Consider the following 51,978-nt stretch of genomic DNA (forward strand, 5'->3'; position numbering starts at 1 on the left):
CACAGGCCTGGCACTGATACCCTTTTCTGGGCCTTTATCCCCTAAGTAGGGAATAAACAAGCTTTGTTCTCTCTAGTCCCAAGAAACACAGTGGATGCTCAGTAAATTTTCTTAAATGAACTAAAAAAGATTGATGATGATAATAATAGAAACTTCTATATAGTATTCACCATGTGCCAAGCACTCTCCTAAGAACTATACACACGTTAAAGCATTTAATCCCCATCACAATCCTATATCGGAGGTACTATTAATATCTCTACAACAGAAATGCAAGAATGAGTGAATGCCATATTCTTTCAACGGGAAGGCATTAACCCACAAGAGATCAGATCCACCACCAGGCACAAAACATGAGAGGCTGTGTGATAAGGTAAGAATCTCTTCCCTGTTACATCCATCTCTCTTGATTATCACATTTCCCCAGGGAGGTATATAGGGCAAAAATAAAGTTCTACTGCATGTCACAGGGAATTATATTCAATATCCTGTAATAAGCCACAATAAGAATATGAAAAAGAATGTGTTTGTGCATAAGTGATTCACTTTGCTGGGCAGCAGAAATTGACGCAATGTAAATCAACTATACTTCAATAAAATACTTTTTTTTTTTCAATCAGATATTACCTAAGTGGAAAAAAATCAAACAAATATATAGTTGATTTGAATAAAAAATAGCTATGGGTCTAGCTGTAAAGTCCTAAGACCAGGCTTCTCAGAGGCAGCTGGCAAAGATGTGGGGTGAGATGCCCCTGGGTTTGAATCCTGGCGGCACCCACTGCTGTGACTTAATCTCATGGCACCTCGGTTTTCTCATCTGGAATCAGAGACGAGAATAACTTCTTTCCCTGGAACACTTGAAGATTAAATGAGATGAAGTATGTCAGGTGTCCCTCCAGGGTCTGGGACACGGCGAAACCTTTCTCTAAATAAAGCAAGCGGTGAACACCCAGAGTCTAGAGGATTCTCCAGGCTGAGTCCCAGCCAGGGAGTTTCTGGATTCCCAGGGAGGGACCGGAGGTCCCTGGGAAGCCACTGGTAACAGCGGGCAGGCAGTGGGGGAGGAGAGGAGGGAGGGAGTCACACTGCCGCTGTGAATGGGGCTCTGGCGCCCCCTCCTGGATACTGCCCTCCTCACAGCCCTGGGAGAACAGGAGGCTTCACTTTTTCAAAAATCTCCCATTTCTTGGGGTTATTTTCAAAAAGGACCAGGTTAAAAAATAAAAAAGAAAGAAATAGATATATTTTTTAAAAAAGGACCAGAGACCTCCCTGGTGGTCCAGTAGTTAAGAGTTTGCCTGCCAGTGCAGGGGACACAGGTTCGAACCATGGTCTAGGAAAACCCCACATGCCTCAAGGGCAAATAAGCTCACAGGCCACAGCTACTAAAGCCCATGCATCCTATAGCCGGTGCTCCACAAGAGAAGCCACGGCAACAAGAACCCTCAGACCGCAACTGGAGAGTAATCCAAACTCGCTGCAACTACAGAAAGCCCAAGGACAGCAACGAAGACCCAGCACAGCCAAATAACTAAATTAATTTAAAAAAATTTTTAAAGAAAGGACAAAAGCTAAAGACAAGAGGCCCACTGGTTCCTCTGGGGCCCCTGGCTCAGTATATAGCACTTGGCAAAAGTTATGCATTTCTTGGCCATGACTTAGTAACATTATTAACCATAGATACCACCTGCTAGGGGCTTCCTAGGTGGAACTAGTATAAAGAATCTGCCTGCCAACGCAAGAGACAGATGCAGGTTCGATCCCTGGGTCGGGAAGAGCTCCTGGAGGAGGCCATGGCAGCCCAGTCCAGTATCCTTGCCTGGAGAATCCTGTGGGCAGAGGAGCCTGGCAGGCTACGGCTACGGTCCACAGGGTTGCAGAGAGTCAGACACGACTGAGCAGGCACGCACACACCTGCTAGGCGGGAATGAAGTGCTCCGCTCACTTCATCCTCCCCACGCTTGCTCAGTCTGCATGACTATCAGCCTCTTTAAAAATCTGAGCAAACAGAGGCCCAAGGAGATAAGCTGAATTCAGGGCACACAGCCAGGATGTGGCAATGTTGGGATCCAGACAGAGCCCACCTGGCACTCAAGAAGGATTGGTACTTCCATTTCCCACTGATGCATGGAGAGCTGGTCCTGCGACGGGGACCAAGCTGAGTGCTTTCACATGTGCCGTTCAGCTCTGACCATGACTCTTTGAGGTGGGCTTTTGTTTCCCCCATTGGTAGGGTGACCGACTATTCTGGTTTGCCCAGGATGGTGGGCGGGGGGTAGTTCTGGGATGCGGCACTCTTGGTGCTAACACCAAGAATGACGTACATGTGTTACAGTCAAGGAAACTGAGACCCAGAGAGGATGACATACCACAAGTAACTCTACGCCAGTAAGACGGGCAACCTAGAGGAAAGAGACAAATCCTCAGACAGCAACAGACAGACAGCCCTGCTATCGGGCTCTGGAATGAGGCAGGGCAAGTGACTCAGAAACACAGGCTGAGCTGGTTCCATAAAGAACAAAGCGAGAGGGTGGAAAGGGATGAGAAGAAATGGTGGGACAGACAAGAATCCCCTGAAAGCACTAACAATGTCTCCTAATAAGAACACCCTAGGTTGGTAAGCTGGACCCTCCACTTATGGGCTGGGACATTCTTTTTCTTAAAGTCCGACCCATGATTTCCCATCTGTAAAGTGAGGATAATAACCTTGTATTGCTGCTCATTCATTTAATCAGTGTTTACCCAGTCTCTACTGCGCACCTGGCATGAGAGAGGGGAAACATAGGAACATATGTAATTGGTGGGTGTGAGTCCCTGGCACATAGTAAGCTCCGATTAGCAAGTAGCCTGGGAGAATCCTAGACCCCAAATTTGGAAGAACAAGCCCATTGTTCAATGGGTGCTTGGCTGCCTACAGAGACAAGGAGCTTGCTACCCCACAACACAGCCCATCTGTTAGCAGGAACCAATGCACCTTAGTTCCTGTATGTCTATGAACATTTAACAAGTTTTACTCTGTGTCAGGAGCTAAGTGTATTTGTGTGTATTAACCTGTCTAATCCTCATGGCAGCCCTCAGCATCTGGGCAGGGTTTGGGCTGGAGCAGTCAGTGCTAGCACAGGTTTTCTGACCAGTTTAGGATGTGGGTTCTTCCTCTGTCTCTCTGCCTCTGCCTGGCTTCTGCCTGAGTTGGGGTTCACCCTCCTGATAGCATCTGAACTCCACCCCCCATTACCGATCTGCACCTTCAGATGAAGATTTCACTAGCCACCAGCTCCAGCCAGACCCCCTGCCCTCAGGGCTCTGTGGGAGTGGGGGTCTGGCTGTGAGCACCCTTCCCACAGCAGTGAGGAAGCTGGCATCGCCACCCCCCACCTACCCACCCCAAATTCCTGAACACACCCAGGAGGTGTCTCCCCAGAGAGCAAACTGAACATTCAGGCCTTCCCATGAGCAGCTTCACCTGCCCTTCCAGCTTCTGAGGTCCATCCTGGGCCCAGGACTCCCACCCCGTCCATGTCCCAGGACGAAGTCCTTTCTGGGGAAACAGAGGCCTGTTAAGAGAAGAGATCCCAGCAAAGGTCTCAGGGATCTTGAGACACTATGGACAATAAAACATCAATCTTGTCTTTTCTTTGTCTGATAGACGTATCAGGTAGCTCCACTGTACATGAGAATCCTGTTTGATTCCATTGCTACCACTCTAGCTGTGTGACCTTGGGGGAGTTACTTAAACCCTCTGTGCTTGTTTTCCTCACCTATAACATGAAGGTAATAGAGCACAAGCTCACAGGGCCTCAGGGAGGATCAGCTCATAGAATGTGAGTGCCTAGCACACAGCAGCACTCAATAAGTAAGGGGCATTACCATTCATTCATTCAACGAGCACTGTGTTGGGGAACTAGACTCAATCTTCACACAAACTGCCAGGGAACAGCACAGAGCAAAGGAAAACCCCAGAAGATCCTGGTCCTCAAAAGAAGCGTGCTCCCAGTAAACCCCTAGGGCCTCGTCTCTAGATGTCCTCTGTGAGCCCTAAGCTGCTGGGACAGGGGCTTTGGCTCCCCTCAATCCCGAGGCCACACATTTCTGACTGCTGAGTCCTCCCTCTCTGCTGAATGCCCTTCCTTCCTCCCTCATCTCAGGTCCCTAAGAGGTCCTTACCTGGCACCATCCTGCCTTAGCATCTGCAAAAACCCACTCTGTGGGCAAACCGGTCACTTTCCCTCAGTTTTACCCATCCCTCCAACCCTCCCTGCCCCACCTAACAACCCCGCCCTGTGTGTGGGGCGGAAGTGTATCCCTTAGCCCTTATTTTCTGATTCACGAACAGTAATATGTGCCATGCACTTGGAACCCACTTTGAAATGTTTGTAGTATTAGCCCACATCCTGAACACTTCTGGTGTACCAGGCACAATCTGGTGTGTTTTATAAACGCGAACCCATGGAATCCCCACATCTCTCCTGAGGAGACAGTATCCCATTTGCCAGGTGGGAAAATCAAGGCTCAGAGAGGGTAGTTAAGTGGCCCAAGGTCATGAGCTAGAAAGTGGCAGAGCTGGGATTGGAGACCAGGCCACCTGGCTCCGAGTCCATGCTCTTCAAAACTATGCCCTTATTGCCTCATATTTTAAGTGAAAAATGGTTCTTTTTGATCTGGTGGTGGTTTAGTCACTAAGTTGTATCCAACTCTTGCGACCTTGTGGATTGTAGCTTGCCAGGCCCCTCTGTTCGTGGGATTTTCCAGGCAAGAATACTGGAGTGGGTTGCCATTTCCTTCTCCAGGGGATCTCCCTGACCCAGGACCTGAACCTGGGTCTCCTGCACTGCAGGCAGATTCTTTACCGACTGAGCTATAAGAGAAGCCCTTCTTTTTAGTCTATATTCTATCAAAAGTTGTAATTGAAAGCCTTTTAATGTACTCTTTGGCCAGACCGTAATGATTAAACAAATGTCTACTCTGGCTCATCCAGACATGAAGTTTCCACTTATATCTTTCATTATCAAATACAAAACTGACATATGTATGTGTTTAAGTTCATATATAAAAGTTGTTATATTTTATAGAGTCGGACACGACTTAGCAATAAAACAACTACCATACAAGTTGTTATGGCATCCAAAGCAGAGACATTGCTTTGCCAAAAAGGTCTGTATAGTCAAACCTATGGTTTTTCCAGTAGTGATGTATGGGAGAGTTGGACCAGGAAGGCTGAGCGCTGAAGAACTGATGTTTTCAAACTGTGGACAAAGCTCTTGAGAGGCCCTTGGTCAGCAAGATCAAACTAGTTGATCCTTAAGGAAATCAACCCTGAATATTCATTGGAAGGACTGACGCTGAAGCTGCAACTTCCACACTTTGGCCACCTGACACAAAGAGCTGACTCACTGGAAAAGACCCTGATGCTGGTAAAGATTGAAGCCAGGAGAAGTGGGCGACGGAAGATGAGATGTTTGGATGGCATAACCAACTCAATGGACATGACTTTGAGCAAGCTCCAGGAGATAGTGAAGGACCAGGAAGCGTGGTGTGCTGCAGCCCATGGGTGGCAAAGAATTGGACACAACTTAGCAACTGAACAACAATGGCATGCAAAAATATAAAGACTCCTTTCATGAGCTAGAGGTAGAATGCTTTTATCCTGCGTCTTTTAAAATCCAGTATTTTTTGTGGTTTTATTTCTTACAAAGTAGAGAAAGGCATTTAGGCTGCTATTTGCAAGCACTTCTCTAAAATAACACATCTCAAGCGTGGACCATGTTCATTTCCAATGAATAAAAAGCCAGACTGATATAATCTTCACTGCATTTTCCTTTATAAAACAGGTCTTAGCACATCTGCACTGTGAAACTTTTCATCCAGTGTGTGTGAACTAACAAGGGACGATCATATGGAGAAGTTGCCACTGCAAGTATGTGTGTGCTCAGTCATGGCCACCTGTTTGCGACCCATGGACTGTAGCCCGCCAGGCTCCTGTCCATGGAATTCTCCAGTGAAGAATACTGGAGTGGGTAGCTACTCCCATCTCCAAAGGATCTTCCAGACCCAGGGATCGAACCCACATCTCCTACATTGCAGGCAGATTCTTCACAGCCTGAGCCACTGGGGCCGCCCCACTATGGGGCTGATTAAACCATATCTGACTTAGGACAACTGCAATGATGTAAATTTCCAAACCCCTAGACAGAGGTGCTGAATCAGACCCTCCTCCGATCTCTCCTCACTCATGCTTTCTCCAGGATTTTGGACTGGAGATGGGGGTACAGGGTAGTTCTCTTAGTGGAAACCTAAGTTCAAAGACCCACAGAAGTCAGGGATGAATGGGGGAACAAGGGCACTAGCAGAAGAGCTGGGCCATTCTGGGTAGGAAGAGGTGGCAACAATGCAGAAAGCAGAGAAAATCAGACACCCAACCTTCCCTGGGATCCCCTCCTCTGTGCCAGGCATGGGCCTGATGGGACATCTGGCATCTCAGTGAGTCCCCACAGCAAGGTGAGACTAAGGGACTTGCCCAGCGGAGGAAGAGGTCTGCAGGAGGGCTCTCTTTGGATGAGGGGAGGGAGATCTGAGAGCAGTGAGGTCTCAGGAGAGCAGCTGGGGATGGAATAAAAAGTGTGTTAGGACCCTTCTCAGATTTTCACCAAGACCCTGGGCCCAGCTCTGTGTGTCTCCCAGCCGCTCCTGCTCACATCCTCAGCATGAGCCCCACTCCTGCCCCATCAGCCAGAGCCAAGCTAGTGGCACCCCCATTTGGTCCCTCTGTGCCAGGCCTGCCACAGCAGTGCGTCTGCTCCAGGGTACTGTGACCATCCATGGCTGGCAGCGGACTTTCTCCTGGACAGACACCTCTGCCAGGCTGAAGTGAAGTTGGTGTGGCAGGTGGGCTCAGAGCCCAGCTGGGTTTAGATCCTGACCCCACCCTCACTCACTGTGACCCGGCCTCTCTAAGCCTATTTCCCCATCTGTAACAGCAGCCATGACTGCTAGGGGAGCAAGTGCACCCCAGCTTCAAATGTGGGTGAAGGACTTGGAAAAATCCCTTTTCTACAAGTCCCATGGTTTGGGCACTAACCCTCCCTGGCTGAGACCTCGGGGAGCACATTCCCAGGAGAAAGCTCCCTCTCCACCTCCTAGACAGGTAGACCAGCCGTGCTGCAGGACTAATGCTCGATGTTCCTCCAACACAGGAATGGAAGGCTGGGTCCCAAGATGGATGAAGCGAACACTCAAGAGTCTCCGCCTGAACAAGATGAAAGGCTGAGAGGAAACAGAAGTGCTCAGATGCTCTCAAGAAGGTCAGCATCCAGACAAGACAACAGAGCGCCGTGAGAAAGGTGCTCCTCCAAGTATTCAAGCAGGAATGGGCTTTGAACATGGGTGAGTCAGAGCAAAGCTGACTTAGCCCTCTCACCTCTCCATTTCCTGGAACAGCGTCGTCCATCGCAAACAGCTTTAAGCAGCAGAAGACTGTTGCACAAAAATACACTTGTGATTCAACAATGAGCACAATGAGGCATCAAGTCTTCCTGTTCACGTTTTTAGGAAAAGCAAATCATCTTTGAATTTCTCATGACTGTCTTCCTTTTTACATGGTGGTTATTTTTAAACACTCCTCTAATTTATTAGAATAATATGTTTAATGTATGTTGGTACATTCATGCTTTTTTTTTTTCTATTTCCAAATGTATTTTCAATATCAAATACCTTACACACTCAAAAGCTATGGTTTTTCCAGTAGTCATGTACACATGTGAGCTGGACCAGAAAGAAGGCTCAGTGTCAAAGAATTGATACTTTTGAACTCTGGTGCTGGGGAAGACTCCCGAGAGTCCCATGGCCAGCAAGATCAAACCAGTCAATCCTAAAGGAAATCAACCCTGAATATTCATTAGAACTGATGCTGAAGCTGAAACTCCAGTACTTTAGCCACCTGATGTGAAGAGCCAGCTCGTTGGAAAAGACACTGATGCTGGAAAAGATTGAGGGCAATAGAAGGGGGAGAGAGAGGATGAGATGGTTGGATGGCATCACAGACTCAACGGACATGAATTTGAGTAAGCTCCAGGGGATAGTGAAGGACAGGGAAGCCTGGTGTGCTGTAGTCCATGGGGTCACAACTGAGTGAATGAACTGATTTGTTTTTAGTTTTGTGAATTCTACCTTTTTAAAAACAAATTATACTCAAATTGTTATTTCAAAATTAAGCAAAATAATGAGCAAAAAAATGGCATTGCTGATTTTCTCAAATATTACTATTATTAGTGCTTTCTACTACTCAAACCTCACAACTCATGGTGATGACTCCTACAACCTCCATTTAGTGATAAAACTCAGGTGCACACAGATCAATGAAACAGAACAGCTAGCCCAGAAATAAACCCACTTATCTATGGTCAATTGATTTACAACAAAGGAGCCAAGAATATACAACAGGGAAGGGACGGTCTCTTTCAATAGATGGTGTGGGAAAGACTGGGCAGCCTCATGCAAAAGAAAGAAAACTGTCTTACACCTTACACAAAAATTAACGCAACGGATTAATGGCTTAAACATTAACATTAACCATAAAATTCCTAGACGAAAATATAGGCAGTAAGCTCCTTGACATTGGTCTCAGTGATAATTTTTTGAAGTTGACACTCAAAGGAAAAAAAAAAAAACAAAAACAAGTGGGGCAATATCACTAAAAAGCTTCTGTACAGCAGAGAAAAGGATCAACAAAATGCAAAGGCAGCCTATGGAACAGGAGAAACATACAAGTTAATATCCAAAGTACCTACAGAACTCATACAACAGCAAAAAATAAAAACCCCAAACAATCCAATTAAAAGATGGGTAGATCTGAATAACCACCTTCCCAAAAGACATACAGATGGCCAACAGGTTCAGAAAGGCTGTTCAGTACCACTGATCATCAGGGAAATTCAAGTCAATACTATAGTGATATCACCTCACACGTGTCAGAAGGGCTATTAGCAAAAACACAACAAAAAACAGTGCTGGTGAAGACATGGAAAAAAGGGAACATTTGAATACTGTTGCTATGAAGGTAAACTGAGACAGGTACTAAGGGGAAAAAAAGAGTATGGGGGTTCCTCAGAAAGCAAAAAATAGAATTACTATATAATCCAACAGATAGATACTTTTGGGTATTTATCTGAGGAAAATACGACACATTAATTTAAAAAGATATCTGCACCCCCATTTTCCTTTCAGCATTATCTACAGTACACCAGGTACGAAAACAACCTGTGTTCATCGACAGAATGATAAAAATGTCACACATACATACAGCGGAATACTATCCAGCCATTAAAAAATAATAATGAGATCCTGCCATGCATGCCATGGATGGACCTTGAGGGCATTATATTAGGCAAAGTACATATCCAAAGTACAGATGCAGAAAGTAATACTGCATGACTGTATTTACATGTGGAATCAAAAAATACCAAGCTCAGAGACAGAACAGAGGTGAGATGGTCCACGGGCTGAGGGGGTTAAGTGCCGGCAGGGACAACACATGGGTGAAGGGGGTTAAAAGGCACAAACCTCCAGGCACACAATACATTCATGTAAATGTAATGTATGGCATAGTGACTGTAGTTATGAGATATACTGGGTATGTGAAAGTTGCCAAGAGGAAAGATCTTTAAATTTCTCATGACAAGAAAACAAAGCGTCTAGTTACATGTGGTGGATGCTAACTAGAAGAAAATGAAACGTCAAAAAAAAAACCACACACACATCCCTGGTGGTCTGGTGGTTAAGAGTCCACCTTGCAATACAGGGAACACGGGTTCAATCCCCCAGTTTGGGAACTAAGATCCCACATGCCACAGGGCAATTAAGCATGCATACTGCAACAAAGACCCAGCACAGCCAAAATTCACAAGATAAAAATACAATTTCAATTGCTTAAAAAAAAAAAGTGTCAGGCCCACAGAAGTCAGGCATCCCACTCAGGGTCACACAGTCTGAGGTGGCCCACCGGGAGAGAGCCAGCCTACTGAATCCCAGTACCCCTCTCTTACCTACTTTGTTCTAAGGCCAGGAGGGAATCCAGGTGCCTGGATCCAAATGCCTGGATCAATCTCAGCACACTGCCTGGTTCCTTCTGGACATTCACTGCCAGCAGGCCTCTGCTCCTAAACACATCCCTGGGAACTCACCGCCATGTACAGATGACGAAACCGAGGTGTGGAACAGTTCAGTGCATCCGGCCAGTCTGATGCAGAACCATAGCTCCTGACCACGTTAGCTGCTGTGGAGCAGCTTCGGGCTCTCCTAAGCACCCTTATACTCTGGGTCTTGCTGATTCTCACCAGTGCGCATAGCACGTGCCCCGCCCAGAGCCCAAGGGGCACAGGCAGGTCAGAAACCCAGGTCTGCAGCCTCCAAAGCCTGTCCTCGCAACCAGGTGCAGAGACCCACAGATATCCACAAACACACCACGGCTTTATTATTTCTATAAATTTCCAGAAGCACATTTCCTGGGTCTGCAGCCAGGGCAGACTCCAGAGGCAGCGAGGCAGGGGGCGGCGGGGTCCCTCCGTCCAGAGCGTGAGGAGGGCTGGTGGCGGCGGCGGCCGCAGGCTCACTTGAGGCGGTAGAGGATCTTGCGCTGCATGCGGTGCTGGATCTCGCCCCGCCGCAGCATGAGCTGCAGGACCTTGTGGATGGCGTGCTCCGGGTATTTCTGCGGGACACGGGGCGGGTGAGCGGCGTACCCCGACACCCCACCGTTCGGGAGCCCAGGCACCCCCTGCTCATGGGAACCCTCCAGCCTTCACAACCTACCACTCTGCATCCTAAATGGGCTCACCCCTCCTAAGCACCTACTACACACCAAGCTTTGTTCTAAATCTTCACATACTTACACTCATTCCACCCCTCAACATCCCTGAGCAGCTGGTACGTGATCATTTTACATTTTACAGGGGAGGAAACTAAGGCACAGAGAGGCTAAGTCACTTATTCCATGGACTGGAGCCCAGCAGGCTCCTCCATCCATGGGATTTCCCAGCAAGAATACTGGAGTGGGTTGCCATTTCCTCCTCCAGGGGCTCCTCCCATCCCAGGGATTGAATGGAGGTCTCCTGAGTCTCCCTGCACTGGCAGGCGGATTCTGTACCACTCTTGACATCCCTGAACTCCTCTAAGTCTTGGTCTGCTCACCCCTCGAATGAGTGGGGTACCACCTACCACATAAACTGGATGAAGAGGAGAGGACATACACAAAAGGGAGCTGAGCCCAGAAACTAGATTGCCCATGTGACTTCAAAGATGGTGACAAGTTCCCCATAGCCTCTAGAAGGCCCTTCCACCATCTATGGGATCAAGAGCTCTGTCCCCAGCAGGCTGGAAGGCTCACCCTCTGGTTCTGCACCCCCAACCCCACAAAAGGCAGACAAGTAGGGGAAGGGAGAGACAAAGGGCTGGGGGAGCCTGGGAGGTCCCAGCAGAACCTCAGACCCCGGTCCTCTCCCCTTAATGCAACAGAGAATGTCGCGAGTGGAGAGCACTGGGGACAGGCCTGGGCCCAGGAACAGCCGCTCCTACCCGATCCCAAGCCTGCCTGCTGAGTGCAGGACATGGTACAGGGTGGGTGGGAACCCGGCCCTGCAGGCCCACCTGCTTGGTGAAGTCCTGGATGATGCTGTGCTCAGACACCTGGGAGCCAATGGCGAAGCGGCGCTTGAGCTGCTTCTCGATGCGGCTCAGCAGCTCCTGGTCCTCCTGGCTGGTGAAGCCTTCCACCCCTGTGGGTCCGAGAAGGGAGGTGGGTCGCTGGGTAGGGACCTCAGTCTGCCCACAGCGGCGAAGAGCCAGCCAGGCCCCGGAGAGAACATGAGAGGAAGACAGAGAAGGAGCCCGGGGACAGCCAGGGTCTGAGCATGATGACGGACAGAGGCCTGGAGTCAAGGACAGGGCAGACATGAGCAGAAGGATGCGGCAGGCAGAGGGAACAGCAGGTGCAAAGATTCAGAGGTGGGAAACGTGCCCACTTCATTCAAAACCTAGTCGTAGGGCCAGGGACATGGCCGGGGGGGGGCCAGAGGTGGCCAGGTCCCACGGGAAGGAGGGCACAGCCCAGGTTTTCCTGATTCTGTTGAGTGGAGCAGCTACTGGAGGGCTGTGAGGAGGGCCTTGAGCTGAGGACAGCACCTGGGCCCCAGGTGGGTAGACAAGTCAGGAAGACTTCCTGGAGGCGGCTACGTCAGGATAGAAAGCTAGAGGGGACCCGTAGTGACCCAGGAGCATGCAGGCTGTCCTGGAGACCACATCAGTGAGGCACCCCAAGCAGCCCTGGCAAGCAGCTCCTGATTTCCGACAACTGCTGGAATGGGGTCTCCTCTGCTGATCCAGGCCTGCAGACGCCTTGGTGTTTCAGCTACAGAGAGGAGCAAGGTGGGAGGGGAGAAGCTGCTGAGAGGGACTTCAAGGCTTTAAGTTGAAATGAGTTCACAAGGCAAACTCTTATATAGCCTGCAAAGCCCAACTCTAATTACCCTGCCCCAAATCACACCCACCCTGTGCCCTCAAACATCTGAGGGAGCCCTCCCCCATAACCAAATATCTCAGGGGACAGGAAGCCCCTCCAGGGCAGAGACTGAGTCGGCATCACCAAGGGGAGGGCAGAGGCAATCAGCCCCCACTCACCTCCCTGGGTCCAGCCACACTGGCCCTTGAGCCTGTTGTCCCTGGGGTCTTGCCACTCAGCCCTTCCTCTACCCAGGGGCCCATTCCCACACCCCAGGGAGCCAGGTGTCCACTCATGCCCATCCTCGCTTTCTGCCACCTCCTGAGAGCCCATCCTGGACCACCTGACGGGGACACAGCCCCACCCCTCTCCAATACGCCCAACCTGCTGGAATTCTCCCCTCTGCACTCTCAGCTCCCTGAGTTTGGCATGTCTGCCTCTGGTGTGTCTCCCCAGGAGAAAGGGGGCCTTGCAAGCTGGGACTCAAGAGATCTGCTTGCTCCTGCCCTCCTAGCACCTGAAACAGCCCGGCAGACACTCAGCCCTGTCTGCTGGCAAGGGAACACACTTGTCCCAGGGGAGCCTGGCACAAAGTCAACGCTCTGGGAAGTCCGCTCAGAGGCCTAGCCTGAAGCAGGTGGCAGGACTGACGGCAGCCTGAGCCATGCTGGACTCGGGGTCAAGAGACCCGCACTCTAGCTGGGAGAATGGCAACCAACCTTGGGCACCGTGAAAAGGCCTCTCTGGGTGTCAGTTTTCTCATCTCTAACAGGGAAAGGACTAAGCACCCAAACTGACTTCTGGGGGTGGCTGTAAGTAAAACAGAGGAAGAGTGTCGGAAGCACTCAAATGGTTACAACTCAACACACAGGGCTGGTGAGTGCTGTTCTTAACCAATGATAGAACTGTGAGCCCTAGTAACGGACTGGGCCTAAGAGGATTGTGCTCCAGGGTCTCAAGAGGCTGTTCTTCTCATCTTGGAAGAAAATGGCTGGTGGGGGTGGGGACAGGGGTGGGGGGTGGCTTCTTCGCAGGAGGAAGCACAGAGACCTCAGCAAGTGCAGAGAAGCAACCAGCACAGCAGGCATCCAGCATGAGCCCCCACCCAGAGTCCACGGACCACCCGGCCTGTCTCCCCACATCTGCTCACCTGACAGGGTGCCAGACAAGGCGGCGTCCAGCGTGGACACCTGGAAGAGCCTCAGCGCCTCCTCCACGTCTGCCTCTGTGGCGAAGGGCTGCAGCTTCATCTTGCTGAGGGCCTCGGCGATGCGCACGATGGCCTCCAGCTGCCTGGGTGAGAGCAATGGGACACCAGGGTGCACTCAGTCCACCGTCCCTCTTCTGTCCAGCCCCTTCACAGGGAAAGCTGCTGGTTGTCCCCGTGATCCATCTCTCTTAGCAACAGAACCCCAACTTCTATTCCAGTACATGGTACCCAGATACAAGACATTTCCCAGTCTCCATTGCATATAGATATGTCTGTGTGACTAAGATGTGGCCAGTATATTGTTAAGTCCAAACATTTTATGGGAACTTTAGTAAGTGTCCTTAAAAAAATAGGCACTTCTTTTCCTCCCTCTCCTGCCACCTGGAATGCAGGGATAATGGCTGGAGTTCTAGCAGCCACATTGGACAATGAGAATAAAGGTGAGCCTGAAGGAACCCAAATTGCTGCTGATGACTGAAGAACCATCACACAATCCTAGACTACCTGCCCTCAAACATTTTCACCTAAGGTGGAAATAAACTCCCAATTTACTTAAGTGACTTTATTTGGACCTTCCATTATATAGAGCAAAACCCACTTCTATCTAATCAGTGCTGGAAACAGGATTCAAATGAGGTAGGTTTAAGCTCTTAGTCACTTAATTGTATAAACTCACCACAGTGGAGAGAGTTAACAACTAAGACAGCTGAGACCCAGAAAAGGAAAGCAATCTCTCAGCCATCACACGGTGGGCAGGAGGCAAGGACCAGGTCTCCTGACTCCCATCCCAGGACCTTCTCTCACCCTCAGGTTTCCCTAAAATGGGGGACGCTAGACAGAATTCAGAAGAGAGGGTTCCAGGTTTTCCCAACAATAAACAAAGCAAAAGATACAGATAAGTAGGGAGGCCACTGTTTTCACTCCTAAGGGAGTGGTCCCTGCCAGCAGCCTGACCACCAATGATCAGCAGTGGGTCCCAGCCCCACAGGGCACACCATGCCCTGTAAGCTGAGGCCGTGCATCAGCCCACCCAGCCCGCTCACCGGACGGTGATGGGGATACTGGAGCGCCGGTCGCTGTCCCTCTCATGCTGACGGGCCCCGCTCCGCATGATGATATACCGATTCTTCAGCTTCTCTGCAGCCTCTGCTGACAGCCGGGGGCCACACTTCCTGCAGGACAGGGGTTGAGGAGAGCAGCTGCCATGAGAGCAGGAAGGAATCTTGGGGTACCCACCCTGGCTGGCCTCTGCTGGCTTGAAGACACAGTTTCTGGGCCAACCAGATGGCAGGCTCACAGTAGTGCTTCCCCCCACCACATTCAGGGGTGAGATGCACAATGACACCCACAAGAGGCTCCTGGTGACTGCTATCCAGGGGCTGGAAACATGCCAGACTAGGGGGTGAGGGGCGGGAAGGGTGGCAGCGGGAGACTTTTGGTCAGATCCACCTGCACTCTGTCCCCTACCCCCCCAATCCCCGCCCCAAGCCAGCTGACAGTCACGGATTTAGGGGAACCTCAGATCACCTACTTCAGGGCTTCCCTGGTGGCTCAGCTGGTGAAGAATCTGCCTGCAGTGCAGGAGACCTGGGCTCCATCCCTGGGTTGGGAAGGTCCCCTGGAGGAGGGCATGGCAGCCCACTCCAGTATTCTTGCCAGGAGATTCCCATGGACAGAGGAGCCTGGAGAGCTACTGTCCGTGGGGTCGCAGAGTCTTGACTGAGTGACCAAGCCCAGAGGGAGGGAGGAAACTCCCCAAGGTCCCCTGGGACCTGGCATCAAGGGAGAACAAAATTTCAGGGCTCTCAGACTCACACACAACGGCCCAAGCCTCCAAGGGTGGGGCCGTGAAGAGCTCAGAACCATGATGAAGACCCTGGTACCACTGGGCACTGGGTCACTGGGACAAAAGTGGTGAGGAGGCATCCACCCAAAGGCAGTACTTCACCTCCCGTCAGAAAGGCACTCGAAGATCCCTCCACCCCAGGTTTTAGCTCCAATAAGAGACAGAGGAGGTGCATGTCCAGAACCTTGGTACAGCAGTGAAAAGCAAAGCCTGCGGAGCCAGGCACCTGGGTTCAAATCCTGGCTCCACTAGCTCCTGCCTGCAAGCTTGGACAAGTTACTTAACCTTTCTTTGCCTCAGCTTTCCCATCTGTAAAATGGGATAACAATATGCTGACCTCACAGGTTTGGGGAGAGGGATAAAGTTCACTTATGTATATACAATAATCAGAGTTTCCTGGTGGTCTAGTGGTTAGGATTCAGTGCTTTCACTGCTAGGGCCCAGATTCAATCCCTGGTCAAGGAACTGAGATCCTGCAAGCTGTGCAGAGCTACCCAAGTTTTAAAAATTAAAAAAATGCTCAGAATAACACCTGGCACAGAATAAGCACTATATGTATGACTATCACCGTTGGTAGTCTGTGAGAACAACAATATTTAAGGCTGCAGCTGCTGTTCACTGAGTGTTTATTTGGCGCAGGGCCTTGCCAAGCGCTCACGCGTCATCTTGTGTGATTCTCAGAAAAACCTGAGGGCACATCCACCCCGGGAAAGCGAGGCTCAGAGGTCAACTGATTTGCCTAAGGCCACACAGTGGGGGCAGGCGTTACCAGAGACCATGTCCACAGTGCCTCCCCACACATCAGAGTCAAGGGCGCCTTCAAGACCACCTAAACCCTCCAGCCTCATTTTAGAAACGGGGAAGCTGAGGCCAAGAGCCACGGAGTGGGTGACTGTAGGAGGAGGAAGAAGAAGAGCTAAACCCTAAGGGCTCATCTCAGGTAACCTGAAAGGGCTCTCCCCAACCAGGGAAGACCGGCAACCCCACCCCGGCGGCCAGCGTCCACAACCCACGTGCGGCAGTAGGCGATGAACTTCTTCAGCTTGGCCAGGTCAATCTCGCCCTCCACGGCCTGGGCCTGCGTCAGTGCGCTCACATGCAGCGTGATGACGTGTTTAGCCAGCATCTAGGAGGCAGAGGGGACCCAGGGTCAGCTCACAGGCCTTCCTGAGCCAGGTCCCGACACCGAGCTGAGCAGGCGGAGAGGGAGAGCTCCCAGGGCCAGAACCAGTGGAGAGGAGGTGGCCCTTCTCTCCTTGGGGGCTGTTAGCTGGTAAGACAACATCCAGAGCTGCCAGGGCCCTCCCCGCCGCCCCGGGGTGGGGCGAGGCTGCCTGAGAACAAACCTCCACCCAGGGAGGCTGAGCCAAGTGAGAAAGAGGCAGACAACCCTGAGACCAGACCCAGCTGGGCCCTGCATCTCCAGGCTTGCCTGTAACACAAGCCCTTGAGTTCCTCCAGAAAGACTAAAAGGAACTGGGGTTCTAATACTTGCAATCAAAGGTCAACCCCCTCATTCCACATACAAAGGACCTACGCCCAGGGAATGAGAGACCCCAAATCAAACCGCACGTGATTCACAGGAGAGGCAGGACCAGTGACCCCCAGTGTAGTGTTTCTGGAGTCTGCAACCCACCTCCTTGGGGGCCCACTGACAGGCTGATCTGGTAGCCAGGACTCTGGACCCTTGAAGCCCCTAGTCTGCCCACCCTTCCCCCACCCGTGACCTGCAGGCCTGGGAGGAGCCCGCTGCCCTACGTACCACATCTCTCTCCTCATTGTGCTCATCCTTGACGATGAAGATCATGTCGAAGCGGGACAGGATGGTGGGCATGAAGTCGATGTTGTCCTCCCCCTTTGTCTCATCCCAGCGGCCGAACACCGAGTTCGCAGCAGCCAGGACGGAGCAGCGGGAGTTGAGGGTGGTGGTGATGCCAGCCTGAGAAGGGAGTGTGGGGGCAGCAGAGGAGAGAAATGAGAACTCAGGCTCACAGCCTTCTCAGGTCACTCACACACACATACACACACACACACACACGATTCCAGGACCACTGCTGCAGTCAACAGAGGCCGAGTGCTCGGGACAGCCTGAGGGTGGGGCCAGGGCCCAGCCCTCGCAGCGCCCTGGGCATGGCTGGGCCAGGCCACCCTGTGGCTGGGCGGGCCCCGGGGAGGGCGCTCACCTTGGCGATAGAGATGGTCTGCTGCTCCATGGCCTCGTGGATTGCCACACGGTCGTCCTCTCGCATCTGTGTGGAAGAGAGGAATGTCCACCAGCCCCAGGCGAGGGGGCTGGGGTGCAGCGGGAGCAGGACACCCTACAGGAGCTAGTGTTCCTAAGTTCCAACTCGGTGCCAGCCAATGGCAGGAACCAAGTCACCTCTAGTCATGGGCATAACATGTGGGCTTGGCTCTCATCTCCCCACTCTCTAGGCTCAGAGAGGTTTAGTTACATCCCTATAGTGGTGGGAGGTCTCTACGTCATCAAAGGGGGTTTCTGCCATTCACACCCCTAGCCCACGGCCACCAGGTGCCACCAGAACTGAGCCACCCCCTCACCTGCCAGGCTCACCTTGTCAAACTCATCAATACAGACAACCCCTCCGTCGGCCAGGACCATGGCCCCGCCCTCCATGATGAAGTTCCGGGATGAGGGGTCCCTCATCACTGAGGCTGTCAGGCCGGCCGCGCTGCTGCCTTTCCCAGACGTGTACACCTGGGGAAGGGCAATGGGAGGGCAATGGGAGGGTCAGGGCCCAACACAGCCCCCAGGCTCTGACCCCGGTGAGTCAAGGGGCCCCCAGAGCTGGAGCTCACACAGGGTCACACATCACAGCGGGGTGCAGAGCACAGAAAATCTCAGCGTTCCTCCTCTGATGGGGGGCCACCAGCCGCAGCTGACCTGGAGGTTCTCCCCAGAGCTGTTCACATCCATCACTCACCTGAGCCCAGCTGTCTCATGAATCAGCCCCCAGGAGCTGGGCTCACTGAGCAGTAAACTGAGGCCGAGAGAAGTGACACCCTCCCAGTAAGGTGGACTCCGGACTCTCCGAAAAGGCTACCCCACCCTGAGTACCATCATCTTTGTAGAGACCTGAGAACCACATGCTGCCAAGGAGCCTCTGAACTATGGCAAGTCCTAAGCAAGGTGTGCTTAAGTGTATGAAATACACAGGAATTTCAAAGTTAGTGCTAAAAAGAATGCAAGGTAACTTCTTCAGGTTCTCTTATGTTAAACCACACACTGAAATAATAACATTTTACACCGCTTAGATTAAACAGAATTAAGATTGTATACTTGTGTGCTCAGTCATGTCTGACTCTTTTGCAAGCCCACAGACTGTAGCCCACCAGAGTCCTCTGTGCATGGAATTTCCCAGTCAATACTGGAGTGGTTTGCCATTTTCTTCTCCAGGGGATCCCTCCGACCCAGGAATAGAACCTGTGTCTCCTGCGTTGGCAGGGTGATTCTTACCACTGAGCTATCTGGGAACCCCATCACCACTTTCTGTTGCTTTCCTAAGAGGCTACTAGGAAATGTACACTCCCCGAGGCTGACAGCTGGGAGTCCACATGTCTCCGCCGGGCAGCACTGGCAGAGGACACCTGGCCCACCCCACGTCTACCCAGAGGCCACGCTTCCCTGCATAAGACCACGCAGCCATCCTCACCCCACTCCAATCCCCCAGATGTGCTGATCACCACACAGGGGACCCGGCTGACTCTCTCCCCCGTGGCCCCTCCTGCAGCTTCATCCCTGTGGGGAAGCCAGGGCAGGCAGAGGTCATCTGGGACACTCACCCCGATGGGTGAGCACTTCTCCACGAACTTCAGCAGCTGGGACTTGGCCGTCCCCGGGTCCCCCAGCATCAACAGGTTGATGTCTCCTCGGCGAGTGAGGCCATCTGGGAGCCTGGGGAGATGGGTAGGAAGGCCAGGTGAGCAACAGGAGAATCCAGCGAGGGCTGGTTGGTCACAGCAGTCTGGCTATCACTCCCGCCCCACCACGTCATGAGCCCTGGAGTAGGTGGGAGGCGGGGGCTCTGGCCTGAGAGCCACATTCCTAGCCAGCTGTATCTCCTAGCCTCCTCTGTGGTGACCTGCCATCCAGAGAGGGGAGGGTCAAAGGAAATGACACCAAGAGCTGGGCTCGGGCAAACACAGACAGCATCTGATAAACATGTGCCCCAGCTGGAGAGATGGGAGCCGCCAGCTCACCGCTGGCAGTACCGTGGAGCAGACACCACGAGGGCAGGCTCCAGGCCAGGACATGTGCCTGTTATCAGTCTCTTTAATGCTCTATGCCTCAGTTTCCTCATCTATGAAATGGGCTCAACCATAGCTTTCTTATAGGGCTAACTTGGGGACTGGGTTGCAAACAGATAAAAACATTCAGAAAACTGTCTGGCATATGGTAAAACTCAGTAACTGGTAGATGCCAGTAACATTATCACTCTTTATATCTCTACTGTTTCAGAATCTCAAAAGGACACAGGATGTCCCGAGTGTTAGGCTTCCCTCTGTCATATTCATATGGACATCTGGGTACAAAGGGGTGGTGTCTCTTGCCTAAAACTGCACAGTAAGTAAGTAGTTATCAGAGATTTAATCCCCAGTCTCCAGACTTCACGCCCAGCGCTTTCTCCACTGTATCTGCCACGTTCCCCAAGTTGGCCCACCTACCCAGGATCGGAGGGACTGCTCTGCAGGGAGGGCATGGATTGGCCCCCTGCCAGCTGACAGCAACCCTGGGAGGTGAGAAAGGTGCCTGAGAGTAGGAGGCGGGACGGAGGGTCCCAGGCAGATGGAAAGAGTATTCCCGTCCTGCCCATCCGGCAGCTGCCCTGCTGGGGGCAAGTCACCCATCCCCTCCCTGGACCTGGGAAGGCTTGGACCCCCACCTCTTTCGGGAGCCCCCGAAGAGCAGGCAGGCGATGGCCTTCTTCATGTCGGTGCCCCCGAAGATGGAGGGAGCAATGCTCTTGGAGATGAGCTCGTAGACATTGGGGAGGGCGGCCAGCCGCCGAAACTCCTCCTCCTCCTGTGGGGTCATGGCGCCAGCAAAGGTGCGGCCTGGGTGGGCAGAGGGGGCGTGGGTGCATGAGGGCCCACCCTCCCAGCCCAGAGCCTCCCTGGGCAGCATGAGCATCAGTCTGAGCACAGACAGACCCCACCTCTCGCCTGAGGACTGGGCCTATGTGCTGCAGGCTCCAGTGAGCAAGGGGAGGAAGTGGAAGGAGAGGGTGAGGAGTTAGGGGCCAGATCAGAGGGGCCCTCAGGGACCACCGGGATGTCTTCTATCTTGCTGAGGGCAGTGACAGGTATCTTTAGTTATGAAAGCACTACTCTCCCTGGCTGCCATGCAGAAGAGTGTAGGGGCGGGGGTATAGACAGGGGGACTAGGAGGAGGCCCGGGGAGGGACAAGAGGAGTTGGCCCAAAGCCCACACACCGGAGCCATCTGTGTCCACCTGGATGCCCAGGACCCGGATGTAGGCGCTCCGGATGCCCACGCCCACTCTGTCGCGGCCCCTGTTGGAGGTCAGGCCAAACTTCTTGATGGAGTAGATGCCCATGATGGTGACCCTGTTCCCAGGGACGACCTTGTCACACAGGTACCTAAGAGGAGGGTGGGGAGGAAGAGGAAGAAGGTGAGAGTCTGGTGGGGGCAAGAGCCCCTGGCTCCCACCATCCCATCAAGCTCGCCGTTCACCTCAGCATCTCTACAGGAGGCTCATCTGGCTCTAGCCACCACCCTGCCCCAGGGCTCTCGCCCTCTCACCACAACCCAGCCCACGTTTGGACAGCACAGCTGCTGGGAGGACGACAATCCTTGGTAGTAGCAGCGGCCTGACTGGGTAGGTCAGAAGGCCCACCCCCAGCTCCTCAGGGTCCCCATCTCCACCTGGCCTGCTGTCAGAAGCACTGCAAGGCTCCTCTCAGCCATCTCAGGGGAAGCCTTCCTCCTGAGGCCCTCCCAGCCTCCCTGCAAGGGCCACTCCCCATTTTGCCTCTTCACAGCTCCACAAAGCTCAGGCAAGTCATTTTGCACCTGGATTTTAATCTCCTCTTTTAAAAAAAAATGCTGCAACAAGGAAGTCTCCAAGCCCCTCCGGCCAGAACCATGCCCCAGTGCAGCACGGACAGGACGCGGGGGCATGTATTCGTGCTCTGCCACTCACGAGCCGTGTGACCTCGAAGAAGTCCCTGCACCTCTCTGACCCTGGAGGGCTTTGATAAAGTGACCTGACCTGCTGGGTTACGGTGGGATCAAGTGAGGTACCAGACCCAGAAGGGCATTAGGCAAAATAGAGTCCCATCCCTAAAGGACCCTCACTGTCATTGTTAACATTCTGGGACTCCTCTCTTCCCAGATCCCACTTCAGCTTTAAATCTAACCCCAGACTGCACTAATAATCCCACCAAATACTTAATTTGTATGAAGGAACTGTGGTAAACACTTCATATGCATTTTCTACTTTAAATCTCCCATCAGTGATGAGAGACTAAGGCCCGTCACTGTCCCCATTTTCCTGGTGAGGAGACTGAGGCTCAGTGAGCTCGTGCCACCTGCTCAGTAGTCTGACCTCTACACCTTCCAGTGTCGCTGAGAGAGCTAACCACCTGTGGATCCCCTTGTCCGAAAAACGACTGCCCAGACTACCTGCTTGAGGCATCAGGGTGCGTGAGCCCAGGTGAAGAAGCCCTGTCCACATCTCCACGCCACCCTCCCAGCTCCCTGGAAGGGGACCGGGCCAGCCCAGCACCCCCTCCCCACTTTCCGATTACCCAGCAACATCCAAGAAGAGTCTTAACAGAAAGCCAGGGGCGGGCATCAGCCTGGGAAGAGGGTCCTCCCCCTCCAGCTGTGCCGCCTCAGGCCTCCCGGTTCTAAAAGCGCCAGGGAGACTCTGCAGGAAGAATGCAGGCGGCAGCAGCCAGACCCCTCCACCCAGGGAGCTGGTCACAAGTGAAACTGACCTGCTCCTGCAGAATACTGGGAGACAAGGGGAGGAAAAGCCTGGAGGAAGCACCAGACACAGAGCAAGTTTCCATAACCAGCCCTATTCCCTGCTCCCCACTGCACTCGGGGTCCACATGTGGCCCCGACCGAGGGGCGGGAGGCGTGGCCAGCCAGCCTGCTCACAGCCCTGGCCTGGTGTGGGGGCACAGCCAGGGGGCCACTCACCGGTCACAGTAGAGCTGCAGATGCCGGGGCATCTCCCCGTGCGGCACGGCGTCCGGCAGCTCCTGCAGCTTCAGGGTCTGGAAGTCCACGCACTTGCATTTGTCCGGCATGATGAAGTACGGGTCCAGTGGACACTTGGGGCGCCCAGCCTGATCCCTGTAAGGAGAGAGGAGAAAAGAGTCACCAGAGCTACCCCCAGAGCCCCAAGCCCAGGGAACCCATCAAACAAGTCAGCGACAAGCCTGGCCAGTGCCAAGTTCGGGGTCTCCAGGACAAGCTCGGGGAAGGCACTAGAGGAGGGCGGCTTGCTGGGGGGAATACACGGGGTTAGGGTTGGGGAGGCCTGCTTGGAACCTGGCTTTCCCATTAACCAGTGTTAGACAGCCACATGGGGGTGTCTGGCAGGTAGCCAGACTGGAGGTTGGGGTTCAGTGGAAACACACATCTGCATGCCCTCTGCACTCAGGGTACTCAAAAACCCAGATCAAAAAGGAATTAAGTGTAGAAAAGAGAAGTGTGGCTAAGCCTGAGATTAGGAAGCAGAGGGGACCAGAAGCCAGAAAAGGGTGAGGGCCCTGAAGATCAGGGTCAGCAATCATGTTCTGAAAGAACCCAGAGACACATATCCGTCTGTGGGCCACGAGGCCACAGGCAACACAGCCATAGGCCACATGTAAACCAAGGAGCCTGGCATGTTCCTGGGCCTCCGCTCCAGACCTGCCCCAGTGAGCCAGGGTTTGAAGACTGCAAGTGGACTCCCCACCTCGGCCCCCTGTACAGGCTGCCTGGGTTCCCTGGAGGGACAGAACTCACCACCACAGAGGGGCAGGGGGACACCACTCTGTTCTCAAACCCAGGACCCAGGATGGGCACGCCGCGGCCCCAGCCCCTCCTGGCTGCAGCGCTTCCTCCTCATCCTTCACATCTCGGCTCACACATCTCCCTGTCACCCCCCAGGGTGCCACAGGGCCCGTGAAGCCCACTCACGTGTTGCACTTCCGGGGCAGGGCGTAGCCCTCCAGGCCGGGGCGCATGGCAATGTTGGTAAGCGTGTTGTGGCAGCTGCGACACTGGATGGAGATGCGGGTGGCCTTGGCGCGGACTCCCGAGGCCGCGATCACAATGCCCGGGATCTTCACCAGGTGGGACATTGTGTCCGACTGCAACAGAGCCACAGGGAGGGGGCTGGGTGAGGGGAGCCAGGGACGCCCAAGATCACGTATCAGGAGTCTCTTCTATTCTAATGTCTGCTGAAGTATTTAGGCATAAAGTGCATGTCTGTGATTTACTTTAAAATCCTTCAGCAGAAAAAAGGAGAAAGGCAAGAAGGCAAAATATTAACAGCCGTTAAACCCAGATGGAGGCAGATGGGGTCATTACGCTATTCTCGCTACTTTTTAAAAAATATCTATTTATTTATTTGGTACTGCCTGATCTTAATTGTGGCACTTAGTGTATACATATATATATGTATGTATGTGTATATATGTATATATTAGTTGCAGCATGTGGGATCTAGTTTCCTTATCAGGGATTGAAGCCCAGTCCCCTGCACTGGAAGCAGAGTCTTAGTCACTGGGCCATCAGGGATGCCCCCTCACTACTTTTGTGTGTGGGGCATTTTTATAATAAAAAGCAAAATAAAACAAGAAAAGTTCCTTTTATCATCATCTTTTCTTCCTATTTCCAGCAGGTGTTCTGGGACAGGCAGGTAGGCTACGGGTTCGAGCTGATGCCCCCTCTGAAGCCAGTGGGGTGGAGAGGGGAGCAGGAAGGAGGCTGGCCCTCTCTGGTGACTGAGACCAGGGGCACATGTGCCCAGTGGACCCCAGAACTGCTGACACCCATGTCAGAGCTTGCTTTCTGGAAAACACCCTACAGAGTGCAGGGATCTGAGCCCCCAGGATTGGAAAGGACTGGGGCTGCCTCACGCCCGAGGCCACCCTGACAAGCGATCCTTCTAGAGAGGGCTCCTCCTCTAACAGAACGCCCACCCAAGCAGGTCAGTCACTGGATTTTCCAATGGGGCTGAGAAGAGGAAATCTGTCCAAGTGGGGCTGAGGTTTGCTTTTCTGAGGGAATAGCTGCACCACAAACAAGCCCAAATCTGCCTCCATGGACAGGCAGACACATGATGCTCGGCTTCATTTCAAGTGCGGGCCCACCTGCGTCTCCCCCCTCACCCCCCAGCCTGGTGCAGCGCAGAGACAAAGCTAGCACACACCACAGCTTCAAGAGCCCGCAGCCTGGCCCTGCTCCTGTAACAAGACGTGCCACTGTGCCAACCAAGGAAGGTCTGAGGGGACCTGAACTGCGCAGCAGGACACGAGGGCTCCAGCAAAGGCCAGTGCGTGGCCTTTTGGTGGCACAACCTGGGCCCAGAGTTCACCAGGCACAGGCACGGTCATCTGGTCATTTGCTTCTCACAACCTTCTAACAGAAGACTCAACGTTCAACCCTCACGTCCTCCTCAGGAAACTCCTCTGGGTCCCACTCCCGCCTGCTTTATAAATTCTCCTTTCACTTGGCAGCCAGAGGAAGCTTTTAAAGACAGAATCAGCCCATCCTCCTACTTAGCTCTCAATCTGAACTCCTTTCCACAGCCTTGAAGCCCCTGGCCACCTGGCTCTCTACTTGCTCCCTCCCCTCCCCTCCCCTGCCCTCACTCCCTGGGGTCCAGCCACAGTGGCTGCCATCTGCCCCATGTCTGTCCCTTGAGACGGCTGCTATCCCCACCCCAGTGCCTGTGCACCTGCTTCTCCTTGAGCCCGGAACACTCCTCCCTTGAGCTGTCAGAGGGGGTCATCATCCCTCAGACTCGTCCCAACACCACTTCTTCAGAGAGGCCTTCTCCAACCGCCACCCGGCCCCTCACGTTGATCCTGTTTTTCCTTCCTCATGGCTCATGTCCTGGGACCTGAAACCAGCTCAGTGCTCCTTGTCTGTTTCTCTCACTATAAGCTCCACGGAATCAGGTACCGTTTATCTACAATGAGAGTCGAACCCAGCATCCAGTGTGAGGTAGCCACTCAAAAAGTGTTTGCTGGATGGCAGACGGGCCCTGCCCAGCTTTCCTATGGCCCCATCACTCGCGAGTCACACTGACCGTCCTTCCCTCAGCCTGGTACACGCCCTGGCCCACCTTGCAAGCTTTACACTAGCTATGCCCTGCCCTCCTCTCCCCAGCCCGTGTTCCCTCTCAGCTGTTTGCACACTGCTCGTTCTCACCCACAGGTCTCCACTCAGATATCCCCTCTGGAAAGCAGCCTTCTCTATCTTTTCCAGAGGGGCCCTATGCATTCTCATCACTTCCCAATTTCTCCCATTGCTCTCACAGTCACCTACAGTTATCGTGGGTGACATTAACCATTTATCCAGTCTCCCAGGAAAAGAAGCTTGTCCTTGAGTTCAGTACTGCTCCTCCAGGACCCAACTTATGTCCTGCCCACAGAAGGAGCTCAGCAAGCATTTGTCCAAGGAGCTAATTTTTCAGAGGCAGAAACAGACTCAGAAAGGTTGAGTGAGTTGCTCAGGGTAGCACAGCTGGCACTCAGGTCTCTCTCCAAAACCCCTCCATGCACATAGCCACCACCACCACCCTCCAAGGGGCCCCACCTTCAGGCTACGGATGCTGGACGGGCTGGCGTCCGACTTGAGCATGACCTGGATGTCCTGGAGTACCTCGTCACCAGCAGGCCGCGGCCGGGTCACCTCATCAGCCACCTCCTTGGCAGCTTCCTCCAGCTGGAGATGGGGAGGGGACAGGCTGTGAGTGACCAGAGCAGGGCCAGGCCTGGGGGTTCCAGGGCAAGGGTCCCAGGGCAGGGGTCCCACTTACCAGCTGCAAGTGCTCGGCTGGCTGCTTGTACAAGTAGTCAGCCAGCTCCTCGTCGAAGCTGGCCAGGTCCTCCATCTCCACCTCGATCCAGTACTCCCCCAGGTTATAATGCCGCTTGAGTTCATCCCTGGAGTAGGTGCAGGGATGGGCACAGGGAAGAGGAGGCAATACTGACAGAGGCGCTCCCACACCACTGCCCCACCACCAGCTTCCCAAACACATCAAGCTCCAGGTGGATCTGCTATAACCCAGTAAACCATCCCCCATGCCCCTACAGAAGCATCTTCCAAAGCAAGCTCCATGGAAGCAACACAAGTCATCAAAGAACAGTTCAAAGTTCACAGACGAGTCTGGGAGACTCCCACTGCAAACCAGTCCTTTCACTGGACTCCCTGGAGCCTTTAACCCTCTCTGATACTAACAAGGCACACAGCTGAAACCTGGCAATCGAAGGCAGCAGAGACCATGCCTGTCTTATCAACCACCAGACTCTTTTTACAGAGCATCCCATGAGACTATTATCCCAAAAACACTTTTGGGGGCCACTGACCTCCTCAGGCTCATCCCTTTCTACCTTATGTCCAGAGCCATATACAACAGCCAGTCTGGCTCTGAGAGCCCCTTGTAACAGGCCACCCCATACTGCCCATGCATGCACCTCCTGCTATCAGAAATGCCTTCCACACCAGATACTCTTCTCTCAGCTCTAGATCACCTGAAGCCTCCCCTAACTCCTCTTGTACACTCCCCCTTTGAGACAATCATCACCTTGTAATTTACTTGGGCATGCCCACGCTTCAGTCCCACTGATTCAAAAGCTCTTTGAGGGCAAGTAGTATGAATCTTTTCATCTTTGTACCCTAGGGTTTGGCACACAGATGGTCAGTGTCAGCTGGTACATGAATAAATCAAAGCAGGAGTGGCTATGCCCATTTTACTGATGAAGAAACTGAGGCTCAGAGAGACTGTCACTTGGAAGTCACTGAGCTAATAATGCATCAGGCCCAAGTGTGGACCTGTAAATTCAGGCTGTCTGCATTTAAGGGCCTACAAGGATTTGGTGGGATGTCACCACTGTATAATGACTAGGAGCAAGGGCTTTGCCCAGCTCATTCAGTGCTGCAGCTCACCACCTAGAACAGTGGCTGGCATGCAGCAGGTGCTCAATCAATAGAAGGTGACTGATTGGAACGAGTGAGTGAGTGAGCAAGTAAGGTAAAGCATAACTACCATCTCCAGAGAACTGAAGATAACTCGCTTTACAAAGTATTGCCGGCATAACATAGAAGGATTATAAGAAACAGATGAATAGAAGCAAATCCTGGGAAAAGAACCAAAGGGCTCAGGTGACTCACTCAAGTTAACTTCAGATATGAAATGTACAAAACCAAACGCCATGGGGTGCGGGGCCCCAGCGAGTGGAACTTAGCACCGCTGGGACCGCATCTCCCCTCTTGTCCCGCTCCGGCACGCACCTGTACTTGAAAGTGAAGCCGGTGCGGTCGGTGCCCACCCGGTACTGCCGCAGGAACTCCTTGAAGCGCCTCTGCAGCTGCGATTTGCGGGCCTGGCCCTCATCGGCCGCGTTGTCGCCCCCGAAGCTGTCACTGTAGAAAATGCCGGGGTCGTCGAAGCCCGACATGACTGCACCTGAAGCGGAACAAGGAGATGGAGTAGACTGGAAGGCAGATGAGGGCGTGCGGCGTCCCCTCCGACACCCAGGTCCTCGGCTCCGAGTGTGAGGCAGACGTGAGCCCAGTTCCGCCTCCCAGACCTCGACCCCAGCTCTCCCATGAGACACGACTGCCCGGCCCTACTGCGCCCCAAATGCAGACGCCGGCCGTCCCCCGGGGGGCTGGCTCCGAGGGGCCCACTCCCCAGCTCCGCCAGCCTCACCTCTGCCTTCCCGCGATCCCCGGAACAGCAGACACAAGAACCCCCACGGTCCACTGCCGCGTTTCGCGGGAAAAACCAGATGCAGCGTTTGGACGCCGCGGCTGCTGCGCCCTCATTGGTTCGCCGAGACCCCGAGGCCAGCGATTGGACCGCTCTGTGACTGCAGGTCCCGCCTCCAAAGAAACTGCTGAAGGGGATTGGCTGCAGGGCGCAGGACGTCGGGATAACCTCCTTCCGGGCTCCATTTTGCTTGCGGGACAATTTGGCGCGAAACTGACCGCGAGGAAGCGGCGGGGCGGGGCGCAAAGATGGCGGAGGGGAGGACCTTGCTGTTACTCGTCTTAAGCCTTTTTCAGGAGGAAATGACCCCTTTCCGACCACGGGCGGAAGAAGCTATAGGTCCCTGAGAAGCAGGGTGTGGTCACGTGCCGGGTGTGAGCCTGCTGTCCCCTAGCGTCTGGAGGGGGCGCTGCCCTCCTGCCCTCCCCGCTCTCACACCTAAACAAGTTGGGGATTAATCAGAAATAATCCACCTCTGGTCTCCTTAACGCCTCTAGGACTAAAGTCAGACTTGGGATTCCAGGGATGTTTTCTTAGCCCAAATGGTGTTTTTGTTTTTTAAGTTGTAGAAGAGTTTTCATTATTTGGCAATGCTTAAAATTTGCGAAAATTCACGACCAGAATCTCCCAGCCTAGGTTAGAAAAACGAGAAGATCCAGCAAAACTTGACGGATTCTCAAGCGGCAACAAGGACTGCATAAGCTCCTCTCCCTTCTTTTCCGTTCTCACTGGAAGCACTAACTATAGGAACCATCATTTTATTCCGTAGTCTGCATTGACACATTTACGGGCAGTGTTTAAAATATGAGTCTCTTTAAAGGTGTCAAAATTATACCAAATGAATCTGAACCTTCAGGGAGGTCCCTCTGCATGGAGACATAACTTTAAGTCATTCTAGTTAACAGCTCTTTAATCTTCCACGGTGTGAATAAAATACAGAATATTAAGCCATTTTCCTGTTGGTAGAATTTAAAGTGGTTCTATCTCCCCTCCCTCTCTTCCTTCCTTTCTTTGTCACTGCAAACAATGAGTACTGGTATCCTTGTCACAGAAAATTGGAAACCGGGCCTGGGTGAAAAGAGCCAAGTAAATATTTTGAATGCCTGCTCTTGGTAGGCATACATCATCACACAAACAGTGGCTTCTAGACCTAGTTGCTATGCTATTTGGAATCTCCCAAGAAGCTTTCGGTAACTAGCCATTGCAGAGTTCTGCTCCAAGTCTCCAGAATCAGAGCCTCTCAGGTTGGGGGTCCATGATACCCAGGTATTCTGATGTCACCATCCACAGACTGGTGTTTGACCACTAGACCCTCCTACCAGCTGTGGGATGCAGGTGGTTGTTAGTTTGGCAGCGAGCAAATGGAGACATGAAGTGACTTGACCAGGTTCCAGACTTACTTTACAGAGCCAGAACTAGAGACAGAGGTCTCCTGGATCCCAGTTTTCATGTTTGAGTCTCATTAAGGAAAAGCTTTGTCCTTTGCTTTGCTAAATACACTTTCAACCTGGGGCTTTCACTCTCCCAGATTGGGGGACTACATTTTTACTTTCAGTGGCTTTTAAGACTTCGGGGCTTCCCTGGTGGCTAGGTCAGTAAAGAATTTGCCTGCAATGTAGGAGACTGGGGTTCAATCCCTGGGTTGGGAAGATCCCATGGAGAAGAGAACGGCTACCCACTCCAGTATTGGAGAAGTCCATGGACAGAGAAGCCTGGTGGGCTATAGTCCATGGGGGTCACAAAGACACTACTGAGCAACTAACTCACTTTGAGGACTTCGGACAATGGAAAAGGCTTGGCTCTAGAGCTGGCCAGACCTGGTTTAAATCCTTCCTGACCCTCTAGAAGTGGTAACTCCTCAGTTTTTCTGAGGATCAAATGAGATGACATCATGTGAGGTGACTCGCACAGTAGAGAATCACTTAGCAAGAATCACAGAACACTGATCTCCCTCATTTCATTATTAAGAGTTCATATTCTGTGCTGTTGGCATTTTACATGCATCTCATTTGCTTCTCAAGACAGGTGAGCTCGGTCTCTGTATTGGTGTTAAAGGTGACAAAGCCCCAGAAGGGTTAATACCTAACCCCAAAGGCAGTTACAGAAAGAAGAAAACCAGGGGTTTGAACCAGGGTTCTTACTCCAGTCCCTACAATTCACTGTACAAGACACAGGTCTTATTCCAGAATTTGCGCATTTCAGCTTTACAGTGAATCCCGTCCTTGGTAAAGCTGTCTTCCATCAAGCAGGGTTCACCCCAAAGATGTGCCCACTGACTGATTCAAGGTCACCCCCACCACCCTTAGAACAGAGCACAACATCCCAAACCAGCTCCTGTGACACCCACACTTTCACCCCTTCTGCCCACCTGACTTACAAGAAACACGTGAGGAAGAAAGGTCAGCTCCCCAAGGGTAACAGAGCCCAAGAAAAACACATCAAGTTACCATCAGGCCATTTAGTTTATTGTTTCACATGAAAGTTAGCAATCAAGGCCACAGTCCTGTTAAACACTTCCCTCCCCACCCACCACAACCCACCCCGACCCTGCTATAAGAACAGAATAGAACACAACAGAATACCACAGTTCAGGCTGAGCCAGGAACACAAAGTGGCTCCAACAAAAACAAGACGGAAACATAAGACACAACATCTTTGAACATATACAAAAACTGCCATGGCCCACAGGGCAAGCGGTCACAGCAGGTCAAAAGGGAGACTTCAGACCCAAGGCTTTTGGAGGTTCACAACAGCTGTTGCTCTGGCTACATCTTCTGGGCTCTGCTGCAGGAACAGGAAGGGGAGAGTGCTGAGGGGCCAGGGAAGACCCCTTGTCCCACTCTGAAGTTCAGGTCACTGACTGGATGTACTTTGGGTTGGTGGAGATGTCTCAGGCTCCTTTTATCCAGAAGAGAGGGACGCAGGGAGACAGCAGGGGCCCTGACAGCTGCCCCCTGCCCCAAGCTCAAGGGAAGGAAGCCAGCCAAGAGGCTGCCCCTCTCCACGAACAGTTTTCATGGCCCCCAGGAGCCAGCACACTTGCATTCACATGGCGTAAAGCCCCACAGCAACCGTGGCCACCAGAAAGCTGAGTGTGAGGACCCATCGCAGGAGAGGTGCCTGGGAGAGGACGCTGGGCTGAGGCTTCCCCCTGGACGCCTTGGCGGGAGCCGAGTCTGAAAGAAAAGGGAGATGATGTCAACTCCTGGAGGATGGAAGCAGGGCCATTTGACGTCACAGAAAAACACATCAGAGCCGCCTCAGCAGGGTCTAGTAAAGTCCCCACTAGATGCAAACCAGTAGCCCTCTAGCCACTACTTGGATACCTCCTAAGAGAGGGAGCTGACTTACTTCTCCAAGCTGTCCACTCTTCCATTTTCAGGCAGATTGTGAGAAGTACTCTCCAGGGGTACGCAGGGTACCACAGTTTGAGAACTGATGTGTTAGGGCTAAGTCCCCTCACCCACACCAGGTAATCTCCTCAGGAATGGCCACATTCCAGTCCCTGCAAAACCCCACCAACAGAGGGGTCCATGTAGTCCTGGCACACATGAGCTATGGTGGCACCAGGAGCAGAGGCCTGAGATGACCTGCCAACCAGGTGGCCGAGCTTCACCCCTCCCCTCCTTTGACTCCCAAAGCCACACTCTTGCCCACAGGGAGGGAGGCGGCATCTGTGGAGCACTCTGGTGCTCTGGAAGCTTCCCGTATGTTCTCTCAGCACTGCCACACCCTAGCGAGCTGAGTGGCCCGAGGGAGGGACTAACCCAAGACAGGACCTTGCATCCACAACGGGGGGATAGCTAGAAGCTGCCCTGGGCCCCTAGCCCCAAGTCAGGGGGGTCTCTGCTCGGGAACCGTTAACAGACCCCCAAGGGACCTACAGTGTGGGGGGGTGGGGGTGGGGGAGGACTTGCCATGACTTCAGAGTATCCTTTGAGTACTCAAAAGTGACCTAGAACCAGCCCAACCCCCCTGATTCTAGAATGGGGAGACTGAGGTGCAGAGGGGTCATCTGGGTGAAGGCTGGCTCCACCCCTGACTTCCCATTTAAAGCCTGGAGAAGACAGAAGAGTTGGAGACACCAGAGCCAGACGGCTGGGCCACGTGCCCTCCACACACACCCCCCGGGAGGCCCTCACCTTGTGCCTTGCTGCTGGCTCGCCTGTGAAGGTCTGGTCCCTGCGAGGGATCACGGTCCTTGGGCTTCTGCGTCAGCAGCCCCTGCAACTCCTCAAACAGCTGCAAGAGAACAAAGCGCACGTCTCCATGAAAGGTGGGGCAAGGCCTGCTGATGGGAGGTCTGAGATTTGGTTGTGAAATAGCACGACAGAACAGAATCACAGTAAAAATACCGAACGTCCAGCTTAAGACATAAGATGTCACAAGTTCATTAACTCGCCTGTCTGGTCTTCTCCAAATGCTCCCCAATAATAGCCATTCTGAATGGCCACTCATGCCCGTATGCTGGGTCCCTTTGCAAATTACCATGTCTTGAGTGGTACCCAAGCAGGCACTCAATCCTCTGTGGTACTCATTAGCCAGGGTTACAGACCTCCAGGACATTGTTGCTCCAGAAATTCAGTGCCTGGGTGGTAACTAACCCAGAGGTCACACAGAAAGGGCCAGCCCTCCCATGGGGCTCTGGCTCCAAAGTGCCTGTTCTTTCTACACCACCTTTCTGAAAGATACAGCTTTTCTTAGAAGAGTGACCAGGTGTGCTGGGTATTTTTTAGTGGTATGCAAAGGACGCACATTGCTCAATACCAAGTGCTATGACCAATCTCTTCTGGGGTCCCAGGCTGGGAATAAGGAGCCAGGAAAGCATAAACTAAGAGCCCAGTTCCCACAGGGCCTCCAGACAGGAGAGCGACAGATTTCTACAACATCAGGGTTAGAAGGAATCTCACCCCCACTGGGAACACCCACCCTGGCTCTGCCTAAGAGATCACCTTTCAAGGCAAAACCCATCTTCCCCTGGATTTGAGATACTTGTAGAAAGAACGGATCACGCCTCCTGGCTGGGCTGAGAGGCCCAGATGGTGGAGGCCAGGTCTGCAGCATCCGTGAACCCTGAAGTGCCAACCTGGCTACATATGAGCACACAGCCTACTTGTGTGTTGTCACAGGGAGTTGTCACAGAGTGCCACAGTGGTGACGCTCACATCGTACAATAACCGTAGCTAGTTGCCAACATCCACTGATCATCGAAAAAAGCAAGAGAATGCCAGAAAAACATCTATTTCTGCTTTATTGACTATGTCAAAGCCTTTGTCTGTGTGGATCACAATAAACTGTGGAAAATTCTGAAAGAGATGGGAATACCAGACCACCTGACCTGCCTCTTGAGAAACCTGTATGCAGGTCAGGAAGCAACAGTTAGAACTGGACATGGAACAATAGACTGGTTCCAAATAGGAAAAGGAGTACGTCAAGGCTGTATATTGTCAACCTGCTTAACTTCTATGCAGAGTACATCATGAGAAACGCTGGGTTGGAAGAAGCACAAGCTGGAATCAAGGCTGCCGGGAGAAATATCAATAACCTCAGAGATGCAGATGACACCACCTTTATGGCAGAAAGTGAAGAGGAACTAAAAAGCCTCTTGATGAAAGTGAAAAAGGAGAGTGAAAAAGTTGGCCTGAAGCTCAACATGCAGAAAACTAAGATCATGGCATCTGGTCCCATCACTTCATGGGAAATAGATGGGGAAACAGTGGAAACAGTGCCAGACTTTATGTTTTGGGGCTCCAGAATCACTGCAGATGGTGACTGCAGCCATGAAATTAAAAGACACTTGCTCCTTAGAAGGAAAGTTATGACCAACCTAGATAGCATATTCAAAAGCAGAGACTTTACTTTTCCAACAAAGGTCCGTCTAGTCAAGGCTATGGTTTTTCCTGTGGTCATGTATGGATGTGAGAGTTGGACTGTGAAGAAAGCTAAGCGCCGAAGAATTGATGCTTTTGAACTGTGGTGTTGGAGAAGACTCTTGAGAGTCCCTTGGACTGCAAGGAGATCCAACCAGTCCATCCTAAAGGAGATCAGTCCTGGGTGTTCATTGGAAGGAATGATGCTGAAGCTGAAACTCCAGTACTTTGGCCACCTCATGCGAAGAGTTGACTCACTGGAAAAGACCCTGATGCTGGGAGGGATTGGGGGCAGGACGAGAAGGGGACGACAGAGGATGAGATGGCTGGATGGCATCACTGACTCGATGGACGTGAGTCTGAGTGAACTCCGGGAGTTGGTGATGGACAGAGAGGCCTGGCGTGCTGTGATTCATGGGGTCGCAAAGAGTCGGACACGACTGAACAACTGAACTGAACTGAATGTTCGAGGGCTGACCCTGTAACATGCCCTGCTTTGGGGACTTGATTGATTTAAGCAGTCACAACAACTCTGTGAGCTAAGTGCTATTATATCCCCATTTTACAGATAGGGAAACTGAAGTACAAAGTGATTAAGAAAGAGATTTGCCTAAGATCACCCCGCCAGGTAAGTGACAGAACTGGAACCCTGGACCCCAAGCCCCTGCCCTTAACCATGAACGTTGACACCCCCCGCCCCCCACCCTGCGAGAAATGTCCCTGGAAGAGCAGCTGGAGGCAGGGTGGCCACGCAGCACAGCCCAGACCCTCACCTGGATGTTGAGCAGGAAGGCGGTCTTGGCCTCATCCAGGACCCTCTGCCGGACCTCGGGGGTCATCTCCAGCGTGTTCATGCGGGAGCGGTACAGCTGCTTGAACTTGGTGGCACTGGCGATATTGGGGAAAGTGAAGAAGGCCAGGCCCTCCCCGGAGCTGGGTAGGTTCAGGGCCTTCTGAGCAATCTTCTTGAGAACTTGGCCCCCAGACAGGTCGCCCAGGTAGCGGGTGTAGGCATGGGCCACCAGCAGTTCGGGCTCGGCGCGCCCCACCTCCTGGAGTCGCTGAACATAGCGCTTGGTGGCCTGTGTGTAGGGGATAGCCTCCTGCCAGCGGGGCCCGTACCAGAAGGCCATGTCCTGCTCCAGGGCAGCCCGGCGGTGCAGCTCCTCTGGGAAGTAGAGGGGAGTGTAGACGGGGTTCTCCTTGTTGTGTTCGATCTCCTCCTCCAGGGCCACGTAGATGTGGTACAAAGATGCCATCACCAGCTGAAACCAGAGCAAGTAGGTGGTTATCAGAGCATCCAGCCCCTTCACACTATCACCTTCAGAGTCATCCTTGTCACCTCCCCAGGCTGGGCTCCCACCTCCTGCCAGCCCCTCCAATCCTCCCCATGTGGCAGCCAGAGAAATGTCACAGGAGAAAATTTTCACTGTGCACTGTCTGAGCCTAAAAACCCTTTATTACACTGGAAAAAATACGAATCCTCATTTCATCCTTGGAAAAATCTAACAAAGGAATGGCTATGCCCATTTTACAGAAAAGACACTAAGGCTCAGAGAGGGTATGAGACACAGAAGTCAAAAAGCTAGTAAGAAACAGAAATGGAGCCAAGCACAGGCATGGTTTTCTGGAGAAAGTAACTGAATGAAAGTGCTTACAGGAGATGCCAGGCACCTCTCCCTGGCTTTTGACCTCTGGGGATCCATCTGCAGGGCACAGCTCTCCCCAGAAGACCCCTCTGAACCCCATCACCTCTGAAAGCTGGGCTGGGGGACAGCCCAGTGCCCCTTGGCTCGGGTAACTCCCATTACACATTAATTTTCTAGTTTTGAGTTTGAAAGAGGACAAAGTTTAGATGTTCCGGCTGAGGTTTTCAGGTGATTTCTGAGCCTTTAATCATTCGTGGGAGCACTGTCTCTCACCAGGGCAGAAACCCAGGCAGCCTGGTACAGAGCAGCCTGGGTTTTCAACTGTGACCGACCTGGTCCTAACTCCGCTCGGCCAGTCCTCGGTTGGGTGATGGTGGATAAAACCACTCACCCTCTCTAGACAATCTGGGGCCTGGGTGACTCTGCACAAGGTTCCCTTCCTTACGTAGAAGGGTAATCTGACCACAGAGTGATGGGGCAGGTGTGCGGATCAGGGAGGATGGCAGAGGTGAAGCACTAGGCGCGACCTGGTAGTCAGCACTGAAGTTGGACCGTGATGATAAAAAACGCTATCTCCGTCAGCACAATCTGAGCGAGCAATGGGTCCTCTCCTGGATCTTTGTGCTGACTCTGAACTCAGGGCCCAAGAAGGAAGCTCCGAAGCATACAGTGGCTGGGCATGGGGTACTTCAGCGGCCACCTCCCCACTCCCACTCCCCAGTCACATTACAGCAACTGTACGTCAGCTTTTTCAGGGGGGTGGAGGGCAGAACGAAGAATTAAGGGCTAGACTCACACCCACAGGACACAGCCCAGGGCTGTGAGCCCCTTAGAGCTGCATGTTAAATTGCCCTTCACTGAAGCACCTCTCCTGTTGGAAGTAGGGGGCGTCTCCCAGTACCCAAAGGCAGGGTGTCAGGAGTGGTGAGCCACAGCTCCCCACCCACACTGTTCAACCCAAACAAGCCTCTCCTCACACCCAGCACCTGCCAGGTTCTTTTCTCACATGTTTTCCTTCTACCTGCATGAATTTCACAACTGTGCTGAGTAATAGCAAAAATTCATGCCTCAAATACAATGGGCACTTAAGGAAATCCTGCTGGGTATTCCCCTTGGTCTACTGCTGGGAGCATGGGTTCAACCCTTGGTTGGAAAACTAAGAGCCCACATGCTGTGCAGTGTGGTCCAAAAAAGGGAAAACCCTGCTGTTGAAAAGGCTCATTTCACAGGTGAGGAAAAGGTACCTTGGGGAGGTTAGATGGTGCCCGTATTCTTACTATTAGGGAATGGAAGTACTCAAGCTCGAACCCATACTCCCCTCTTACCTTCAGAGGCAGATAAGATAACCAGCCTTGGCTCGATTTTGGCCTCTCCCATTTGCTTACAGGCTGTGTGACCTTCTGTTAGTTACTTAACCTCTCTGAGCCTTCCCTTCCTCATCTTCCTTATCTAAACTGAAGCACTAATTAAAATTAAGTGAGTAAAATGCCAAGCAGGCACTAGGTGGTCACTTAAAAGAGTACCACTGCCCCAGCCCCTCCACAATACTACATTGCAGGCTGTGAAACCTGCGGTGTGACCCTGGGTAAGTCATTTCCACTCTCTGAGCCTCAAGGTCATGACCTGTAAAATGACTCCCTTGAACATGCTCATCGGGTCCCTCAGCATCCCTAGTAGCCATCCCCACTAATACCACTGCTCTGCGCTGTGGGTGCACTCCCACCCAGTGTACCCCTGCCAAGGCTGGTACCTCCAGTCCACATACCTTAAAACCTTCTCGGGTCAGCTCACCCTTCTGAAAGTTCTTCATGAACTCGGCATTCTCCGCTTGGGTGTGCACCTCCTTGGTGGCCTCCTTCAGGGCCTCTGACAAATCCTGGGGCATGCTGCAGAGAGAAGGTACGGAGGTGAACAAGGGAGTCGAGGACAGGGCTCTGGGCACAGTCCCTTCCAACGCTGAGCTTTTCTGAGGGGTACCCCTGCCTGTGCGCAGGACTTTAAAAAGAGATTTCCGCTTTTATCAGGCTTCTCTGCAGAAACCCAGGTTCCCATCTAATACACAGCCACTTTCCCAGCTACCTTTAAGATGCAACCCCAGCCACACTTTTCAGTTACTAAACCGCTGTGTAATACGGGTCCCGCAAACCAACAGGAAAGGTCTGGCCAATTATTCTCAATAGAGAAGAGAAGGGAGCACCATCGGTGGGCAGGGTGAACACTCAATTCACCTGTAATTGCTTCCACTGGCTTTTAGACCCAAGATTTAACTCATTAACTTTGTTGAGGTTTCAGATACAGATTTCATGATCCCTTGTAATATTCTGCTCACACAAAAGTATTGAAAAAGCTCAAGTAAAACTCAGTTTTACTCAAAGAAACAGTCCCTTTTGGGGAGTATTTCTGCCTTATGTCTGCATTCACCTCCCACACGGGTGTCATTTCTCCTTTCTGGCCAGCACTCCTTCAGAAACATCACCCTCTGTTCTGTACATGCTGGGCAAATTCTTGGAAGATGGGAGGAGCCAGACTCAGAGGTGGACAAACCCAGGGCCAAATTCCAGCTAGTCAGGAGACATTGGCATGCTTGCTGTGCCTCCTCTACTATGCCACCCTCATACTGCAAGCGCGGGCTCAGTAGCCGAGGTGATGTGCTCCTTAATTCGACAGCTAGCCAGAGGTGGATGCGGCCAAGAGGAGTCCCCAGTAAGAAAGCCAGGCTTTGTCGCCCAGGCTCCAACAGTCGCGGGGATCCCGGATTAAGCAGACCGCTACCTCCAAGCACTCGCACGAGTACAAAACCAAAACCAAAGTCGGTCCCACGACAACACTCCCATCGGGTCACCCACAGGGAGCCAGGCATGTCAATCATCTTTCATCTCTCCCACTGCCCCACCGGGCGGGACTGGCACCCAGCTCCTCCTAACACCAAAGCCCCAAGTGACCGCCCGCCCGTTCAGCGAGGTCGCTTCCTGCTTCCCGGCTCGGTCCCGGGAGCTCTGCGGGAGGAAGGAGCTGCCCTGCCCGGGAGAGGCCGGTCCGCCGCCCCGCACTTGCCTGTCAGGCTGCGGGCGCTCCATCCTCCGGCTCCGTAGGTGTGGGGTTGATGCTGGCTCCGAGAACTCTGGCTCCGACGGCCCAGAACTCGATCGAGGAGGCGGGAGGGATACTGTGCTGAGTCCCAGCTTCGCCGTCTATTTATCCCCGGGGCGAGTCACGTGGCCTCCGCCCGCCGGCCTTTCCCCACTTTGAGGCCCGAAGTTGCAACACCCACGGGGGCCGGCGCCCCGCCCGCCCCTGGCCTGCGGGGGCGGAGGAGGAGCGGTCATATGACCCTTGGAAAACAATCTATTTAAAACAAGACATTAAAAAAAAAAAAAAAAAAACCTTCTGGAAATCTGTGCAGCAGTGTGATTTTGCCCCTTTCAGAGCCTCCAGCCCAGAAATGGTACTTGAATACCCCAGGAATCTGAATGGTTCCAGAGAGCTGGGAGGCAGGGCTTCTCAGAGCAGGAGGCTGCAGGGCAATGTCAAGGACTCACCGTCCCCAGACCCTGTCTGCAGTCCCCCGCACCAGCCTGCTCCCTAATTGTCACCTCCTTCTGGGACCCTCAGCTGGCAGCCTGCTTCTTCATGTACCCTTTGGCCATTTTTTCTTTATTGAGCACCTACTAAGTGCTAAGGACGGTACTGTTTTCATGGTTCATCCCTACAGTTACCCTGATTCAGTCTGAGTTATCTCATCTTCATGACTCAAATGATAAAGAATCCGCCTGCAATGTGGGAGATCTGGGTTCAATACCTGGGTTGGGAAGATCGCCATGGCAACCCACTCTAGTATTCTTGCCTGGAGAATCCCCATGGACAGAGGAGCCTGGCGGCCTACAGGACATGACTGAGTGACTAAGCACACGTGCGGTACTCACCAGGGCCTGGAACAGAGCTGGTCCTGTGATCAACTATGGAATTGATACTGCATGAGATTGATCACTTAGGATGGGGGGAAGCAGGTCACTGGGTGAGCCCAGATGACAATGCAAATGACAGTACCAAAGTCTCTTCCCAAAGTTGCAATTCTGGATTCTAGATTAAACAAACAAAACAAAGAAGTTTAACTTTGACTCAGGACAAGGATATTGTTTGGAAAAGAGGTAGCAAGTGCTCCACTTCTGGAGGAATGTGAGTACAAGCTTGAGGACGGCCAGCCCAGCCATCAAGCGTGGATTCTCGGACTGGGGGACTACACCGGCTGAGGCGGTCCTTCCTGGGCGTAAGCAGAAGTCTCTGATGCTTGGGGACAGTCTGGAAGAACCAAGCAAGTACTGGAGGTCAGTGTGTCCATCCAATCCAAGGTCAGAGCTCTGGCCCATGATCCATCCTCTTCCAGGATCACTGACACCTGAACTTCAGCCACCAAATCAATCTAGAGACATGGGGGCTGCTCAGTCTTCTAGAGAGGGGGCTATGCCAAAGAATCTATATATCGATCTTCTGCTTCGATGAACAATGATAACAATACTAATAGCTAATATTCATTGAGCCCTTCCTGTGCGCCAGATACTATACTAAACACAAGTATTAACAGATTAAATCCTCATAATAACTCCATAAGGCTATTACTGTTATTGTCCCCATCTTACAAATGAGGAAACTGTGGCAGAGAGGTGAAGATAAGGGTTTGAACCCAGGCAGTCTAGTACAAAGATTTCAAAAGTTCAAGGTAGGGCGTCATGTCTCAGAATCCAGTAGAAGGCGAGACAAGCCAAAAAACAAACCATGGTTTTGCCCGCTAGAGCCCAGAAGTCACCTTCACGGTTGTCCTTGAAAGGCTCATTCTACAGAGGATGGCATTTACCAGTTCACAAGATTCACAGAGGTAAGGACTAGAACTGGAGCTGCTAGCAGATTTCAAAAAAGAGTTGCCAGGAACTTTCTAAAAAGAAGGATTATTAGAAACAGATATCTCCATTAGAATGTAAGCTCCAGGACGGCAGGGGTTTTGTTTTGTGAATCTCCAGAGCCTGGAACTGTGCCTAGTAAGTAGCAGACAATCAATACTGAATGAATGAATATATGCCACAGGATCTCTTTCTGGTAAACATGATCATATAGCTAGGTTACCAGAAAGAGTTGGAATCAAACTACAAGTTTTGATCTTAGCCCAACTTTACTGATCACTTACTGTGTACAGAACCCTTATGTGCAAGAACGCATTTAATCCTGGCAAAAGCCCTGTCATTTTCATCTCTGTTTTGTCCACGTAAATACTAAGGTACAAAGAGGTAAAGTCGTTTTCCCGAGTCACATGGCTAGTGATAGCCAAGCCAGGATTCAGAGCACAGCACTTGGAAGCCAGAATCCATACTTCTGACCCCCATATCACATGCCCTTTTATGGGAGGCCAGGCTGTCCTCCAAGAGTTTACAGGATAAAAGTAGGAAAGTCTGAATGCTTGCCATCAGCCTGTCCATTCAGAAAGCCCAGAAGGTAAAGCTCATATGATCTGCCATTCTCAAACAACATAGGGGAGCAGAGGATCCAAGAGGAGAGTGACTTTGCCAGGCTGTGCCCCACTAGGGCACAGAGCCTTCAGTGGCCCAGGGGTCCTGGTTCTGAGTCCAAGCTCACTCCTCACTACAACTTCTTCCCTGGGAGCCCCTGACTTAGCCAGAACAGACCCCTCCCACCCTCAACACACACACACAAACACACACAGACAACCCCAGGGCAGAGGGGGCTGGATAGGGCTGATCTGGTATCTCCTATCCCAGTGTTGAGCCTGTGGCCTTTTCCCCATGCTGATTCAGCTTCCTGACTTCCTCTTCTCTGTTCTCAAAAAACTCGAATGATTTAAATGATATTTCTCCTCCTGTGGTAGGCTAAATAATGCCCCCCACCATGTCTACATCCTAATCCCTAGAACATCTGAATATGTTACTTATTTTACATGGCAAAAAGGATTTTGCAGATGGGATTAAGTTAAGCATCTAGAAATGGGAAGATTATCCTAATATGATCAGAAAAGTCCTTATAAGCGGGAGGCTGGGAGGTTACAGATACAGAAGGTGATGTGATGAAGGAAGCAGGACAGAGATATTGGAAGATGCTGTGCCGTTAACTTTGAAGATGGAATTAGGGGCCATGAGCTGAGAAAAGCTGGTACCCTCCAAAAGCTAGAAAAGTTGAGGAAGTAGATTCTCCCCTAGAACTCCAAAAGGGATGCAACCCTGCCCACCCTTTTCAGGACTTCTGACCTCAGGAACTCCAGAGAACAAATCTGTGTTGTTTCAAACCACTGTTTGTGATATTTGCCATGACAGCTTCGGGAAGCAGGACGGGGTGGACAGAGAGATCCGTCCTGCCATCTCCCTGCGTGATGCCTAGTATTCCACCATTAACCTGTTGTTGTTCTTTAGTCACTAAGCTGTGTCCAACTCTTTGTGACCCCATGGACTGGAGCCCGCCAGGCTCCTCTGTCCATGGGATTTCCCAGACAAGAATACTGAAGTGGGTTGCCATTTCCTCATCTCGGGTATCTTCCTGACCCAGGGATCGAACCTGCGTCTCCTGCACTGCAAGCAGATTTTTTTTACCACTGAACCGCTCGGGAGTTCCCTGCCCCCCAAATAAAGCTTAATTCCATCAAGGAACCCACCACCCTCTCTCTGGATTCCCTTGCAGAGTCAAATACTTGAGCAGCTGAAATGGGCCAGTTTTATTATGTGTGGAGCTGGAGGTACAAAGCTGAAGAGGCTAGAACCCCACTTTGACAGAACACGGGTGCTCAGTGTCCTCATGAAGTCTGGGCCCAGGGAAATGATCCAGAAAGGGGGTAGGGAGCACCAAAGACATATGTAGATGGGATTGGGAAAGAAACACCGGAGTTTGCTCTGAGCCAAGCCTTCTCCCAAACAGGGTCCCATTTCATCCTCCCCATACCCAGGACGTAAGCATTTATCTGTGGTAAGCAGAATCGTGGCCCCACAAAGATGTCCTTGCCTAATCCTTACAACCTGTGAATATGATCTGTTATCATCGAATAGGGTCATTACCCTTTGCAGGAGGCCAGTTGTAAATGTCTAACCTGGAGCCTATCTCCTCCTCAATCACCCTTTGCACATGTATTTGAGGTCACAGATCTCAAAGGAGGGAAATCACTGCAGAGTCTCTGGAAGGGCCCAGTCTAGCCACATAAACCCTTGCAAGCGCAGAACTTTCCCTGGCTAGAGATGTCAGAGAGATGTGAAGTATGGGAAGCAATCAGTGATTGTGATGCTAAGTCAGTCAGGTCAAGGTGGTCTCCACAGGCTGGGAGGTGTGGGAGGATCATTGTTTGGGGCCACAGGAAAAAGTCAGAGTTGAGACCCCAGGTGGCCCAGACCTGGCAGGGACAGGCAGCAGCCTGGTGGTCAGCGTGGCTGCAGCAGAGAGCGGGAGGGGACAGGTGGAAGACGGGAGCAGGAGAGACATGTAGCCTGTGAGGCCTGCAGGCCATTGCTAGGACCTTTGTAAGTAGGGGAGACCCAAGGGCTGGGAGGGGAGGAGTGCTGGGGTCTCACTGGGTTTTCCTGGGATCAATCACTGGCTGCTCTGGGTGACACAGGACACTGGCAGAAGGCAACTGACCACACAAATCCAAGGAGAGATGATGCTGGCTTGCAAAGAACAGAGAGGTAAGTGGCCTAGGACATGCATGCATGTTGTAAAGGCAGAGCTTTATATGTTAGGAGAAGAATAGGAAATGGGATGTGAGTAAGAGGAGCTGTCAAGGATTAACTCCAAAGTTTGGGTTCAACCAGCTGGGAAGATGGAATGATCAGTTGGCTGTGATGGGAGACCTTCAGCAGCTCAACCTTGGACACATCCCTTTTGAGATGTGTGGGACAGGGCTTTTCAAACGCTGTGCAAAAATTTGAGTGAAATGGGAAGCGTCTACCCTTTTCTAGAAGTTTCACTTCCTCCTGCCAGCAGGGAAGACTGCCCTTACCTAAGCACCCAGCTGGAGGCTGAGGAAGCAGCTGGGGTGACTCAGCAAAATCTGCCTTTCCTGTCTCTGCCCGTCCCCCCTCCCAACCATGACACAGCAGAAACGGCACGAGGGGAACGTGGAAACCGAGACTCAGCTTTCTGAAGGCGCCGCCCCTCTGCCCGCCTAGAAAACGGAAGCGGTTTGGGCGGCAGGGAGGGGCCGGGGCTCCTTAGGCACTAAAGTGAAAAACCAAGGCGAGGCCTCCGCCGAGGCTGGGGGAACACAGGGTTGGGGATGAGAAGTCTTTAGCTTCAGCTGGACCGGTTTTCCAGCCGAGTCAGTGGACCCCCGCCTGGGTGTCCTCAAGCAGGGGTAACCAGACCGCATCCATGCCCCGCACGGATCCAAGAGAACAAACAAGTCCTTAACCCAGGGAGGGTAGGGGATGGGGTGGAACGGGGAACGCCATAGTGGTGTGCAGGCTACATGGAGCCCAGCCTTGGTCTCTGCAAGGTAGACGAGCCCCAAATCATGAAAACCATCCTTAATCTGGACTGCAAAACACTGAATCTTTCTAGGTTGCAAGAGGCCTGATAAACAAGATTGACAGACACCCCAGCGACAGAATGGGAGAAAAACGTTTGGACCTCTTGTAACAGACAAAAGATGAACATGGCTAATAAAAGAACTCCTTATAGAGATGTATAATTGAATCACTTTGCTGTCCACTTGAAACTAACACAACATTGTAAGTTAACTGTACCTTAATACCAATAAAAACAAAGCGGAAAAGGAAGGGGGAGGGAGAGCTCCCAGAAGCAGTAAGACAGTCACCAGGAAATGTTAGCATTTAATAGGAGTTGATTATCATTTCCCTTGAAAGAAAGAGCAGGAGAAGAGGGTCTGCCCACTTGTTCATTCCTTATCTTTTCTCCTCCTCCTGCTCCTGATTTGGCTGATAAGGCAACTGAGGTGCCGGCAGCACTACTCTGGTAACACTCGTGATTAGCTCCACGTCACCCTTGGGATAAAGTGCAAGCTTTTCAGTCTAGCCCTCTGCCCTCAGCCCAGTCCACGTCTCCAGTAGGAGGGATCTCACCCATCTTGTTCCCTTACACCCTGTGTGCTAGTTTCAAGAATACCTGACTACTCCTGAACTACAGAAGCTCCCATCCCTCTGGGCCTTTGCTCAAGTGGTCCCTCTTGCCTAGAATGTTCTCTCCTGTGCTTTTGCTTGGCTACTCACCTTTCAAGACTCAGCCCAGAAATAGACCTCCATGAAAGAGGTAAACCTATAAAGCATATAGAATAAAGCATAAAGGAAAAACTTACTGACCTTAGATTTGGCAAAGATTTCTCAAATACAACCAAAAGAAAAAGGCAGGAAAAAAAACCCAATAGGACTTCATTAAAATTTAAAAGTTTTGCTTTTTAAAAGACACTGTGACTGGGACTTACCTGGTGTTTGAGTGGCTGAGACTCTGTGTTCACACTCAGTGTAGGGGGCTGGGGTTCCATCCCTGGTGAGGAACTAGACCCTGCATGCCACAACTAAGACCCAGCACAGCTAAATAAATAAATAAATACTAAAAAAAAAGAAAAAAAGAAAAAGACACTGTCATGCAAAAAAAGAGGCGTCTTTTATAGACACCTATTCTATTTAATAAAATAGAAGAAAATACTTGCAAAAATACATTCAGCAAAGGACTTGTCTATACAATATGTAAAGAATCAATATGATTCACTAATAAGGCAAATAAGTGAATCTTTCAAATGGGTAGAAAGTTTCAGCAAATAATTCACTAGAGAAAATAGATGGATACTAACTAAGCACATGAAAAGACATGGAAGTTCGTAGGTTATTTTGTTGTTGTTGTTCAGTTGCCAAGTCATGTCCAACTCTCTCAGCCCCTCAGGTAGCAGCACAACAGGCTTCCCCATCCCTCACCACTTCCCGGAGTTTGCCCAAGCTCATGTGCATTGAATCGATGATGCCAACCAACCATCTCATCCTCTGTCGTCCCCTTCTCCTCCTGCCCTCAAGCTTTCCCAGCATCAGGGTCTTTGCCAATAAGTCGGCTCTTCCCATCAGGTGGCCAAAGTATTGAAGCTTCAGCTTCAGCATCAGTTCTTCCAATGAATATTTAGGGTTGATTTCCTTTAGGATTGACTAGTTTGATCACCTTGCAGTCCTAGGGAGTCTCAGGAGTCTTCTCTAGCATCTCAGGTCATTAGGGAAATGCAAGTTAAAACCGGTATGACATACCACTATATACCTATTCAAATAGCTAAAATTAAGGGCTGACTCCTCCTGCTATTGAAAATGCAGACAAAGGAGAACGTTTTCTGCTAGGGGGAACATGAAATGGTACTTGCCAGAGGCCAAAGGCCAGAGTGTGCCCCACCACACTGGTATAAAGGTTAATGCTACTTTGGTATAAGGGTTATTTTGAGCTGAAGACAACTGAGAAACAACAAATGTCAGAAAACCACTTCTCTGCTTTCCCCCTGATTTGTCTGAAAGCAGGCTTAGACAACTCTAGACTCTTAGCCTAGGGATGACACCCAAAAGAAGTGGCATAACAAACCTTTCCAAATTAACCCTTATCGTCCATGAGTTTCCCCAGTATGCTTACCCTCCCACTGCTTGCTGCCCCCAAAGGCCTAAACTCTTTTTTCTTTATCTTGTCACCTCTCTACACCCTTATTCTGTTAAGATGCTACATAAGCCTCAGTTCTAAGGACCTTTTGACTAATTCAGCACAGTGTTTCTCCCACGTGAATGAACCCTCTGCCTTTTAACACATTCTGCTTCTCTTGCCAATTTATCTTCCCTCAGTTTAATTTCCAGGGCCCCAGGTGGAGAACCTAGGAGGGTAGAGGGAAAGGTTTTCTTCCTCCTTTACAGTACAACCACTTGGAAAAACAGTCTGGCAATTTCTTAAGAGCCTAAACATACACCTGCCACTCAACCCAGCCATTCCACTCCTAGGTATTTATTTGCAAGAAATGAATGCATGTGTCCATACCTGAACATGAATAATCACAGCAGCTTTATCTGCAAAATCCCAAGATGAAAACTACCCATCTGCAGGTAAATGGGTGAACAAACTGTGGTATGGACATACACTGAATAATCACCAATGAAACAGAATGAACCACTGATCCATACAACACGAATAAATCTCAAAAGGATTCTGCTGAGGAAAAGAAGCCAGACCTTCCCCTAAAAGAGTACTTACTGTATAATTTCATTTATATAAAATTATATATAAATAGGGCATTCCTGGTGGCTCAGATGGCAAAGAATCTGCCTGCAATGCAGGAGACCTGGGTTCAACCCTTGGGTCGGGAAGATCCCCTGGAGAAGAAAAATGGCAACCCACTCCAGTATTCTTGCCTGGAGAATCCCATGGACAGAGGAGCCTGGCAGGCTATGTCCATAGGGTTGCAAAGTCGACATGAATGAGTGACTAACATTTATATATAAATTATATATGAAGTGTATATAGAAATACATAAAATTCCGGGAAATGTAAACTAATATAATCAGCAGTTCTCTTGATGGAGGGGAGGATTACAAAGAACCGTGAGGAAACTTTTGGGAGTGATGAATAAGTTCATTACATTGATTGTGGAGATAGCTTCCCAGTATACTCATGTCAAAATTTATCAGTTTGCATCCTTTAAATATATAGAGTTTATTGTATGTCAGTTACATCTCAGTAAAGCTGTAAAACAAACCAACTCAGCTCAGACTTTTCCTGAAGTTCTTCCCCTTGCCTTATGGGTCCCTGGCTGAGGTCCCTGTCCCCCAGTAGCCTCCATCCTGACTCTAAGATCCTTGAAGATAGCAAGGATCGTGACACTCCCTATATCCAGTCCCTTTGTATTAAATGATCTCTTCATATTAAATGAAGGAGGCTTAGCAGGGTTAAATTTCCTGCCAGTGGTCACATAGCTCATCTGGGACATGAGGGAGGCCAGGTGTGTCTGGCTGTAAAGCATACTGAAGTTCTACAACAATGAACTGTCTAGAAATCCTGGGCCTGAGGTGGTGAGGAATGAAGAAAGACTAATATCTTTTTCTAACATCGCCCAGTCTCCATTAATACAGGTCCAGGGACTGAAGACCACAGCCAGACCAGGCAGCAGTCCAGTGTTAGGGAGCTCAGACTGCTAAAAAGCTTGGCCAATATGAAGCCTGACTATGGCTCCAAGACCTGGTTGGACCTGGTTCAATCTGATCACAGCACTTCCACAAAGGACTGCAGTCACATCTGGGATTCATGACTTATCATGTATATATATTTCAACTCTAAGCTTTTATTTCCTTGTCTGGCAAAACAAGGAGTCATAACAGCATCAGCTCAAGGGGATGTGGTGAGAATTGAATCAGTTCAAGATCTGTAAGAAGCTCAAAGCTGGGCCTGGCACAGGAAGCCTGCAGTGAGTGTTAGCTCTTGTTTGTTCTGAGAGTGGCATCTAATTCCCCTTTCAGGGCCCCCAAGAGCCTTTTTCCTATCTAGAAGTTTCTGGATGGTTCTGAATAGGGTCAGGCTCACTAAAACCTGACAAACTTTGCTCTCAGTTGGGAGTTTTGAACATCAGATTTCTCATCTTAACTTTTTTCTCAAAAAATCATCTTTGAAGTAATTCCAAATATACAGAAGTTGCAGAAATCTTACCGAGAATTCCTGTATGTTTCCACCTAGATTCACTAGTTGTTAGGCTAGAATTTGGTCCCTTTTGTTTAACCATTCATTCTCCCTCTCTTTCGATTATATATATGCTCTTTTTGACATACATCTATGAATTTTTTTTTTCCTGGCTCATTTAGCATGTAGTATATCCAGAAGAGTGTCTCTGGTAAGCTGCAATCCAATTATAAACATCAGGAAATTTGACTTTCACACACATTCATTATATTAAAGCATATGTTCAAATTTCAACAATTGCCCTCAAAGGTCCTTAACTGCCCTTTCCCTCAGTCCAGGTTCTAACCCTTGCTTTTGGTCGTCCTGTTTCTTTGCCCTCTGCCTTCTTGTGTTCCATGACCTTGTCTGGCCGTGATCCAGACCTGCAGTTTCGCAGACGATCCTGCTTTTGACTAGATCCCCATCTCTTAAAGAGGATCATCCTGCCCACCCCACCGGGCTCTGCAATCTAAGGTGTGAAGCCCCCAGTGCTGCTCCTGGCCGCAGGGAAGTGTTAAGTCTCCTAAAACAGGGGTGGGAGGGAGGCGGGCTGGGGTGCTGCGGGAGGGGGAAGGGGAAGAGGGCTCGCTGGGGGCGACTCAGCCGTCAGCCAGGACCAGCGTGATCCAGGGAGTCGCCGCCGCCGCCCGCCTGGTAACTGGGACTTTGCCCGCAGGGATTAAGGCGGGAGCAGCTGGAAACTGTGACTCAGCGAAAACAGATCTCGGGACCGTGACTCAGCGAAAAGCTGCTGGGGACCGTGACTCAGCAAGACGTGCTGGGAAAGGATTGCTCAGCAGGGCAGGCGGAGCCCGGTCACGTGCGCTGGCGCCCAGGCCATCCGCAGGATGGGGACAGCGTTCTGGCCTTGACCCCCTGACCCCTCCTTACCGCCTCACCTTCCTGAGCTCAGCTAACACCAGCGCCAACAGTACAGGGCTGGCTACTGGGAGGCTTAAATGAGCTCAGAATGGCAGGCGTTCACAGGGTACCTTAACAAATGACCTGGAGCCAGCCACTTGGCCATTCACTGCCTCCAGCAGCGTGGGAACTGCTGGAGCCCTGGGAAGGTGGGATTGGCCCAGATGAGTGATCAGCGATTTCCTTCTGCCCAGTTCAGTAAACACTTGGTTGTCTCTCTGGGTCTTCAGTTCCTCCATCTTAAAACTGAGGAACAAAGATAAACTCCCTTCACTTAATACCATTTCATGAATCTGTTATCATCTTTGAATTTTAAATAAATACATTTTAAAAAGAATCTGTTTTTACCTATCAGTTATGAAAGTCCTGGGCTTCCCTGGTGGCTCAGTGCCTGCAGAAGCCGCCTGCCACTGCAGGAGATGAAGGTTTGATCCCTGGGTGGGGAAGATCCTCTAGAGAAGGAAAGGGCAATTGTCTCCAGTATTCTTGCTGGGAAATCCCATGGACAGAGGCGGCTGGGGGAGCTACAGTCTATCGAGTCACAAGAGAGTCGGACACAACTGCAGCAACATCTGAAAGTACTGCATAGCCACTTGGCTCACTGAAGTTTGTAATCTCACACTTGCAGAAAATTAGAGTTAATATGCTAGGCAAAGTGTAGCATACTCACAAAGGAGTAAATATACAATATGATGTAAGGTAAAAAACAGTGACCACAGTTTACGAAGTAGGTGTCTTTCTTTACAGCCTTTTTCTATGCAAATTCTGTATGTTGTGATTATGTCTATTTTGTGTCTCCCCCCTTTAATTAACTGCTTTCTCAAATTATCACAACCCGCTTGTAAGCCTCATTTCAAAGGCTACACAAAAATCCACTGAGTGGACATATTCATTCCTTCAAAATGTAGTTAATCTAAATAGCCAGCACTACGATAAACCTTTGGGTTGCTTCCTGTTTCTTTCTTCCTTCCTCCCTGCCTCTGTCCCTCCCTCCCTTCCTTTCGTCAGAAGGGAAAGATGAGTATTTAAAATAAACAAAAATAACCTTAGTGGATTTCACCTCCTAGAGGAGGGGCATAATTCATATCAGAGATTTGTCTTTTTTATTTTTGAGCACACTTTGCCTGCCCCACACCCATCCCACAGGGTCTGAAAGGAAAAGGTGAAACAGAAGGAGAAGAGTAAAGAGGGAGGGGCTTCTGAGAAAGTCCTTCAGCCTCAGCTGGAAAGTCAGCCCACAAAAGTCAGAAAACAGTCCTGCTGCCACACTGAGGTTTAGGGTGAGAAAGTGGTGAGTGGCCACTGGGATTGTGGGCAGAGGCAGCAAATATGCAACTTTAAGGCACTGCCTGTGCTGTGTGCCCTGTAATTCTCTACCACCACCCCAGATCCTCAGGCACAGGTTCAGGCACAGGTCTCGGTAGGAAGGAAGGAGAAGAAAAGAGATGGCAGTTTCAGAAGCAGAAAGGGAGGGTGGCTAGGGGGACTGTGAGCTCCCCCAACAAGCAGTGCCTTGGGGGGGGGGGCTGGGAGCTTTGCATTTGAAAATTAGAAAACAGGGTGCTTCCACATAATCCAAGAAGTTGGGGTGTCAGGGAGGTACAGGCTGGGTTACCTAGCACTGTGAATATCAACAAAAGGGTCATCTTCAGGCAAAGTGTTTCCTTATATAATAATAAGTAAACAACAAGGCCCTACCGTGAAGCACAGGGACAAGTCCACACTGCAGCTAGAGTAGCCCCCACTTTCCACATCAAGAGAAAAGTCTGAGCTTCTGCAAGACCCAGCACAGTCAGAATAAATAAAGGAAAGAAAGACACCTGAATTATAACTAGGCTAAGAAGGTTCTTTGGGACACCATCTTCTCATCTGCTGGATTTTCAAGTAAAGTCACTATTCCTTGCCCCAACAACTTGCTTCTTGATGTACTGGCCTGTTGTGTGGTGAGCAATATGAACTTAGACTTGGTAGCACTTAGGGAATGTTGTGTCCCTCCAGAATTCATATGTTGAAGCCCTAACCCCCAGTACTCAGATGACTGTGTTTGGAGATGAAGTTAACAGGACGCCTGTAGGGTAGCCGTAATCACTGTGACTGGTGTCCTCCTAGGAAAAGGAGAGCTATACAGAGCCCTGGGGGCACGCAAGAGGAAGGGTCACCTGCAAGCCAAGGGAAAAGCCTCAGAGGAAACCAGCCCTGCTGACATGCCCTTCTAGCCTTCTGAACTGGGAAAATGAATGTGTGTTGCCAGCCAGTCTGTGAACCACGGTCCTGGGATCCTTAGCAAATGAACACAGGGTCCCAGACTTTAAAACCCAAGGGACCCTGAGAGATCAGGCTTGTCCAGTTC

The 51,978-nt window shown here is 51.3% G+C and overlaps 2 protein-coding genes across 2 annotated transcripts; both read right to left on the bottom strand.

The window, feature by feature from the left end:
• Positions 1–10,440: 10,440 nt before the first annotated feature.
• On the bottom strand, positions 10,441–28,576 carry MCM5 (minichromosome maintenance complex component 5). Its single transcript, XM_040234763.1, has 17 exons — positions 28,466–28,576; positions 28,045–28,219; positions 26,570–26,696; positions 26,347–26,475; positions 23,719–23,891; positions 22,732–22,887; positions 20,995–21,161; positions 20,445–20,616; positions 19,345–19,456; positions 18,116–18,259; positions 17,727–17,792; positions 17,306–17,482; positions 16,557–16,669; positions 14,741–14,869; positions 13,638–13,780; positions 11,638–11,765; positions 10,441–10,702 (listed from the first exon to the last, which is right to left on the bottom strand). Exons 2-17 carry the CDS (start codon positions 28,209–28,211, stop codon positions 10,601–10,603), a joined length of 2,205 nt encoding a protein of 734 aa, XP_040090697.1. The 5' UTR covers positions 28,212–28,219; positions 28,466–28,576; the 3' UTR covers positions 10,441–10,600.
• Positions 28,577–30,968: 2,392 nt separating this feature from the next.
• Positions 30,969–39,368, bottom strand: HMOX1 (heme oxygenase 1). Its single transcript, XM_040234764.1, has 5 exons — positions 39,099–39,368; positions 37,810–37,930; positions 35,169–35,660; positions 32,668–32,767; positions 30,969–31,701 (listed from the first exon to the last, which is right to left on the bottom strand). Exons 1-5 carry the CDS (start codon positions 39,119–39,121, stop codon positions 31,571–31,573), a joined length of 867 nt encoding a protein of 288 aa, XP_040090698.1. The 5' UTR covers positions 39,122–39,368; the 3' UTR covers positions 30,969–31,570.
• Between the last annotated feature and the right edge of the window lie 12,610 nt (positions 39,369–51,978).

Source organism: Oryx dammah, unplaced genomic scaffold (assembly GCF_014754425.2).
Source record: "Oryx dammah isolate SB20612 unplaced genomic scaffold, SCBI_Odam_1.1 HiC_scaffold_29, whole genome shotgun sequence".
Classification (NCBI taxonomy): domain Eukaryota; kingdom Metazoa; phylum Chordata; class Mammalia; order Artiodactyla; family Bovidae; genus Oryx; species Oryx dammah.

Coding starts and splice junctions, on each gene's coding strand:
- MCM5 (XM_040234763.1), bottom strand. CDS start 28,211: ATGTCGGGCTTCGACGACCCCGGCATTTTCTACAGTGACAGCTTCGGG. Junction 26,476..26,569: donor CAGCCGAGCACTTGCAGCTG/GTAAGTGGGACC, acceptor CCCCATCTCCAG/CTGGAGGAAGCTGCCAAGGA. Junction 14,870..16,556: donor TTCATCGCCTACTGCCGCAC/GTGGGTTGTGGA, acceptor CCTGTCCTGCAG/GAAGTGTGGCCCCCGGCTGT.
- HMOX1 (XM_040234764.1), bottom strand. CDS start 39,121: ATGGAGCGCCCGCAGCCTGACAG. Junction 35,661..37,809: donor TGACCCGAGAAGGTTTTAAG/GTATGTGGACTG, acceptor CTCTGGTTTCAG/CTGGTGATGGCATCTTTGTA. Junction 32,768..35,168: donor CCTTCCTGCTCAACATCCAG/GTGAGGGTCTGG, acceptor GTTCTCTTGCAG/CTGTTTGAGGAGTTGCAGGG.